The 72,089-nt window shown below is 39.8% G+C and overlaps 1 protein-coding gene across 2 annotated transcripts; it reads right to left on the bottom strand.

The window, feature by feature from the left end:
- Positions 1–20,662: 20,662 nt before the first annotated feature.
- KLF6 (KLF transcription factor 6) lies at positions 20,663–29,778 on the bottom strand. Of its 2 annotated transcripts, none has more exons than XM_071428647.1 (4): positions 29,256–29,778; positions 25,785–26,358; positions 23,935–24,058; positions 20,663–23,510 (listed from the first exon to the last, which is right to left on the bottom strand). In XM_071428647.1, the coding sequence occupies exons 1-4, from the start codon at positions 29,355–29,357 to the stop codon at positions 23,459–23,461; spliced, it is 852 nt and encodes a 283-aa protein (XP_071284748.1). In that variant the 5' UTR covers positions 29,358–29,778; the 3' UTR covers positions 20,663–23,458. The 2 variants fall into 2 exon arrangements, with proteins under 2 accessions (XP_071284748.1, XP_071284749.1); XM_071428648.1 differs by lacking the exon at positions 29,256–29,778 and adding an exon at positions 28,230–29,022.
- Between the last annotated feature and the right edge of the window lie 42,311 nt (positions 29,779–72,089).

Here is a 72,089-nt window from a genome sequence, read left to right on the forward strand (position 1 = left end):
GCAAAGCTCCATTTAAATCACTACAACAAGAGAAAATTTGACCCAAGGACTAGCAGGAAGATACAATAACCCTCTCCAAGGATTCCTAGAAAAAAGATTTCTATTAAAAGAATTCACAAAATAAAAAGCAAGGTTTCATTTCAACCTCAGAAAAAAAGTCTGAAATGAAAAAATGAAAACCCCCTCGAAGGTAAAGCTGCAGAGAACATATTTGATCTCTGTGACCAAGGTGTACTTGACCTATGCATTTATGGCCTAAGATGGGAAAATTTAAAACTGGAGGAAGGAGAATGGCAATCATAGTACATATCTGGGGGTTATTAGTACATTCCCCTGACAGCTTCTACAGTTCTGTGTCTCTGGGGACCTTGGAGCCGCTTAAATGCTCTTCCCACTGCTGTTCAAAGGACTGCTTTTAAAAATACTCTTTAAGCTGGCAATTTATACTGTAAAGAGGGATTCAAGGCCAAAAATGCATTCACAGAGTAAGAACTTGAAGCAATAATGTTGTCTGACCCTTTGGTTGCCACCATTAGATGCTGTTGTTTAATGCACAGTGAGTGCTTTATTTTGGGCCGGCTTGGCATTCAGCAAAGAACATTTGCAATGGTTATTAACCCCGTGTTCTACACTTCCACTGCAGTAAATATTTTTGGTAGATATTATATAATGGTAATGATACATTGTGGATGTAAATTTTTCATGGGAGCTGACCTCTTACTCGATTAAACAAGTGGTAGGAGGTTATTTGCATGTGCTGTTTCAAGATCATCTTCCTCTTCTAATTCTGTATGAGAGATTGTTTCCTCTCCTACAGTGAAGGATATTAGGGAGCACATAATTTAGATTCAAGGTCATCATCCTTCAAAGCAAGTAGCCTGAGCTACTGCAAGTAATCCTATGACATGCAAGGGAATTGCTTAATATGAGTAAGATTGCAAAATCAGGTCATGACTGGACTGACGATGTTGGGAAACATGAGGTATTTCCTTCCCTTAAATGACCTTGTGGGATATTACACACCCAACCTTAACCAAGAATGCAACTGAGGAACTAGCATCAATTTTCAAAACTAGGCTTCCACTTAATGGTACAGGCTGTGGAAAATGCCACTACTTGCAGGCAGGATTAATTACACTAAATAAAGGAACTGTCTAGTTACTGTTCATGCCAAACATCATGACATACTCACCTGTGAATTTTCCCAGCCCGGGATAACCACAGTGGTTTAAGCAACTCTTTGTTGCATTGCATGAGAATGTGAAAATGAGTCATGGAGAAAACCTACTGAGAACCTTGATTGAAAAGGAACCCAACAAAAATCACAGTACATTCCATGACTGGTGATATATTACATGCAACACAAACTTCATTAGAGCCTCGTGTAACCTGAGGGCTGTAATCTCTGTTCAGGTGAATGGCCTGAGCTATATATATTCCATGAATATGCATCAATCCTTTGAGGTCTGCAGTATTCATCTTAATTAAAGCAAAAAAATTGTTTGTAAGTCAGTTCATCAGGTGCCGATCATGCTGTTTCAAACAGCAGAACTCCATGTCAGAGCTGTATGCTTTGTACATACACAACAAATCCTGGGCCAGTCTGTATTGTTAATTTCTCAAATTGCATCCTTTAAATGCAATTTATTAATCCAACTGTGAAACCTGCTGGATCATGATTGTCTCTCCTCCTGCCCCATTGCAAGGCTCCATGTCTGGCCACCTCTGGTGGGATTTTTGCAGTGCCTGTTTCCTGTCCTGCCCTATAGAGCCCGTGTACAATTCCCCACAGCTTGTGCTGAGCCAGTAGCAGCACAAACTTTTCTCCTGAGCTACCCAACTTTATTCCTGCAGCTCAAGTGCTCCTCGGTTGTACAGTAGTGTGCAAAAAGCTAATTCTGAGAGCTATCACATGGCACAACAAATAGCACAGACGGAATGTGGAGGCAATGTCTGGTGGCAGGATTCCCAGCTCACGTCTGCCTCTCTCCCCAGCTAGAGAGAGGCTCATCCTTTGCTAACAGAACTTATATTTTCCTCACAAAAGTGAAGCGGGATTATTAATAAATCTACAGCGTCTCTCCGCTGGCAGAGAACGTCTATCCTAATTGCAATGCCTCCTTACATATGGTCTGAAATGCTGAGGTGGTGAAAGGCTCACGCCTCTTTGTGTGTGCTTTGCAGTGCCAGGGAATTGCTCTGCAGCCCAATTGCAGCTCAGCTGTGCACAGGCTGCCTGCCTGCCTGCCTGCAGCCCCGAGCGCGGCAGCTCAGCCTTGGATCACACGGGCACTGCTGCACCCCTCTGCACCGCCGGCCCCAGGCTTGCATGGAGAGCAGGCCCTTGCTTTGGTGAGATCAGAACCTCTCCCTTTGCTGTTTAGAATCCAGCCCAGCAATTCTTCCTGCGCACAATTCCCATGGCTCTCCTTGACTTGTCATTGCGTTAATTGGCTCCAATCTCTCTCTATTCAAAACTTCTGTCCTATTAGGACCGAGACTTGCTGTTTTCTTGCTGAAGTCCTGATTTTACAACATCTTTACTTGTGGCATTCCCACTGAAATTGATATGGATAAATCTGCACTGAGTAGTTGCTCCTCAGACTCTGCATGAAGCACAACTAAATATAGAAAACGCATATCCACAGATGAAATGGTCTCTTTTTTTCTTTTTTTCTAAAAAAGAGTAACCACCTTTCCACACTATTGGTGCCCAACCAGAAATTTCCTCACAGGTGCAAAAACTACGTGTCATAAATAATTGTTTAATTATGTTAAATTCCATGTATCAGGAGTGTTAGTATAATATATATTTTTACTGAGAGAACTAATACTGAAAACCTGACTTTTCATTGAGAGTGGGAAAAAAAAGCAGAATGGAATCTCATTAAATTAACAGTGACTTAAATCAATAGAATCTCTTTGCCTACAGTTTTTTTGAATGAGAGTTTCACACTGTATTTTAGTTATATCCATTAGAGAGGTAGTCAAGAATTTTAGATCTGAATTTTTAATATTACATCCTATTGTTTCAAGACTACAGCTCAACATTTGATGTGTTTTGAAAGAATAGCATGAAATTATCTTAAAATGAAATATGGGTGTAATTACAAAGTGCTAAGCACTCTCCTAATGCACTTGTTGAATATACTATGCCAGCATAAAATATGTCATGATTGATAAAATTTAGAACATGCTTCAGTAATTTCACGCATCTTTTAAGAGCAGGATAGAATAAAAGGGCTTCTGTGCACCTTTCCTGGTGCAGTTATAAATGTTTCATTGTTACTTTGGGAGACTAGATTGATCTGGAGTATTTTAATTCTTTTTGCATCAGCAATGCTAGAGTAGATAGGGAATTTAGGCGAGTTAAAAATAAATGGTAATATTCTCAAATAGAGTAAATCAGCACTGAGATCAATACAATCACGTCACTTTACACTGGATAAAAATCTAAGGACATAGATGCTAAATCACAGCACCTCCCTGCCCAATTAGCTGCTCTGCCTGCAGATAGACAAGATCACCATTGCTTTGCTTCTGTGAGAAAAAATTTGACTCCACTTGGCACATTTTTGTTTTACTCACTAATTTGAGAATAGAAGCAATGAAATTATTTCACTATAGCACTTCATGGAGAAAAACATTAATCTAAAATTTCTTTTGACACATGAGGGTAGTAGAACAGCAAATGGCACAGCAGCTGAGCTGGAGGTGAAATGTTGGAGCTTTGTGGGCAGAGGCTGGTGATGAAGAGGAGCACAGCCAGGGCCCTCCTGCCAGGCACCTGCGGGAGCAGGAGCTGGAAGGGGAAGCTCTGCTGCTCCTCTCTGCAATACAATCTCTGCTGTGTCCATAGAACACAGTTTTCAAACACAACAGGGTTTGAAATGAACTTTAATGAGCCATGCTGTCCTAATTAAGGACATCCTTTCTGCACACCTTAGAGTTGGTAGTGCCATGTTCCCAAACCAGCATCCAAATATGAATGCATGGAGGAGCATGAGCAAAACCCATATTTATAAAATGAACCTGAGTAAAGCAACATCTAGATTGGATAACCAGTTATTTCATTTGGTTTCTCCAACGTTTCCAAGCAAAATGTATTTGCAAACAATACACTCATCAATGCAATAAATCTATCTATCTATCTATCTATGGGTTCCTTACCACAACTATCAAAAGTCTTCTAGATGTGCAATTTTGTCTTTGATGACACCCAGGGAGAAAGTTGTACTGACTATCCATTGTTCAGTCAGATAACAACAGGGCATCTCTAGAAATTGAAGTCCATCTGTAGGCTTTTTAATTTTTATAAATGCAAGTAGCATCGAATGTTACCAGTACCTTGCACATCAGGAAAACTGCAGCACTGTAGAAAAGTTCATACTAGACTGGACCTCTAGAAGTCATCTAGTCCAGGGCATTTTCCATCTGAGTTTTGAAAGTCTACGGGTGGAGATTCAGTGATTTCCTGGCAGCCAGTTCTGGTGCTTAACCAGTCACACTTTTTTCCCTTTATATTAATAATGAGAAATTGCATTCTCCTACATTCAGAGGTTCTCAGAAGTGGAATCTAAAGCCAAAGATCTCTGCTCTAACCTCTGAAACAAATATTTGCCATAAAATTTCACCCATTTATTCCAGTCTTAGTGTCAAAATTTTATTTCATAGAATCATCCCTTTCAAAAAGAGATCCAGTCTTTATCTGCAGACATCAAAGTTCCCCCTGGTTTCCTTGGCAAATTGCTCCAACAGCTAATCTTCCTCTTTCTTAAAACTGCATGTCTTACTTCTCATTTGAATTTGTCTGATTCCCTCTTCTAACTACTGGTCTCTTTCATTTCCCCCACCTCTAAATTAAAAGGCTATTTAGTTTTCATCATTTGCCCATGTCCTGTGATGCATGACTTAGAGGCACATTCTGCTATACAGGAATGGCTACAACTGCCTTTTAACAATATGAACATAAAACACTGAGGAAAATGATCTCTGGAAAACAAGTGGTTATGTTTTTACTTCTGTCTTGTTCACCTGCCAGCTGTGAGAGAAATGATTTGGGGTTTTTTTAGGTACTGTAAACAAGCTTCCTTTCAGTGTGCACTTTGTTTAATTAAACAGACTATCATTGTGGTATTTCTAAAGGTGTGGCATCTATCTTTGCATCTTCCTAATTTTTGAATTTATTGCTATTTTAACATATGGCTGCCATAACTGTACAGAATAAGTTTTACTACAAAAAAAGGAAAAAATATGTCCCTTCTCCCCCTCATTCCTGTTTATCAGCCAAGGATAAACCTTTAGAAGCCTCTCAGTATTTCTTTCCTTTTTTGTTCTTCTTTTTCTTTTTTAGCACATTATTCCATTATTCTGCATTCTTGTTGTTGCTTGCAAAATGACTTCCACGGTATATTAAATATACTTATTTTAAATATATGGTCTACCATCTTTATTCCTAGAAAGTAGTTGTGTAATTTGCTATTTTAAAATGCATGTGTCTGAGAGGGAATTCTCCCTTCGTCAATTAATTATTATTTACTTTTCTTCCCAATGTTGATCCATTAATTTATTTCTCAGTACTGACTTTTTATTTACTCCCAGATTATGAATCGAAATGTTAAACACTACTGGGCAACATATAGACACTTATCAAACACGATTAGAGCATTCAGTTATCATTGTGGGGGTCTGGGCAGGAAGGAGTTAACATGTGGCTATGCCTCAAACACCAGTGGCCACTCAAGTGGGCGAGTTGGAATAGGATGTGGCTGGAACAGGGCCTGTATGGAGGTGGGGCAGCACCTTTGTGGGGCTGACTTTCCTGTTCTGATCCACAGGACAGAAGGGGCTCAGGAACGGGGCTGGGGAGCAGGCAATGCCAGTAGGAGGGTGCCAACAATACCCTCAAAAGACCCTCAAAGCCCCTCAAACCATTTCCACAAAGGTTCAGAAGAACAGACTGCACAGCTCACTCATTTGCAGGAAGAACTGAAACCTAATCTCAGGGTGGGGAAAATTTATCTGTGCAAAGGTGCAGGTGGTGCCCTGTTATCTGGATCAGTGCTGGACCCAGGCCTGGGGATCTCCTTTCCTCTCCTATCTGATCTCACTGTAACTTCCTATTTCTTTCCTCTCTCCTTTTTTCTTTATTATTAGAGAATAGAGGCAAACATTTACTAATTTCCATGCTGAATGTGTAGTTTGCTAATAAAATTCTGTGAGAATTTTTTTATTTCTGGATCTTTCCAGCCTTTGCCATTCTTTTTCAATAATGGGCATCTGTGAATCTTGGGTGCTCCCTCCTGTGTAAGAGTGGGATGCTACACCCATAGATGACTATTATTTGAGACTTGCCAGCTAATTAGTGGTTAACTCATTTAAAGCATGATTTATCTGAAATTAAAGTATGTCATGGAACTAAGGCAAAGTATATATCCATGGGCCAAAATTACCATTGAATATCAGATAGGAGCAATCATACTAAAGACTAATAATGATGAGCTTATAAATATGTATAGCCACATTATTATTATTATTTTGGAGCATTTCATTCTCTGAGAGAAATCAGTTCCCTGCTTTACTTCCAGATGATTGACAGTTCAAGGGTCACACATTGGTCTGTTTCTCTTCCTAAAGGAGGAAATCTAATTTTAGTCTGAAAGAGACTTAAAAAATCCTAGAGCAAGAGGTCATCCAGCTTTATTAACTGCTCTTTGGGCTAAAATCTTTGATGGAGAACTATGAATTTGGAGGTGCAAAAAAGATTCTTGTAAAATGTTGATGCCTACCCAGATAGCATCTTAGATCTTAAGAGCACCACAAGTCATGTGAAAATAAAATGCACTGGTTTTATCAGAGAGTCTTTTAGGCAGCAGGAGGAAGGGGAAGGAACTTGTCCTTGTGAGCACACAATACATGGCTCAAGAAATACTGCCTTTGTTTCCCACTCTCAAGTACAGAAGGCAAGAACAGAATTCCTAGAAATCAAAACTGTATTAGAAAAATCTTCAAGTATACAAAGTCAGCAATCAACCCCTGCAGTAACAAAATTAAATTAACAAAAATATAAATGCATAGGCAGAAGCTACTGGTTCTTTACTGTTATAAGTGCACGTGGGGTTTTGTGGTCACAGTGAAGAAACCAGCAGCACACCTCATCCCAGAATGACAGACATGTAGGTAGCCATGTACAGAGCTTCCTGGAGTTTTTGGAAGGATTACCACTGGCTTCAGATGGTTTAGGCTACTTCTGCATGGTCTGTAAATTGATCTGCACCTCTTACACAGAAGTTCCCAGCCTGACATCCTGACAAAACCAAACCATTAAATGCACCTGAGTTCCTGACCCTGCTAACATGCTAATCTGAATGTGGACTCTAAAACAAAACTAAAATATCTCATGAGTATCCCTCCCTAATTTCAGCAGCCTGGTGGTTAAAGGACACTTTTAAGATAGGGGAGGCTTAAATTCAAATCTAATATTTTTCTGATTTCAGATATAGAGATTTTGGGGTTAAACAAGCATGGAGAAAATAACTCAGCAGACTAGTGAGATAAAATTCCAATCTCTCTTTCAATTAGAATTTTCTTAATTTATATTAAATGGAGCAATTCTAGTTGAATACTGGATTTCTGCACCATTCCAGAATTCTTCAAGGAGAGTGATGGTTTTTCTGAGCTGTGGAAAACATTGGTGCAATTTCTTGCCCCAAAGTGGATTTCAGAGATATATGAACATGGATCTCACACATACAAAAAGAGAGCATCATTTCTGCTCTTTGCAAGAAAAGATGAAGTTGACAGATGAAACTAATTCCAAGAGTCATTTGTAGCTGCAAATCCAAAATGGGAAAAGGTGTTTTCCTCTAACCCTGTGTTCGTTTAACAACCTTTGATGGCAGAGCAGAAGTCTGAACATTTCTTTGTCATTTCCTACTGTTTAATACTTCACACAAAGCACTGGCTTCTTTGAACCCTATTTTTAGGTGTCTTCTTCTGCCCATAAATTATGGATAGAGCTCTGATTTCACTAGGGAGAAGGCCACCTGAAAAAATGTTCCAAATCTTTTTAGACTTCATCATTTTTCCTCCTTCCACTTCATTTTAACAATAACTCCAAACAGACTACAGACTGACATTCAAATGCAGCATAAATTGATGCATCTACTGAGTTACCCTGGCTCATATTAGCTGAAAATAGAACTCCAGTCTGGAAGGGACTGTCCAGTATCACAGAATCAGACAATGTTGTAGGATAATACTATGAATTGAAGCAGGGCCAAAGGCCTTGCAAATATTGTGTGAATTAAGTCTGTAAAATAAATTAACCTATAAAAAAAATTAACCTATAAAATAAATTGACCTATAAAATATATAAAGTCTGGTTAGGTGTTAATTTTTGCTTGTTGTTTGTTTTTTTTAATGAGAATTAGATCTTCAGCAGGTAGTTACTGTCATGTTTGGAGATGTGCTGATTTAAACAAGGCAAACAAAATGTGATTTTTAAAATGATTTTCCTTTCCTAGCTGTTCCATCTTTTGGTGGAAATGGACAATAAGCAGTAATTTCACTCAAAGGCTGAAAAAGCATGAGAATTTAAAGCTGATTCTTCATGCATTATGGAGAAATTTTACTGATGATATTTACCTGTTTTCACATTCTTATCAAAGTAAATAAAAACATATTCTTTTACAATAGTTATAAAAGAATTTAAAAACATATTCTTTTACTCTTTAAAGGTTGAAAATTTCAACCTTTAAAATTGACAGTATATTGCAAGCACACTTCTGGGAGGAGAAAATGAAATTTCCTAAGGGTGAGTTTGTCAGTGGCAGGGCCAAATCAGCAAAAGCTGAGTCATTTTTTATCAAATGAATCTGGTATCAGATTAAGGAAAAAATAACATGTGGAGACAGAAAGGTATGCAGTATGTATTTTTACTCACCCATACATTAATTACCCATTGTCTTAAATCCTACCTATAGTCAGCTGACTCATTTGACCCACCAATAAAAATAAAATATTATGAAACTACTGAGGTACTACATAGTGACTCATTTAATATGAGGTGGCTAAAGTAGCCACCTGAATTCTCAAATAGCAAATGTTTTTCTGTGGTGTTTAAGTCAATATTAATGTTTCTTTTTATTTCAAATCTACTTTTCTTGTAAAAGTCAATGACGGTGAGCTACTGAGCTTAAAATGCTCAGTATATACATTCAGGCAGATAGATAGGCCTTATAGCATTAACTACTGAAGAGTCCAATTTTTGAAGAAAATGTGTTAGGAGTGAGTACAAGGAAGGACCTGAACATCTGCAAAGTGGTGTGTTGTAGTTTTAGGTGACTGGTTGAAACCAGACCCCGGTTTATGAACATTATTACATCCTATATTACCTGGACCATATACATATGGAGGACTTGGGACCTCCCTGCAGAATCCCAAAGCAGAGACCACAGCTGCCTTCCTCAGCTGGTGAGGATGATGCCCTGCGGCCAGTTCTGCCAAGAACTGCCCAGGAGGGTGCCTGGCACTGGGGGTGAGCCTAAGTCTGCAGGGCTGGTGGTGTGAGCACAGAGCTCTGAGGTGTGCACCTCCTGCTCCTCAAAGACAGCCCAAATTTGTGTTTGCACACAGCTCAGTCTCTGTGTGTGTGAGATGTGCTCTGAAACTGCTGTGGTGATGATACAGTGCAGAGGATCTGGATGGACTAACACTAAGATCAAAACTAAGCCCACAGATGTTTTTCAAGAGCAATTCTTTGGCAGCTATGCCTTCCCCAGAAAACAATATGTCTGTTTATTTTATGTGTGGCCCAAGTTCAGTCTTTGAATTGATGAAGATGGTGGATGTTACACAGACAGGCAGGAGCACATCCTGCTATCATGTCAGTTTTACACAGTTCTGACTCCACTGACTTTGATGCAGACATCCCCAAATTTAAATTGACATCAGAGGAAAGAGTCCATGATATTTCTAAGGAGCTAATGTCCTTAGACAGTTGGTTTTATGCTCATCTGACATATTCTTCACATAGGTTATATCATGGTTAGATTTAAAATTGAAGTTGTAACTTCATTTTAGAACAGATATGTCTTTCTCTGCTTTAGCCAAATGGTCTAGGAGCTGTGAATGACAAAATATTTTTGCTTGCCAGAAATGTAAGTTTCTGTATGCAGCTATTTCTCATAACAATGCAAAAAAGAAATCTGGGTCACTTCAGTTTAATGTGAGTTATTGCCATTGAAAGTATTCTAAAAGCAGGGATTTTAATTCTTTTCTGCATTTACAGGCAAACAAACAAAAAATATATTTTTAGTCAAAATAGTTAGGAAATCCTTCATTAAAAAAAATCAAACATAAGTTTGACTTTTTTTTTTTAATGGAAACATGCTGCTTCTGATTTTTATGAAAAACCAAGATTTTTATACAAAGTTCTTTCCCCAAAATATCTGCTTTAAGAAGAACCATGGTTTCCTGTTCTGCAAAAAGAGCAGGGGGGAAGAAGGATTCTTTAATGTATGTACAAACAACTTCAAACCTAGTAAGTTGAAGGAAACTGTTTGTGACAAGAGAAAACTTTGAAATCTAGATGCTCCTGCTGTTCCTGTTAGATTCCTTGCCACCTGCTTTTGCTGAATCAACATTTCTAGAAAACTGGACCAGATTCAGCACAGTGGGGCACAGGTAGGCTAATTTAATTCCCTCCTTCCTAAGCAGCTCTGACTGTTTGATATTCTTTGTTTTCAAGCCTTAAAGACAAATATACAACTTTTGTGCAATTCCTTCTTATTGTAGTCTGTCATTAGGAATCCCCAGTAAAGAAGCTGGGAGTGCCAAGATCACTGTGGAAACACTGGAGCAATGGTGATGCAGATGATGAAATACATCATGTATTTCATGTGGAATGGCACATGTACATTTGCCAGGGTGGCAAACATCCCCTGCAGATGGTGTGAGGGCAAATGCAGGCAAAGAGAAGGGGGAGCAGGGCTGAGGGTTCCTGGAGGCAGCCCTGCTGCCAAGGGACAGCCTGTGAGCCTGCCCAGCTGCAGCAGCACAGCCCTGTGCCCAGGGCTTGTTCTCCTGCCCACTGCTCCCCTGCAGGAGTCTGACCACCAATAAATGTTGTTTTCAGGGACACCAGTGTCCCATTCTCCCCTGTCCTGAGGATGAGGATGGAGCTGCCTTCCACACTTCTGTGCTTCTGCCTACATATCCCACAGGACCCCCCCATTTCCATAATACTCCTACATGGTAAAGGGGAGGTGAGGAAGAACTTTCCTATGTAGACAGTGGGGCTGTTTGATGTTTTTATTATTTGTGTTAATTGATTGTTATTGCTGGTTGTATCTGTGTCCTGTCAGCTCCCCTCTGCTCCTCCACCACCACCCCCCCTCCCACTCCCTCGCTCCAAGATTTTATTGAAAGCAAAATTATTTTGCCAGAGTAAGAACTTAGGTCTTGGCTAATATTTCACTAGTTGCACAGCTTGAAATCACAACTAGACAGCATTTCCTTTTGAAGAAGTGGCAGACTGAAAAAGGTGAAAGATAACAGGGGAAAACCCTGAGGACAGATTTGTCCTACTCTTTCTGAGGAGTTAAGAAAGAGGAGGGAGGAAGAAAGATAAGTAGGGGGAAAAAACCCCAAACTTATACTTTGCATTTAAATCTTGAATTCGGAAATGAAGAGTATAATGTTTAAAAGTATTATTTGTCACTCTTTATGATCTGTCTTCTCTTTCTTTCCTTCCTCCAACACTCCCTCCCCCATGCCAGCTTGATCTCTTTGTGTGAGTGTAACAATAGATATCCCAGCAAGGCACCATCTTTGTTAACACGCTTCTGAAGCTCTTCTAAGCTGCTGTTTTCAGTGGAAAACTCTGCAGCTTTATGATATGATATCTTTCAATATAATTTCCCTGAATGATTCATATAATTATTGTGGCTACTTGCAGGCAGAAAAGCCCTCATCCATTATGCCCTCAAGAACTGCACGACAAACCCTACTGACAAGAAACACACATGTCAGTCTGTAGCCCATACTCTGCTTGACTCACTCACATTTTGGACTGACTTCTGAGCAGTGATTCAGCTAAGTCCTGCCCAGCCTTCCATGATGATAATATAGGAAAAAAATGAGAAAGCAGCACCATTAGACTCATTGTATTCTCTCAAAACCAAGAAAAGCCAACAAAACTGCAACTGTTTTCCTGTTGCAGTTTTGTTGACACTTCCTTGCTGGGTCCATAGTACTGGCATATGCTTATTATTCACCACCTTAAATATACTTTCCTCAGAAGTGAATTCCATGACAATGAAATTTTCATCTCATGTCACTCTTCCAAAAAGTGCTAAGTTTATTTTTCTTATTCTTGAGAGGTTCCTATAGAGCAGAGCCAGAGGAGAATGCACACTGGTGATATACCCACGGAAATGAGACACGATCAAATAGCATTTCCTTAGCAGGGAGATCATCCTGAAGGATGATGGTATCCCTGGAGCTGCTCTCCCTTTCCAGCAGCAGAAGACCCTGTTCAACAGCTGGGAGAGAGCTGGTGGCCCTTACTGCTCCAAAAATCACATCCACATAACTCCTCAGCATAAAAAGATTCACCTCTTTGAAACTGAACAACCTCCACTGCCCTTTTATTGTCTCAAACCCATCCACCTTGAACATGATAACTTAATTATATCCCAAACTGGGCAGACTGAAATCTCGTTTGTGACATGATCCTTTTGGTGTATAATAGTCTTAACAAGCCTTAATTTTCCACTCTGTCTTCCTGTCATAGTTACTTACCACTGCTAAGAATAATGAGATAAAAATGTGAGGTTGAACCGCACAAAGGAAAAAAGAATCAGTACAGAGCAAGGCTCACATGGACTTCCCACAGAGGAATATCTAATGGCACTTCTGAGCCACTTCTAAGACTCAGCTGCTTCTCTGGACTTCAGGTGAAGAAGGACCATGTTGCCAGATTTTGGGGGTGGTTTTGCTTTAACATCTTTTTTCCCCAGACATTGTCAGCCTGAAAGGCATGGCTCATCCCTTCTGGCCCATGAAATCAAGGAAACTACCAATCTACTCTAGCAAATGATTTCATTTGCACACACTTGACTCAGCATGAGCAATTCACACCATTTCATTGTATGACCTTGAGTAACTTGCTTTTTTATTTTTTAGTTTCAAAACTTTCATTTTTAAAACAGAAGTTTCTAACTTCTATTGTAAAAAATATCATCCAAATGTATTCTGAATGCATTCTGCTGGATCCAAAATACAGAATTTAAATTTATAAAAACCAAACAAAATCACAAAAAAGCATTTAAGGCAACATTTCACTTAGTAATTTATATTTTTCAAAGACCTTGTCCCTAACTTGTGGAAACATGGATCTATGATTCATTGAAAATAACTGTCAACAACTTAAATGTTTACATATTTACTTACTCATATTGCCACAAAGTGTTAGATAAAAAAAGAAAACAAAAATAAACCACCTTGAAATTTGCTTTCTTTTTTGTCTTTAATGGTTTTTGCTGTTGTTTTTTGTTTGGGTTTTTTTTTTATCTGTTTCATTAGCCCAGACTGTTTGATTTTGTTTAGTGTTTTCAGCTGGTTTCACCTTACATCTAAGGTTAAGTCTGAAATACTATTATCAGTCCCACAGATAACTTTTTAAGGACACTGTTCTATTGGAATGTGATATTATATAGAAAATAAAAATCCTAGACAAGAAAATCTGTTTCTATTTATGCATGTGTGTGCATAGGTATATACATTTTAATAAAAAATATTAAATTCTTGGGGTCCTAATAATGTAATTATTTTTTCTGTCATTATTTTTTCTTTGTTAATGACTTCATATTAGGAACTTAATTTTAAACTTAAAGAGTAAGCTCAAACTTACATGTCATGGGTCTGTCTAAAGGACATAGCAAAGTGTATGGGGATTTTGCTTCCTTTTCTGGTAAGGGGTATCGAGGCAGGCATAAAGCTGAGTACCTCTTACCAAACACTGACAAAAGCCAAGTGCTGCTGGATGAAGGCTGAAGGTTTTGTCTCAGCACCCATGCTCTAATTTGTGCTTTCAAGCACCAGTACCACAAAGATCTACATTCTTCCTGAAGCTTGACCCACTCTCCTCACTCCAGTTTATCACCTTCAGGGTCCTGGTGCACCCCAGATTTTGGCTGAGGACATCTTCCTTCTGGGATGTCACATCCCTTATCAGAGATGGCCCCTGTCCTTTGGGGTGCTCCAAAGCAGGCCTGTATGGTTTGGGGTGTCTCAGGGGACAGCAGGTGAGGGTCAGAAGGGTGTATGCACAGACCTCATACAAGAATTGAGGCTTAAATCTACTTTACATTGAGCTACTTGAGCAGACTTTGGGTGCTGCCCTTTTGCCAAAAGCAGCTGTATCCCACAGCTCTTCTTTTATGAATGTTCTTCTCTCTCCTGGCCAAACACATGAGTCTGACCTCATCATTATTCCAAGATACTTAATGTCTAATGAAAAAGATATTTGTTAATATTGAATTACATGGCTGTATTTGTTTGGCGGATAGCAGTTTTTGCTTCTCTGACAAATATTCCAACTGTAATGCTTAATCTGCTTGAATACATGAGAGAATGCACACTCTTTTTTTCTTTTTTTTTTCCCTTTGTTTTAAAGTTATCCATTATAATTAAGATAAATAATGTCCTGTCACGGAGCACAGAGACCAGAGTCTGGGTAGATCCCATCTGTGTAAGTGCTGGAAACCTTATTGCAGAATTCTCCTTTAGTCAGCTTCTTTGTTGCGTGTTACCACATAATTTTTACCTACAGTCATCCAGGCTGGTTCTGCCTGGTGAAGCATCTGCGGTCTGGACTTTGGGGATGGAAATTAGGAGAAGCTGCAGAGGACTTGAGAGGCACTGTGCAAACACTGCATCCCTTTGTGTGCTGGCTGCCCTTTCCCTGGCTGGCGGGGCCGGGGCACGGGGATAGCGCGAAGCACCGGCTGTGGGCTTCACCTGCGGCGCCTCGTTAGACAGACCCACCGTGGCGTTCGGTGCCTCGCTCTTCTGCCTGATCAAAGATAACAGGGGACAAGTCACTGACAAGCCTTTGAGGCAGGGTGGTTTCTGGAGATAACTAGGGGATGGATTTGTATCGTCGCGTTTATATTTAGGATTTGATTAGTTTTTTTGCTTTATAATTCTAGCGATATTTTTAGTCTAGCTTATTGAGCATTAGAGCAACCTTCTCTCCAGTGACCAGTCTAATACCTCCAAAGCCCCACAAGGGGCTGTTGGGACACTAAAGACCATCAATCCTTATGAATAATGCATCTATTTCCTAGCAAGGCTCAAATCCCATTAATACTATAACATTATTACGTCTCTTATTTACTCTTTTCTATCTATGGGATAAATGACTGATTCTGAACAATTTTTTTTTTTTTCAAATTAAGAAGGAATATCAGTAGATCCAAATCATTTGTAGAAAAATCATTGGTAGAACATACCAAAGTTATTGCCAGAAGGAACTGGTTAGAAGTAGAAAAAAAATCATGGAATAAGAAATAACCCAATTATGTGAGACAGACCTGCACATTACAAGGTCCCACCTAAAAATGCCCACTAAAATGCATTGAAACCCCATGTTCTGCATGGGGAGTTCCCGTCCTGGTGAGAATGAATCCAGAATTAATCCATCTATGACAGACAGGGGGATTGAATGGAATTATAATATGGATATTATAATATCACCAGGGTTGTCTGTCTGACCAGAAAAAGGAAAAATGCTGAAATCACCAGAACAGATTGTAAAACTACTTTCTCTCTCTTTGGATGTGGATAATTCCAAATGTGTTGTGGCCTAATTAGGCAGAACCTGGATGGAAGAGCCTCTCTCCCTGTAGGTTCACAACAGCAAGATCTCAGCCTCCTCTGCATGTCTGACTGCTGCTGCTAATATTTCTACTGCTGATGAATAATTAATTACTGTGAGGATCTACTAAAATCCAGTTGCCCTCAATGTCCTCTTCATACTTAGCAAAAGCAAATAAGTAAACCCCAGAAGACTGAGTAACTTGCCTAGCAGAGCTTGGAAATGAGCATTAGTCATATTGGTGCATGCTCAAAGATAAATCTTATAAATGAAAAAACATACTACTGCATGTGTAAGGTGAAGTACATAAAACTCAGAAAAATACAGCTTTGCATGCATAACTAGATTTTTGATATATTCAGTATCAAATCCAAAAGGCAGCACATTACAAGAAAAATATATTACTGTATTCAGTGTAGATCTGCAACCTTCCTGAATTATTAGTGAGCGGTTTGCTACAGAATTCACCAATACATTGCCTTCCCCAGCCCCATTAGATAATTTCCCTTTGTCCTGAATGACCACACACTCTACTTCTGAAATGCACAGAGGCAATAAAAAGAATATGGAGGTTTAGCAAGTGAGGCACTGAGGGACTAATATTCAGCAACGCTAATTCCAGCTAAATTTATATTGTATTGAGAGAAAGTGCTGTTAAAGAACAGCTTGGCATACATCGAGACATGTGGTTACCAGATTACTTTCTATCTCCGCTCAAAAACATTTAGAGAATTTCTCATTAAAATTATTTAAAGTGAAACAAGTCAAATAAATCTACTTAAGCTGTTGTTGCATTGCCTCATTTGTGCTGAAAAAATGTTTCTTGTTTTTTACATTCTATTTTAACTGTACATATGAGGCTTTACTTGCCCATTAACAAAATACATCACCTCCCAATTGCTTTCTATACCTCCTTAAATGTTAAACATAAACATATATACCATCTGTTTCCTATCATGAACCAATCCAAAATGGCTGTACTAGACACCTCCACATAATAGATCATCTTAAAACACCTTAGTGGTTTTGCTTTATGGAGTTATTTTCCTGTGACAAATTATAAACCTATACTTCAAGAACATGACCGATCTTTAGCCTCAACTGCAAATTCTGGATAGTTTCTCTCCATTTTAACAAAATGTGCTGGCTTGTATCTGATGCAGCAATTTTTTTTAAAGCCCTAAGACTACCTTTGTTGCTGTGATATCCTGCAAATTCAGTTAATTTCTCCAGTTAATAATTTCTCAGCTAATACTTCATGAAGTATACTGATTGAAACCACTGCAGTTCAAAATAGTCACTGCTATAACTTACAAAATCATTATATAGCTGTTGTGTAAGTGAAACTGCAAAACATATTACAGGGTTTATCATCAGTCTGCAATCAAAAATAAATTTCAGGAGGAAAAAAAATCACACTTCTATTTTTAAAAAAGTCATCTTTGCAATGCTTGTACTTGTGAACTCCAGCTATCAAATGCTCAACAGGAAATGGACAAAATATAGTCATAAATGTCACTGAATGAAAATTTGGTTCTGAATGGATTTCAAATGTACTTTTTCCTCGGGTTCAGCTCTATGAAAAAATGACTGTCTGGAGCAAGTTGAATTCAGTGAGGAATTTCTCCTTGACTTAAATGAGCTTTTGACCAATGCCTCGCAATATTAATGCATGAACCTGCAAACCCTTATTTCCCAGGGTAGCTCCAATGAATCCTAGACTGATTAAACCTCTGTAGACCTGTGTGCAAAAGCAATACTCTGTCTGCTCATTCTCCCTTAAATGTAAGAGCTCAAATGGTTATGAGACAGTATTGCTACAGGTTTGATCAAAAATAAATGCCACATATCCAAGGACCATGAATAAAGGATGAAACAGCAAGTGTAGAGGTAAAGGAGCTGAAGGGAAAAAATATAAAGATACCATTGCCTTGGACTGTATAATCTCAGCAGAGCTTCTTGCCATGTCAGAGGCTTTATTTCAGAAGTACCTGTTAATGCCTCTTGGCTACACAATCCCAGTTGATGAGGCAGACTTCTATGGAAGTATGAGCTGCTTGGTAACCTCTTGTCACTAGGAATAAGGAACTGGAGTACTGGTATTTTTGCTCAGTTTATAAACCAGTGCTACCAGAGGGAACAAATCTGCAAAAGCTTGAGGAAGAAATAGTGCACATATTTGCTATCTAAGCCATTTTTTCTCCAATGAATTTCTGAAGAAATGGAGGAACAAGGAGGAAATAGCAGGCTTTTCATTCTTTAAAAAGTGATGGGAAACCTTTTCCACCTGCATCCCCCCACAGAATCTCGTGCAGTTAGAGCTCCCTCATTGTTTCAGTCTACCTGAACCCCACTCTCCAGACAAGGCTGAGGAAATCTCCAATGGATGGACAATGAGGCTTTCCTCTTATCAAATGCTGTCTCTCCCTGTTGTGTAAATACGTGAGGTCACGTACTCTTTTGGTGCTGCATAAAGAACACTCAGCTACTTTTTGAAACAATTGCCATAGTGTTCTTCCTTCTCCTTGTTTCTAGTTTTGCTGCTGCTATTTGTGTGATTTACAGAGGTTGTTTCTATTCCTCAGAGCTTTCAGAGCAATTAAAGAGAATAAAGAACAAATGCCCAAGTAGTTGAGAAGAATGGAAGAGGCAAAAGTTGGACACAAAGGCAGAGATACCATGAACAACTAAAGAGGAAAGAATAAAATACAGCTTGTTTTCAACATGACTTAACAGGCCCAACAATTCCAGATTCAGTTTATTTCAAATTGCAATATGGTTTGGAGGGGAGACAGTCAGTAACTTCTAAACAATATGGACATCCAATTTAATAAAACAGCAATCAATTGTGTATTGTGAACTTCAAAGTCATGCTGTATTTATATTACACAGTTGTTCAAATAAGCTGGTAAACTGTGATACACCCTACTTGCACTGACCACTTGTGTGCCTGGATTTTTCACACCCAAGAGGATAAAAAACCCCCCAAAACAAACATCCAAATGGGTTGTTTTGGGATTTTAACTGTTTCACCTGGTTGATGGTTGCACAAACATGCCATATCTAACCTCTGTGCAAACATGTTGGCTCGCAGGCTCTGTCCTCCTCTTCACCTTTCTAACCTCAGCTGAAGTTGTTGGAACTTGCAGAGGCTACTAATCTATCTCCATACCTCAGCAACCTGACTTCTTCACCCTCAAATTCATGTCTCTTCCCCTCTGCTCTGCATTTCAAAATCCAGAATTAAGCAAACCTGCAGAAGATGTGTATGTTGAAATGCACTATTGCTTTCTGCTTTGTAGTTTCCTTCTTGCCCAATAGCTGTCAGTAGTCTCTTTTTTTCTGCACACACTGCTGTTTTTTCAGTACAGTATCTCTGAGAACTAAAAAAAGAAAAATAGTGGGATCACAATAACATCCTCAATAAAGGAGTTTTCAGGCTTTTTCTTTTTTTTTTTAAGGTAGAGTATGACACAGCCCAAGATGACACACACCAAATAAACAGGAAAAAATTTGCCAATCCTTGTTCTATATTACACACCCATTGAACATTTTGGGTGGAGAATCTCTGAGGTCAAGCTCAGTTCTTTAAAAATATTTCCATTTCTTCATGAGGAGGCAAAATATCTCAATCCCTAAGCCTCAGTAGCCTTTTCTGTTTCTATTGAAACTTTAACTAAGTTTCCCAGAAGGCATCTGTGTTCCATTGCATGAGATATACCAGTGGTAAAACTTAATGTACCCCTCCCATTGCAGACCACTAACTTGCCTAAATTGCCATTTCTGCCATGCCTAATGCAGGCATTATGTCCATTTACCAGCCCACTGCAGGGCTAACTAGAGAAGGTGGCAGGGTCCCTTTTCCACATTGCTTCTGCCTCAATCTCTATTGATTGTTTCAGCTCTTTTGCATCATTTTAGACCATTTCTAAATCACCTAAATCCATTATATGTTAACACAAACCAAATTCACATGCTCAAAGACAGTTTCTCAGCATACAAGTTTGCCATTTTGCCACTGTTTTTACTCAGTGCTTGAGGGACTTCTAACACCAGCATGAGTGAAGCGGGAGCCACGAGGTGACATCAAACAAGCTCTGCATGGGTCTCGAGCCAGGGCGCATGCCAGGCATGCTTTGAAGAGCCATTGCTCTGAAAGAATGTGGTTCAGAGAGGTTTGTGTTTGACAGGTTGAAGGTCACCACCAGCATGTGGGTCAGGTCAGCCCCACAGCAGCCTCAGATGCGTGTCTGGAGCAGGCAGAGCTCAGGCAGTCCCTTCCAAGCTCTCCTTCCCACAGCTGCACCTCAAGGTTTTGGGCTTGCTTTCCCCACGGACCAGGCAGCTCCAAGGCTCACACTCAGCAGCAGCTGCCAAGGGCAGGTGCCTCCAGCCCAGCCACCACCTCTGTGGCTTTGTCCTTCCCTTTGAATGCCCACTGAACCTCCTTTCCCACATGCCAAACTCGTCCCCTGTGCATTCACCTCTCCAGAACAAGCGATTTGAAATGAAGGTGCAGCCTTGCAGCAACAATCACATTAACTATTTATTCCGCTGAGGCAAACCACGAGTCAAGAGCAGCTTTTCAGAGATGGAGGAACTCCTAGTTTCTACTGCCAACATTATTTTCCCAGCAGGGCTTGTCTTCCACAAAGTGACCTGACCCAAAGGTGTTTGCACCCGTGACCAGGTGTGACTCAAGACAAAACAGCAACACAGTACTTGACATTGTTTGGTGTGTAGGACTTGGAGAGAAGAAAGATGAAAACAGACACGTGATGCTGATAAGAATTTCTTTTTATGTTATTCCAATAAAAAATACATTCATACAGAAATATAACAATCTTGCAAAAAACAATTTCAAATAAAATCTTGTAAAACAAAATTTTTACAAAAATCTTACAAAGAGATTCTTTAGATAACAGGGTGCTTCAAAAACAAAAAAAGAAATTTCACTAATAGAAACTTTTTCTTCTTAAATTTCAAGCAAAAATGTTTTATTTTTTTTATTTTTCAGCTTGATTGAGGCTCAGTTATCACCTGAACAAAATGTACTTGCTTATTAAGAAAATTACAGGCATTTGACATATGGCACACAGCCCCACCCCATCCACACAAGTCTGATGGTATTTCACAATTGAGACAAGCCAGTGCAAGTTTTTTTTTTGTTTGGGGTTGGTTTGTTTGTTTTTAATTTTCTTTTTGATTTCTTGTTTATAATAATTACGGCTAAGCCAAGGACAATGCAAACAAGGAGTTAAAAATACAATAAAACCCAATCGTAAATAGAAATTCATTTTCTGGAAATTTTTTCTGTTTGGGGGAAGAAAAAAAAAGTGCATTTTCAGGCAATTTAAATTAAAAATGAAATGAGAATGATTTAAGCCTGTGTGTTCCATAGAACCAGATCACTTGCATATACTTTTTTTAAACCACTTATCTACATACATTTCCAGGAAGATATACCAAAATATTAGCAGAGTAAGCAAGACTGATAATTAATAGTAAAAGAAACAGGTCACATGTTTCATTGCATCAACTGTAGTGAGCTGGTTTAAAAAAAAAAACAAAACAAAACTGGTTTTGGACAGACTATTCCTACTCTAGGGAAAAACAGTCTTTATTTTAGCTGAACTATGTAAAATTAGAGCTTAACCACCACAACGACTAGCTCACTCACAGGTCCTCCAGTAAGCTGGAAGGCCAAAACCCGAGTGTACTTCTTCTGCACACAGCTAATATTCTTTTAGCATGCCAAAATTCGGTTCATATCATTCTTAAATGGCCACAGATACGCTATTCCAGACAACCTAATAACTACAAAACACAGTCAGCAGTCTGAGAAGGACTGAATGCCAACAAAGCCTTTAGCATATCATTAAGCTAAAGGTAAAGCCTCTAAAAATGCTAGATTTTAATTAACTGTATCTTTCATTTCTTTGTCTCCTTAATGACCATATTGCAGGGAGGAAGGGGGAAGAGGGAATATTTTGATGGGCTGTGGCATTTTCTAGCTATGTGTTCTAATTCTTTTCCTTTTAAAAAAAATATTTATATATTATCTATATATATACACACATACACAGACTGTACACACAAATATACATACACAATTATTTTTCTGCCCACTTTTAAAAAAAAAGTAATATAGTTTCTTTCTGTATGACCAACAGATAGCTAGATATATAGATGTGAAACTTGTGCCTTTTAAGCAAATACATCTTTTAATACTTCTGTATCTTTAATATGTATGAAAACTTGACATATTAAGTACAGTTGGGGTGTGTATATACACAGTTGTTGTGCAAGGTCAATATAAAAAAAGTCTCAAGGTGGCAGAACTGGTCAGGTATTCAATTGGCATATGCATTATACTGTAACACAGTCAAATTGTCTAAGTTAAACAAATACTGTACTGACATGAATGACTTTTCTCTATATTTGTCTTTGTGAAGGAGGACCCTGGAAGTAACCTTTTTTTCCCCTCATATTATACATTTGATACAGTACAATGCCAGGTGAAAAGAGAGCCTTAATAAAGCATGCATCACCCATACCCCTGTATAAGACCCCCTGCAAGAGAAGGTCACTTGCATAAGGCACCATTATTAAGGTCAACAGTGCATTAACAGCTAGAAAACCAGAAGTTAGTCCTCAAGGCATAAATAAGAGAAAAATTAGCTGCATGAGAAAAATCAGTTTCTAACCAATAGTGGTTTTATCCACCCAACAAAAAAATTATTCATGTTCCATACATTATGTAACATTAGACCAATTGTATTTTAGCTGCTCTTAACTGGAATCAAAACTGCAGTCCTGATTAAAGAATGGAAAAGCATATAGTTCCCCAGAACCATGCAATAACCTTTGTATTATAATGAAAAGTTATAGTTGTGTTACATTTGTAAATACACAGCTTATACAATGGATTACAAATGAGCTCTGTAGCAAGTAAAACAAGCTACTTGACACATTGCACGTTTAATAGCTGCACCAGACACCTAAAGCTCCTCTCACACAGGAACAGGGAGGTTCCCCATTTCCATTCTGGCATCCTGACTCTTTTTATTCCCCCCTCTCCCCCTCTCAGGTTTTCCCTCTAAAAAGGTGCAGACACCCCTCCCCCCACCCCTTGGAAATGATTGGTGGTCGTCCCATCTCACGAGATATTCCTCACATACAAGACATTCAGACTATTTTTTTTCTCTTACAGTTATAAAACAACCACAAGAAAAAAAATGTGCCTCAGCATACAGTCATCAAGAGATCCTCATCGCATACAGTCGCCCAATCATTAACATTCTCAGTGCACATGCTCACGGCAAAGGCTTAGGAGCCACTCAGAAGGTTAGATACCAGTGTATGAGTCCAGGAAACCCCAAACATCACGCACCGCGGTTGCTATGCCGTTCTTACATGACTTATTAGCCCTCAAAAGACCTTCAAGGAAGTGAGGTCCTGGAGGCAACTGGGTAGGGTGCAAAATGGCATGCTTTGGCTGGAACACGCATCCCTCCGCTCAAGGCTCTTCAACCTTGACGCCTCTTAGCCCGCAGGATTCACCTCTTGACCCACTCAGAGGTGTCTCTTCATGTGAAGGGCCAGGTGGTCAGACCTGGAAAAACACCTGCAAGGCAAGAGCGAGGCTGCGCGTTAGCCCGCGGCCGCCGGAACGCGACACGCAGCGCGACGCGCACGCGGGGCTGAGGCGCCTCCCCTCGCTCTGCTGCTCCCAAGCACAGCTGCTGGAGGAGGGACTTGGCATTCCTGGGGCACGTGGGAGTGCTCAAGGTGGCTGTGGGCACCCAGGAGCTCTGCAGATGGGTGGCAGCACTGCGGACTTCTCAACACTCAGCTGCAAGATCAGGCTACAAACCACTTCCCAACGATTAGTAAAATGGAAGGGTTTTTCCAGCCTAAATAGGCAATGCTTCCTTAAAACTACCAGACATGGTGGGGTTCCCAAATAATTCCTATGAAAAGTAGCATAGACTGGCTTTCCAACAAGCATTAAAAATAACTATTTAAAAGGGTACATTTCAACCACATACCTGTCACAGTGACTACATTTAAAAGGCTTGGCACCAGTGTGCTTTCTGAAGTGTCTGGTTAATTCATCACTTCTTGCAAAACGCCACTCACACCCTTCCCATGAACATCTGTAAGGCTTTTCCCCTACAAAGAAAGCAGATTACATGTTAGTCATGACTTCATTCAAAGACAGGTGCTATCATTTTCTATGTAAACCTCCTTCACTCCTCCAAAGACAGACAATTTTATTCAACCTATCTGAATGCTTCAGAACACACAAGCAAAGAAGGCTCACAAAATTCATCCACATGATTCCTACTTGTCTTGCTGCAACAGCACATCAAATAATTTCATTCTCACAAAAAATAATAATAAAAAAAGTGATTAAACAGGCTCCCAGGAAACAAAGGAATCCAGCCCTCTACCATTCCTGTTCATCCGTAATGGCAGGCTTACTCCCAAACAGGTACCATTCACCTCACAAAGGTGATTAAAGACAGCACAGCTAGGCTCCAAAATGCAATTAGGCTACTGTATTGCATCAAAGTCCTCTGTCACTCACTCATCTGCATAACATGCAACCTCCTTTTTGCTGAGCCACTTATTCTTGGAAAAGCCTGCGTACCACTTTGAACACTGCTATTTCAGCATTCAAGAAATACCACTTCCATTCACAGGAACGTTCTCAACCAGACAGCACCAGAACACCAGTTCTGCAATACTTCTGAGCCTGGCAGCTATTTATGTCTGCTCAACAACCACGGTTTCAGAGGAAATATTTTTTTTCTTTTGAAATAATCCTGTTTTATCTGACTTCTGCACGACAATGGGAGCATCCAAGCTTGCTCAGACTTCCCATAAAAGCCACAAAATGTTAAGCTCATGAGTCAAAATAGAATCTTCTCCCTGAATTCTCTTTCCCACATGTTAGGGGGAAAAAATAAAAAAGCCAATCATCCATATAGGTGTTTGGATTGGTACACCAAGAGCACCATGCCAGTTCCTCACATTAAGCCATGCCTACTGAGCCAAGGCACAGCTCTACATATCTAACTGCTGTCATAAAGAGATGTCAAATAATAATGCTCAAACAAGCACATCAGCAGGCTACTTCAACCATAAAATATTTATAAAAGCCCTGAAGTGTCTATCTTCCTCACTTTCTTTCCCAGTAACACACAGGATTGTTATTTTTAGTTCAGGCTTCATAAAAATAAAATGCTGTTGTTCAGTAATTTGGGATCAAATTATACAGTGGATCATACATTTAAGTCCAATTGGGCAGATGTGTCAGAAGGACAACAACACACTGTGGCTTTCCAAGATTTTTTGCTGATAACAATGGCACGCATTAGTGTTAAATGAGCTACAAATATAGCTATACTTAATATAATCAAGGCCTTGGTATGTTTGATAAAATAGACCCAATGTGGACTGAAGCATAAAAACAAGTTCTAACAGTGTTTAGTGATCTGACTGATTTTTAGATACATGTGCCTTTTTTTAGCAAAAAAAGTCCTAGCTCACTTTTGCTTTAAAAATAATTGTCAAGAAAGGCCTGGCACCTATTTTGGCTGGACCTTTGCTCCTGAAGACCACGTGCTGCTGCAGCTTCCCAGCCCCTGCCTGCTTAGACGAGTGGCTCCTATTTGCTGTGACAGCAGCCTAATCCACCAGCAAGTGCCCTGGCTCATGAAGGGAATGAGGAAGTGATGTCTTCCATGCTGGTAAGCCTCTGCTGCTATTACATCATCTCTCCAAACCTGGGCTACCACCCAGTGATTGAGTAATGCTGTGACACCACCACCACCACCACGGGGTATTCCCTACAGCAGATGCCAGGTCTTAATAAGCATTAAGGGTTACTAACCTGTATGAGTGCGCTGATGTGCTTTCAGATGTGAACTTTTGGTGTAAACTTTCCTGCACCCGTTAAAGTGACACCTGTGGACACGCCTTCTGCCATCGGGCGAGGTGTCACCAGCCGAGGGTGTACCTTTCTCTGCAGTCTTTCCAGTGGTACCGGTACGGATTTTCCCCGGTGAATGCAACTCACCCGGCGTACAATTCCATATCTGGGAAGAAGGCTCCTTGCTGAGCTCAGGAGAGGAAGGGGGAGTGGAAGTGACAGATGAACTCAAGTTTCCTGAACTGGCTAAAACATCGCTGATAGGGTCAGAGGTAAACTTTGTCGTGGGCGAGAGCTCCTCAGAGCTGTCTGAAGATTCGCTGCTCACGTCAGAATTCAAACTGTTGGTCTCTAAGTTCTGACTAGCAAGATTGTCCTCTTTTGGGACACATGTATTCTTCAGTTCAGATTCCTCCTTTTTCTCACGTGCCAGAATAATTTTGGTCCAGAGATCCTCTTGGCTATCAAATTTGATTTCAGATGCAGAAACATAACAGGGTTCACTCTGAAGATACCGTTCCAGCTCCAGACATGTCTAGGTGAAAGAGAAGGAAAAAAACAGAGGAAAGTTACAGGCCTGCTTAAAAATAAACCAAATTATTTTACACTTCAAAAGGCATGCAGGAATGTAGTATGTTCGATTTGAGGTTTCTGGGTTCAAAACAAATTAAAGGCTCCTCAAGCCGTAACTAGGTGACTGTTACGATGAAAAGAAATCAGTTTTCAAGACCTGGGCAAGAGTTCAAACACACAGCTGAAGGTGCAAGTCAGCTTTGGTTTCCAAAATAGCATTCTAATGACTCAGTTAAATTATCATCACTCTCATCACAAAACCTGTGTTTTCAGCAGGCTGATGTTGAAAAGGACCGTAGAGAACCACAACACAAAACTACACTTCGCTCTTGCACCTTGACTAATTTCAAGTTGTTTTGTATCTCTCTCACACAAACACGAGGCTGAAAAGACCCAACTGAACACAATGTGCTCTGACACCCAGCTAAAACCCAAACCCTGTGTCAGAAAACAAAGCCACATTTCAGCATGGCTGTGAGGCTGCCGGCCTGTCTTCTGGGGACATCAATGGAGCAGCAGACATCCTCCCATTTCCTGTGCATGAGAACACAGCACACTCGACTTTCAAAGAATGTCATTTCCAAGCACACTGGCATGCACACCACATAAGCCAAACTGCTCCCATGCATGTTCAGAGGAACACGGAGAACTTCAACAACAGAGGAGAGGGGAGGAAAAAAGTTCCAGAATAGAAATGTTCTGTTCTATAGGATGCAAAATGGGAAATTACTCTGAGGTCCTGCTGGGAGTCCCACAATGAACAAGAACTTTATCTACTGGCCAAGAGTGCAACTGTATGAGTCATCTCTTTCTTTCACGCAATGCCAAAGGAGACTTCCTTTTAAAACCATGACCATCTGCCAAGAAAGTACTCTGCAAATGTACATGTAACAGTACATGGACAACTTCCCCCCAACCACATTCCCCTGACTCCATGACAGAAAACAAAACAAAAAACAAAACCACCCTAAATGGGTGAAACTGTGGGTTTCAATTTCATTTCACCCTGCTGACTTTCTAGCCATCTTTCAGAGAACGGGAAAAAAAGGAGAGAAAAAAAAAAAAAAAAAAGGAACGTGAACTGTTATGGCAACAAGCTGATGTTTCAGGATTATTCTTTCCACTATAGGAAATGATCCATATGGAAGCTTTACAGAGAAAACGGACACACCAAGTTTCCAAAGCAAACACTACTTATTTTAGCAAGATCATCTTTTCCAAGCCCGGTAGCAAAACCCGGTCCCAAATGCCACACATTCCCCCCACAGCCCCTTTCCATCTGCCCATGAGCAGAGCCGCCATGGGAGCAGCCTCCTTTCTCCCCCAGCACTGTTCCAGTAAACTGGGTCACATGCTCTGGTCAGGCTCCGAGTGTGGGCAAAAATTGGACAGAAAAATCAGAACCACGAACAACCCCCAAAAACCAAACCCACTGTTGCACACGGTATTTATGTATTTGTCTATAATTAGGGAACGGGGTTGCAGTGCTTTTAAAAACAAGAAGGGTTTCTACAGGGACAGCACAATAGTGCTTTGATTTTCCGTGAAAACAAGCAAAAAAAAGCATTTATTAAGATCTTGTTAAACTTTCATATTCCCGGCTAATTTAAATTCCTCATTAGGTAGATTAGTAATGGGGAGCAGAGTGAAGCTCTCCGAGTTTAAATGCCTCTGAAGGCTACTGGGAACGAGGGCTGGCGCTTCGCCAAGAGCCCGAATGCCTGAAGGAAACTACTTAGCTCCATTTCAATCACGTACTATGGAGCTGCCGCTCTGAAAGGGGAGCGGGGGGGAGGGAGAGGGGAAAAAAAAAAAAAAAAAGTCATTGCATACAATTAGTAGGCATGTGAAGGTTGTAACACTTTGCATTTCAGCCTTCTGGGAAAGGCTCCTTCGTCCTTGTGCAAAGCCAGCAGGTATCCGATCCGGTGCCCGGGCTGAGCAGCCCCCGCCGGGCAGCGAGCGCAGCGCCGGCCCCGCTGCCCCGAGCCCCGCGGGGCTGTCAGACCCCGCCGTCCCGCTGCTCGGACCGCAGTAAAAAGAGGAAGGGAAGGAAAAAAAAAAAAAGGCAAAAAAATATGTCCATTAAAGGGAAGAAGGCTCCGTTCTTCTCCCTTGCCGGCCACGGCAATTAGCACAAGGGGATCGCTGTCATATGACTGACAACTCACGGGCTCGACAAAGCTCCCTGCGCTGGGAACAGCCGCGCTCTGTACATGAACATACACATGCATACACACGGACACGGTGTGTACCGACACTCCTGGAGGGCTTCACCCCGTCTTCGCCAGGAACAAAAACAATAATAGTATACATTTGCAGAAAAAAAAATTAAACAAAGCAAAACCAAAAAAACACCAGCAAAAAAAAAATAAAAATCAAAAACATAAACCACAGCACAGGGCGCACGCAACCCTTGGCCAAGGCAGGGAGCTCGGATGACAAGACCCAGCTGTGGAGTCTGGACCGGGTACAAGCGCAAAACTTTTGCCAGGACTCGGTGTGGAGCGAGCGGCGGCTCGGCGCGGCTGCGGAGCGGAGCGGCCGCGGACGCTGACAGCCCCCGGCAGCGCCGGCGGTAAACAGCGAGAGACGGGGATGCGCAGCTCCTTCATCCGCCTCGGGACTGTTCCCCCCAGACAGCCGAATGCTCAAAGCCGAAACACCTGCTTCAAAACATCTCTGCACATTTGTGCAGAATTCTCAATTCTCCCCAAACTCCTCGCTGACACTTGGGCTTCTTTTTTTTTTTTTTTTGCCTTTTTTTTTTCTTTTTCTTTCTTAAATCCGCTTATCCTTTAATACGGCTTAAAAAAAAAAATCCCCGACAACAACAACAACATCGACATCCTCGTTTACCTGTTGCCAATATTCCTCCAGGGACGGCAAGGCTGAGAAGTAACCCGTGTCGTGCACAATCTGGAGTTCCTGGAAGATGCTGCACATTGGGAGAACATCCATGTCTCAAGTTGCAACAACAAAGTCAGTGCTGGTTACCAAAAATACAGATGCCTCCTTTATGTGCAGGGGTTGCGGGGTGTATGCGGGGGGGTGTCAACCTCTGCTCTCAGTTTCCAAGCCCCCCCCCCCTTCCTCCAGAGATGAAAAAAAGAAAAAAAAATAAAATTGTATATATAGAGATATATATTAATTCCTTGAGGAGCTCGGGGAGGAAAAAAGACCCAAAGTTTCATGCAAAGTTTAATCGCACAGCAGGGCAGGACGTCTCCCGGGGCGGGCGCGCGGCTGTCCCCCCTCCCGCGGCCGGCGGACCTGGCGCAGGAGCGGCCCCAATATTTGCAAACACGGCGCGGACTCTGCGAGCGGAGCCCCCCGCAAAACTTCCCTATTCAAAGCTCTGCCCGGCCGCGCCGCCGCCCCGCCCCCGCGCCCGCCCCCGCCCCGCGTGATCCCGGCGCGCCGCCCGCCGCCGCCGCCCAATCCCCGCCGCGCGCCCCGCGACCCGCGTGCCGATGACGTCAGAGCCGCCCAATCGCCGCGCCGCAGACATCGCGGCTCCTCCTGGCGTGACCGAGCCCGGCCGTGACGGCTCCCGCCATTGGCCCGATTCGAAATTCGCCCCCTCCTGATTGGCCGGCCCGGCGGCAGGCTATTTTTAGCAGGGTATATAAAGCGGGGAAGCAGCGGCTGGAGTTTTTTTTTTCCGAAGGGGCGGTGTGTGCGCGCCGAGCGGCCGCGCGGGGGAGGGGAGCGGCGCTGCCGGCGGCGGCCGCGGGGGGCGCTGCGGAGCCGGGCCGGGGCTCTGCCGGGCCTGAGCAGGGGCGTCCCGTCGTGTCCGTCTGTCCGGGGGCAACCGTGACCCTCTCGGGCCTGAGCAGGGCTGTCCCGTATGTCCGGGGGTAACCGTGACCCTCTCGGGCCTGAGCAGGGCTGTCCCGTCTGTCCGGGGGTAACCGTGACCCCCCGGGCCTGAGCAGGGGTGCCCCGTCTGTCCGGGGGTAACCGTGACCCCCCGGGCCTGAGCAGGGGTGCCCCGTCTGTCCAGGGATAACCGTGACCCCCCGGGCCTGAGCAGGGGTGCCCCGTCTGTCCGGGGGTAACCGTGACCCCCCGGGCCTGAGCAGGGCTGTCCCGTCTGTCCAGGGATAACCGTGACCCCTCGGACCTGTGTGAGGGTAACCGTGACCCGCGCTCGGCTCTGCACAGGGCTGTCCGTCTGATGGGCATAACCGAGACCCCCTCACAGCACCTTCCCCCTGAGGCTTTGAAGCAGCGCCCACAGGCGCTGCAGGCCCCTGCGTTGTGCCTTCCAGTGAGCAGGAGGGTTTGGATGTTTCTGTCCTTCCTTTGTCCTCCGAGGGACAGCTGAGGTGTCCCCCTCAGCGACACCTTGGACAGAAATTGAGTCCGAAATCAGACCTGGATGATGGTCCTGGAGCTTCACGCAGAGAGAGATCTTTGCATGGATGAATGACACAGCGGATGCTCCTGGCCACCATCCGACACTGCCTCTCCCAATTCCACCTCAGCACAGATAGTTATTTGTGGGGTGTCAGCCTTTTTAAGACTAGACTTGTCAATGATATGAGTGTCTTAATATAATTTAAGAAACTGTGGTCATTAGCTTTCCAAAGGAGTGTCCAGTACATGGAACAAACAGTCCTAATGTGGTTTTGGCTTTTTTTTTTTTAAGGACTTTTAATTTTCTGCTGATGTTCCCATCGTAATCTCAGGTTTATTCTTTCCATTTCCCCACTTTTCTCTGTATCTGTTGCTGGTTGCCTACAAATGGTAACTGGAGTGTTTAATGTGTATTTCTTCTGCCTACTGTCTTCTGTGAGCTGGTGACTGCAGGTGTGAAAATGTCAGTCTAACTTCCCATCCCTGGCCCCCTCATAAACTATTAATATGGTGATTCCTTAAACAAACAACTGGTGTTCATGGTTGGTTTTCCTGTGTCTATGGAAAAAAAAAGTATAAGGTCAATTAGAGCATTATTTTATGTTTAGCAAAACAAGGCGATGCTGAAAACACAAAACATCTAAATCCAGATAATTATGCACGCTTGGTTGAATCAGTAATTCTTTACTTGGTTTCACATGGCCAAACATGTAAATATATCTCCAAAATTGCCCTGCAGGCAACAGATAGTGCAGGTCGTTTTGTGTCTACTTGTGGCCAAAATGAAGCCCTTTTTCTGAAGAAAAGTGCAGAAGGAAAAAAAAAATAAAGGCCCTCTTAAGTAGATGAATTATACACCTTACTTGAGCCTACTTTTAGTTCTGTGGGGTAAAATATTTTTTGGCCTGAAATGTGGTGTGGGCTCCAGTCAAATATAACCTGGTAACATAACTCTGGGAATCATTAGTGTTTTTTTAACTGACCAGCTCCCTATTTAAACAAGATTTTATTTTCAAACATAGTGACAGTAAATGCAACTATCTGCTCTTTCTATTTTACACTTGCCCCCTTTTTAGCTGTGTGTCATGACAGAGAAATCTGGGCTTGTCAGAGGCTGGATGAGGTTGGCTCTGCCCACGTGGAGTTTGAGACATAATGATCTTATTTTGTATGGGCAGTATTTCCCAGTGAAGGACAACTGGAAACAGCAGATGTAAACTGATGGAGATGAAAAAGTCCTTAAATGAAATGCCTCTTTAATAAGTAAGGTTTTCTGCACTGCCATCAGGCTGTGATTGGTTGAGTGGGACGAAGAATCCTGTAGGAAAAAATGAACCAAATCAAAGAAAACTATGGCACAGATGTGACTATTGTACAGTAAAACTGTTTTAGGTTATATTCTGATTAAAGGCTGGCTTTCATTAGACAATTACCAATGGACAAAAGAAAATTGACATATGTGTCTCTGGGTGAGTTCTAGATTGCAACTGTACTGAGAAATTTTGATTTCAAGTATCAAAAAAGCATCAATAGAACTAAAGGTCAAAGCCAGATAAGAAAGAATGGGTAAGAAAACAGAGTGAAGAAAACAGACAAAGTATTTTTACCCAGTATGTATTTAATCAGGAATTAAAATGAAATGGTGAGTCAAAAACATGCTGTGGTTTAGGAGACAGTTCCGTGGAACACAAGCTGAAGGGAAACTACTGGCACTAACAGCAGCCATGTGGAACAAAGGGATGGCGTGTGAGTTGAAGGGAATTTATTGTAGTCTGTGGGGGATAATAAACATTAGGACAATTTTTAATAGGCCCCAAAATGAAAGAAAATGAAAGAATGAGCTAGTAAAGATACTTGAAGATATAATTTAGTCCCTAATGACTTTCTTCAAGCTATACAAAGCAGTTAAATTTCAAATATCAATTTTATACTACTGGGATTTTTTCAGTCATGAGCTGGGATGGAATTTACCTTGAAAACCTTAAAAGAAAACATGTTCTAACTTTAAAAAATCCAGAGCAAAATCAGTCGGTCCTCTGGGACTACACAACTTTATTTAGATGTGCCAATGAAGGACAAAGACCCTGATTTAGAGCAGATGCCTCTTCATTTATGTATGTGGAGTGTGTGTACTGGCTGTGTGTACTCACTGCTGGTGAGTTAGGAAGGAGCACAGCTACCAAGTTCCTTGGATGATTTTCTTGTCACTGCCATACACTTAATTCATGGTGAATGCCCTTGATTACATAGAGGTTATCACATACTTACTTCCAATTCTGTAATTGTTCCCCGTGTTTTTAACTCTGTATGATCAATACCACTTAAAAAGGTAGCAAAAATTAGTGTAAATTATATAGGATTTCTCCAAATGTCAGAGCTTTGCCTGTGAAGTCTCACAATGGCTTTTTAGTAGGACTGTCCACAATTTAGAAGCTGCCAATTTACCACTTTAAGGCTGCTATTTTACAAATATGTGCAGGGGAAAAAAAAGCCTTGTGTGCTTTTTTTTTTTTCCTTTCCTTTTGCTTCATTAATTTTAGTAAGGTTCTGTCTGAAAAGCTGTATTGCCACATTACATACCCCACCACTTCTCCGTAGTAACCGCTTTTGTCAGGAATGGTAGACTGTTCCTGGAAAATCTGCTCTCCTAAGGAGCAGGTGACAGACGGTGTTTTCCAGGTGGGCTGAGCTCCACATGAGGCAGGGGGAGCACCTGTTCTGTTCTTACAATATTCATGCATTTTTAGAGGACACATCAAGTTGGTCTGCATTGTATTCAGTGCTGAGAGTAAGAGCAGGAGAAAACTTCCTGAAAATGGTTAATGTACAGTCAGATGTAGGGAGGTTAGATGAAATAGGCAGGAATCAACAGCTTTTGGTTTGATTAGGATGAATGGGCTTTATTTGGGATAAGAAGAGAGAGAGGGTGTCAATTGCATGAAAGCATTGTCAGATAGCAGAGAACACTACTTGAAACTATCTGCTTCCGAGGTGGCAAGTTGCTAAATCGAAAACTAGTATGCACTGTGATTCTACCACAGATAAAGTAAATGCTCTTTGAGGATATATAAATAGAACTGTAATGAGTAGGCAAGCAAGTGGGGTGATTCCTGATCTGTTGCTCTGGCAGAGTTAGAGACTTACATTTCAGACCACAAGCTAGACTAAAACTAGGAAAAGGTAAATTAATTTAAAAGATATAATCATAAAAATATGGTAAGGAAGAATTCAGGTAAACGTGATGTGAACTTGTTTAGTAGACAGAAAACAGGAGAGGTGATGTGTTTCCCTACAAATACTGGTAAAAAATTAACCAGAACGGAGGGGAAGAAATGGTTGTCATTAGCTAATGTGAACAGAACATGAATCAATGACCCCCAGCTGAGTCAGAGGTGGTGTGTTGTGTAGTTTTTGTCATTCTGATTCCTTGGATTTTGGTTTTTTTTTTTCTTTCTCTTCAGACAGAACCCACAGCTATTAATTTCTACAGTTTACCTGCTACAGAGCCATGTAGTTCATGCTTTTAAACTCCTGTTTTCACTTTGGTTCTCCTAGAGGTGCCTAAACAGTCAATGAGAAGGTAGTGCACTGGTCTGTGATTCCCATCAGCACCCAGAAAAAGCATGAGAGTAAAAGGTGTCAACAGACAATCCTTTTTCAGGCAGATGTATTGAAGAATGTCTTCCTTAAGTGTCCTTAATTGCCTCACCTTGAAGGCAATTACATTTTCCATTTCCATAGATGGCCCTGGAAAGGTGATTCTGCCTCTCGCTGCTGTAGTTACGAGTGACGATCCTGTAGTGACCTGGTTGCAAACAGGTTATTAAATCTGTTTTCTCATGTACCCATGTTGTCTTTATGTTTTAAATAGGTCTTTTTTTCCTCCCTGATGCTTAGCTGGTGGATGTATTTATGAACAAAACATCCATTCACTTTTCAGCTCTTTCTTCTGTGACTGTATTAGGACAGAATTAGACCTTGTTTCCACAAGAGGCTCAGTTTAGCAGTCTGCTTAATAGTACACAAGAGTATTAGTAATAGGAGTTATAAGTCCTAATTGAATGGGAACTTCATGGAGTTTAATATAAAAAAATTTCGTGTATGGTTTTCTAAAGTATTTAAAAGCACTCATCCTGTATAGGGTAAAATAAAAATTGAACTTATAAAAGTTAACTGTTTTCATTTTTGTGAGATCTGAACTTTAGGATGACTACTTTTTGATCAGTGCACAAAATCTTCCATGATGTAAAAAGTCTCCTATTCTTAAAAAAAAAAAAGGTAGCCTTCCAGATATTTCTTTGGAAATATGAGTAATCTGTGTAAAGAAAAGCACACATTCTTTGCAAAGCATCTTTATGAAAGATGAGGTTTAGGGTGAACAGCCTCATAAGTACCAAATTGGAACAACTGGGGCTTGTCTGACAAGTTCCTTGGTTGCTTTTAGGAAGTTTACTATGAATTTGGTATGATTAATTATTTAAAAAGCAGCTTGAGCTAAGAAAAAAAAAATAAAACACCTGTGTCACTGGGCATTTTTTCATTTTCATATGACCAGTTTTTAGTTTTTGCTGTTGCTAATTAGTGAGCATTATTTAACAGAGCGTTAAGCTGGGAAACTTAATTCAGAACAATTTTGGAAGCTGTGAGAAAGGAACCCAATAAGAACCAGTCATTTTGTGAAGCGAGAGACTGGAGGACTAATGATTGTTAAAAATAGCTGGGCTGTCTCACTAGCTGCTTGTAAGGCTTAGTAAAAGTACATAGAATTAGATTGTAGCTGCAAACTTTCATAGGAGAATGCAAGGAAGTATTTCTAAGCAGTGATGCCAATTAGACGCAGGGCTGGCTGGCTGGGGAGGTTGTGAAACTGCCTTTTCTGGGAATTAGTCATGGCAAGACTAGACAAGGAGTTGAGTGGGAGCCCCAGCCAAGAAGGGCAGACCTTTGCTTGGAATGAACTACATGGCCCAGGATAGCTTTTCCAGCTTGTAACCTCTCTGCTCTGCACGTGAAGTGCATTGTATGGGTTGTAAGTTTTGCAAAGGGTTTTAAGGGTTTCTCTGTGTCACAGTACTCCTTTCTGTGGTGAATGGGAGAGAAAAAAATGCCTATTGCTGTATCAATAGGGAGCTTTTCTCTTAACAGGGTATGGGATGAACCTTTTACCTCTGGCAACTTGATTTTTCATGGCACAGGAGAGAAATTCTCATTGTGTCCCTCCTTATGAGAAGTGGGAGTCAGTGCTGATTCACCCCCTCACCATTAACTGCAAAATGAGATACAGGGTCTGATATGCACATGTCCATACCTACATATTTGAGAGCAAAATGAACTGTGGCCTTCTTTGGGACACAAGGAAATAAACACAGTCATTAAAGAGTCAGCACCGTTACCACATAGTGAACCTTTACTCACTGTTCCCACCTATTGTTATTTGAAATGCCCCATTTCCTGTTTTCTGTAACTGTTGCCAATGGTCAGGATTCAGATCTCATTCACATCAGAGTAACTCTGGTAGCTTTGGGACATCAACAGGGAAAAGGAAGTGAAAAGCAAGTGACTATGATGAAGTAACCCCGAGTTTCCACTTAAGTGCTCAGGGTTTAGTCCCAGTCAGTGCCAGAGCTCAGCCTGGCGTGTAGGAATTCAGGGAAATTGCTGTTTGCTGTGTAAGCCCCTGTCAATACACTCACACTGCTGTCATTACTGCTATTGTGCACTAGGATGACAGCAAAAATAAAATAAAAATACTTACTCTGTAGGTATCTGAGACAAATGGGCACATATAACATATAAACACACATACAAGCTAGTTATTTCTTCATTCATGGAGGCTTCTTGGGTCCTCTTTATGGGACTGTGAAGTCATAGGAAAATTTTAAATGACTGTGTAAAAAGTATTTTTCCTGAGTTTTTGTATTTCAGCCTGGTTAGAAAAAAAGAAACAAAATTAGTCCTCCCCCAAAAACGAAAACAAAAAACACCAACCAACCAAACAAACAAAACCCAAACAAAAACCCAACCAACAAAAATCCCCAGCCTTTGTTCAAAGTGTGGGAGAAAGGACTTTTTATCTGAATTCCATAACAAGGAAGCAAAAACACAGACATAACTGAAGGATCAGACCCACAAAGATACCTCTCAACTCTCAGTCATTTTTCTATGCATAGAAATTTATTGGAAATGTAAATGTCTGTAAAGCATTGTGAGTCCTTGGCTATTATCTCTGGGTCTCAGTTCCCCAACTTTACAGAAAGGATACTACTTCCTTCCTTCATTCTATGCCAAATGTAAGCTCTGGCCCAAAATCACAAAGAGAGATTATGGCAGAGCCAAGAAATTAACTCAGATCTTCTGAGTCCTAATCCAGGCTTGATATCATAATCTCATCTTTCATTTTCTTTTGAATAACAAGCAAAGTGTTAACCTTTTTCCTATACATTTGCAACCTGATGGAGTTCTTATCTGTGGTGGTCATTGTGTATCCTGCTGGCAATTTCACAGCCTTTTAAAGCTTTTTCCTCCTGAATACTTTTTTCCTTTCCCCAAGAGACAGGCAGCTTCCTTCAAGACTTCCCCAGCAAAGCTTGTCTGTCTTCTTTGGTGGTGTGTGCTGTGTGATCTTCACCTGGTGCAGAAATCATCTATGATTATTTTTTAATTACATGTCGATGTTTTCTGTCATCCTTACCTGCTATTTGCATCTAATCATTCTCCCTCAAAAATATGCAAACTTTTTTTTTAGAACATGTCCTAGAAGTTTTTTGTCAAATTAAAATGTTTTGCTTTAAATGAGCCCTTTTTGGAGTTTAAATGCTTAAGGCAACTTGCTTTTTTCAAGGGACAAACGATTAAGTTAATACACACAGAGAGAAGCCAAAATTTTTCTTTCTCCATCTTTTCCATTCTCTTGCAGTTTAGGAAGTTTATTTAAATGGGGATTTTTAAAAATCTCATTTGACATTCATTTAGAAATCATGAATTTCAGAGCCATGATAGAAATCAAAAGTTGTATTCAAAGCAAATAGATTGTCTTGTTATTTTAACTGGAGGGAGAAAATTTTTAACCAGCTGATCTTTTTGGTATCAACTGATTTAATAGACAATCACAATTTTGTTTTATAGAATGCTGATAGTACCTTTGACATAATTGTGTGTATGTATTGTAAATTTGAATGTAAATGTTCTAATTTTAATAGAAGTAAATGTTTTCTCATTCTTTATAAATGTCGTCATTATGAATGTCTTCAGTACAGTAAAACCCTTAAGAGTTTTTCTGATTTTTTGGGTCTTGTCCACTTGGAAACTAATCCATGAAAATGAACGTGGAAATAATTTGATCAAAACATTACACACATGAAAATTATTAGACACCCATCCTGCACATGTGAGTTGCTAAACATTTACTCAGTAGTAACCCAAACTATGCAATAGTCAAGCAAATTGATATAAGATGCTGTGGTGGTTTTACACTACACTGTGCCTACAGAAGCAGTCTTGCTAGGAAAAAAGCATGAAATTTATACTTTTGTAGTTATTATTCTTCATTGCTTATATTGTGATAACACTAAATGCATCATCAATGCCAAATGCCATTGGGCTACATGTGGAAAGAACAAACACTAAGTGACAATCCCCTTCCCAAAAGGATTAGTTAAACATGATTTTAATTAGGACTGATTGGTCCCTTTTCAGAGTGTACTTCTGCCACTAACTATTTCAACATACATGTTAATTATGACTGCATTTTTCCCAGTTTCATCAATAGCTGATCTCAGAGATATCATTTGGGGGCAGGAGGTACCATGGCAGTTTCCCATCTTTCCTGGGGTCCCAGCTGAGCTGAGGCATGTTGCAATGGGAATGGAAAGGAGGAGTAGGAAGGGGCTGGCCCTGCCTGAGCTGGTGATGCTCTGTGTTGCTGCACTTGAATGCTTGGCTTTTGCTGAGAGCTGCCGGACTCATGAGCTGTCTTGGAGGCCTCATGGTGCTAGCCAAGCTGTAAATGCATCCACACAGTCAATCTCCTGCCTGTTTTTGGAAAGAAGATAACAGACAAAGCAGGGTAAAAGGGAGCTACACCGTTCCTGATTTGCAGAGTAGGAGATCTGAAACACCAAAAGTTTGTCTACACAGGGAGATTTCCACTGCTGTGAGATTCTCAGTGGAAATGTTTCCTGCTCACTGACAAGCAGTATCTGTGTCCAGATGAACAGATGGCTTTTGCTTAGCTGTGACTCATGGTTGTTACAGGGTGGGAAAGTCCTCTGAAGGAAGAGCTTTGGGGGTTTCTGTCCTTTGCTCCTTTGTGCTGTGGCTGGGCCCAAAGCACTACGGAATTGCTCTCTGGCTTTTGGCTGATGTTCACAGTGTTATTTTTTAGTGATAGGGGCAGCAACTGTTGAAAAGGCCATGTTTCTTTTAGGGAGGTTGTCTCATCATTTGAAAGCAGATATTCCTCAACATGATCACAGGGGAGAAGTTGTAGAAGGAAAAAGAATAACTAGTCAAGAGTGTTGTGGAGAACAGTGAGGGAAGTGAAACACAAAAATGTTGGGCATTCTCTTTGTTCAAAGGCAAGTAAAAACTTCTTATCTCGACGTTTAAAGACAGGAGCACACAATGGTGCATGTGTACAGATAATTAAAATACCATCAATTCCCTGCCTCCAAGAACTGTAACTCAGAGCATGTTGTGTCTTGGCACTTTTGTAAAGTATCAGACAATGCTATAGATGCTGCTCACAAATTAAAATGACACAAAAATCAAAAATTAAAAAAAATGAAATTAAATGTAAATAAGGTCTCCTGGAGGTTTTTCTGAAATAGAAACACTGCTTGCTCAAGTAAAATTCCTTTTAATCCAGTAGCTTTCTATCTTCCCAAATCCCTGTGGGATGAAAAGATGAGCCTTGTGGCATGCGTGGAAGGTTAATGAATGTGGACTCTAAACACAGTCTCAGGAAATACTTCTTATTGAAAATATGTTATGGAAAGTGTTTTAAAAAGGGCACTAGTATGAGCACTTCTGTGACTTATAGGAATAGTTCTATACAGACAGTAAACATGATTTTTTATTCTATACTTCCTATGCCATTGAAATGCAGTGCTGTGAATGTCATCCACAGGTAAATAGCTCCTGCAAACACTAAATTCAGCTGGTTTCATGCAGCCCAGCTTTGTCAGAGAGCAGCATTCAGCAATAGCTCTTAGAGCTGCATAACCATTGGGGTAGCTTCAGGTAGAGGCCCAGCACCCACCAGGAGCTTAATCTGCACACAGCCAAAGGGCAGGACACCTGCCACAGCCCCTTCAGCCGGAATAAGCGCTTGTGCTTGTCTGGCCAAGGAAAAAGGTGTCTGCCAGGACTGTTATTTAACTGCAAGGTGCATCCTGGGGTCCAGCAGTGACTCCAAACACAAACCTCCCATCTCAGATTGTAACCCAAACCAGTCCTTTTCAATCCATCCCATTGCTTCCAGCAGTGTTTCTGTGTTGTTTTGGCGGGTTTTTTTTCAGTCTTGAGACACATCCAGGTATCCATCATCCATGCTTCAGTCTTGAAATGGCATGAGGAACATTCATTTTCATACCAGGAGGCTGAAGTAGGACAGAGATAGATAAATACAGAATATGTGTAATGCTTTTATCCAGCATAATCTCAGTGGATATACTTTTATTTCAGTACAATTGCAATAGTACAGATGACTTACACAAAATCTCTAGAGCAACAATCTCTTTGTCAAATGACTTTTCTCTGAAAATTCAATATAATGGCAACTCTCAATATATTTGATTACTTGTAAAATTCCCTTTTTCCCTAGCCCCTCAAAAGTTCTTCACATGCCTGCCTGTATCTGACACTCACACAACTGCTAAAAAATTTAACCTTTATTTTTAATCATAAGATCATTTTCCTGGAGACAAGTGAATAGGTGAGAATCTGAATTCTAACATGAAAATAAATAGGCCATCACTGGATTTTTACATTTGAAGAAATCCTGAAGTGGCAACCACCTGGTCAATAACTGCCCAAACCTGGCACTGACACACCTGTGATATAAGAAAATATGAAGTTTTAGACCAGTATCATGAATTTGAAGAAGCCTGACAAAGAAAATTTAGGATTTATTTAATGGATCTTTTGGATGTTGGTTTTAGTATTACAGGAGATCATTTGGATTCTTTTCATGTTTTAATATTACCTCAATCAGATTAAAAATACAGAATTATGATCCTTCTGCTGTCTTCCCAAGAGACTTCTCTGGTGTCTAATTTAGATTTCATTAGGCTAACATATATCATTAATTAGACATTTCACTGATAAAAGAATAGATTTTCTCTTATCAAGAGAAAATCGATAGATTTTTCTCGAGGGAACTCTGACAGATCTAATTTTCCTGGACTTCATGAAAGAATTTGAACTGATATTCCATGTAGAATTATTATTAATATTTCCATTCCATATCTTGCCAGGCAAGAGAAGTAGGAATTTAGCGATGAAATATACTGGTGGCACAAACCTGGGAGATGTTGTCAATACAGAGATGGATTGTACTGTAGCACCACAGGAAAAGAAATGGCCTTGAGGACTGGGGTAGTACCAGCTGAAAGGAAAAACCAGTCTAAATTCAGGGTCATGCACTTATGTACCAAACCCAAGGATTTCTTCTGCACTGTAGGAAATCATCAGTTTGTCTTGAGAGAAGAGCAAATAGGCTGATCAGGAGATCACCTGATCATGGGATCAGGAAGAATTTCATCCAGTGGCAGGAAGGTAAATGAAGTCATGGGATGCAAAAGGCATTTCCAGAGTTAGATGTTAATGTGGAAAATCCTAAATTGTGTCATCAGGAACCCCATATCTGATGGGAAATACACTGCATTAACAAGTAGCAGAGAAGGGTGATGTGGCCTGGAGACCTTTTGCTGAGAGAGAGAGAAATACAAAATTATGCTCGTTCAGGCAAAGAGAGATTTTGTCCTCTGAATGAAGAGGAAGAAATATCAGAGAGGAAGAACATTAATAAACATGACAGGCAAAAGAAGAGTTGCATAGAAAGCAGTTATGCAAAGGTTCTGATTGGAAACTAGGATGTTTTATGTATTTTGTTTAGACTGGGAAATCTTGTAGTAGGGGTAGTGGAATGAAAATCTCATTATTAGCAGTAAAAGAAGGCAGCTCTACTGGATCAAGTGAGTGCTTCAGTTTCAGTATTCTCTGTACAATCATGATAAAATTTATGCAGAAATTCTAGAAATTCAACCTCAGAATTTGTGGCAATGAAGGACTAGATTCACATTCTCCCTTTAAAATAACAAGGCCAAAAGCTAGTGGCGATATTTTAAGGGAGGGAGTTTGTGAGGTGTGTGCTTCCTGCTGTCCATTCCAATAGTCCATTTACTACTGTTGGGCTAGTGATGTTAGACAGTACATCTGTGCCTTAAAAAAAATCTGTCCATAGATCTGATGTCCATGAATTTAATTTCTATTTGTTTCTTCAGTGTTATTTTATCAAATGGTTGTTTTAGAGGTTCGGCTCTATATGTGGATATGTCCCTTCCACTCATCTCACAAGTTGCAGCTCTGGGCAGCAAAAATATTTACCCTTACTGGACTCTTGTGATTGCATGTGTCACCCTTGTGTCATCATGAAAATCCTCTACTATGGGACACTTAATAGTAAGATATGTTTAGCTTCTTAGGAGCAAAATATTATGTTTCTATAGCATAGAAACCAGTATTCAGATGGCATCACAAGTTCTTTAGTCACTAAGCAATATTTGAAACAAATAAATATGCATTCACTTTTTAGCATACATAGCAGTCATATTTCAGCCTTTAAATAGGCTTTTTGCCTTTTGAAATAACCACTCAGCTAGAGTTGTTATCTCAGTTCTCACTTTCAAGCTCTATCAAGAAGCAAGGAGCAGAGGTGATTGCCCAGCAGCTGCAGGGTGCACAACAGGAAGCAGGGGAAGTCTGGTGCACTTTGCAGCGCCGCTGTTCAAAGGACAGGCGCGATTGTCCCTGCGTGAGTTTCAGATAGCAGAGCTGGAGGCAGATCTGAGCTGGCACTTACTCACCTCCAACACACCTCAGTCTTTCAGACTCTCCCCTGGGAGTGGGTATTCCATTGTCTGGCATCTTCTCTTCAACAAGGCTGCTCTTGTCGTCAGGGTGACTGTTCTCCATCCTCACTGGCATTTTGCCTGTACCTGCCACGTGTCCTTGGATGTCGTGTTTCCTATCCTTATTGTTTGTGAGATTCAGATAAGTCATAAAGAACTCAGGAACAGTCTTTCTGGGAACCCCCAAATATTTTTAAAGGCCTGTTTGGTTTTTTTCACTTTCCTCACTCATGCTTTTTTTTACTTAGATTTTCCAAATAAAGTTTGCTTTCCTTTTTTGTCTATAATATGTCACGTTTCTCAAATCAAAGCTGCAAATGGTTTCATAAATAGGCAGAAATGTTGTCTGCCTTCACTTCTGTTAGTAGAATATCTCTGTTGCAATAATTTTAATAAGGAGTGCATTGAATTTATTGAACTTATTCAAAAAGCATGTTTATGACCATTGTAGTGCTGGCTCGGCAGCTTCTCACTCTTCAGAGATGGAAACACATTACTGTTGTTAAGAACTGTGTACAATGATTGCTCTTTCCCCATTTTGTGGCTAACAGGAAATATGTTTAAACTGCAGCATGAGAATAGACAGCTCAGAAGAGGAATTGGAGCAGAAAAGCCTGTTGCATAAATAGTACAATTTTATAGTATTGAGTAAATGTTTATAATCTGTAGTGGTGAGTTTAGAATTCATGACAAAACTGCAAGCATATGATTTTTATTTTTTTCTTGAGGACAAGGATTAATAGTTGAAATCCTATTTGTGCTGGCAAGAGATTCATGTTTGCAATTGACATCCAGAGGTTCTGGTAGGCGCTGGACTTTGTGGCTCATTGGTTAGACAATATTGAACACAATTTTAACCTTTTCCAGGCATGCACAACCTCAGATCACAATCACATTAAGATCTGAGGAAAGGGATGACTTGATGTCTTTAAAAGTCAGTTCAGTATCCTGAGCTTTAGTTTGTCAATAAATCTCATGAACTCTGCATGTCAGCTGGGAAGGGTAAAGAATGTTTTTGAGCTTTCAGATTTAACAGTGCAGCACAGCTGCATCCCAGCTCTCTGTTAGTGCTCTGGATCCTACTTTGGGCTGTGTTTTTGCTAGTGCACATTGCTGGGTCATGTTGAGCTTCTCATCCAACAACACCCCCAAGTCCTTCACCTCTGGGCTGCTCTCAAGCCATCCCTCAGCCTGTGCTTGTCCTTGGGACTGCCCTGATCCCCATGCACAGCCTTACACAGGACCATGTTGAACTTCAGGAGGTTCCCATGGGCTCACCTCTCCGGCCTGTCCAGGTCCCTCTGGATGGCATCCCTTCCCTCCAGTGTGTCAAACCTGCTGAGGGGGCACTGACCCTTCTGTCCATGTCACCAACAGAGACCTGCAACACCACTGCTCCCAGCGCAGGCCTCAGAGGAGCAGCTCCCACCACCATTATGCAGTGAATCCAGTGAAACACCATTATACAGAGAGATCCTTGGGGAAGTGGACAGTATTAGCAAGAGCATACTTTTTCTACGTTAGGTTATTATATAATGTCAGTATAACATATTTTCTCTATGAATTCCTGGAATTCATAAGAGTTTGTTTTTGTCTCTGGCTATTGCTTCTGTGGTCCTGTTAGGATCACTTTTAGAATGAGTTAGGCAAATGAAGACCACTTTCTGAAACACTTTTTCTGACTAAAGTTTCTGTGTCTTTAGTTTCAAGGAGAACTTGTCTCCTGTGCAGCCCATTTCCTTTTTCGGTTCTACAAAATTTCTGCAGAGTTTCTTTATTTCCCTTATTTTGTATGATGCAGTACATATTGAAGAGAAAAAATATCAAGCATATGATTTAATAGGTCTCTCTGTGTATGTGTGATATTTGAATTCCACCAAGAGCTTGTGTATTTTATAGAGAATTCATTCTGCATGCCCAAAATGAGTTTTCAGAATCTTTCCATTTTAGAACTTGAGGCCATTAAAATGCATTACAGCAGCATCCCAAATGTATACAACTGAAAAAAATATTTTGTTCTTATGAAAATGCAGCCTGTATTAACTTCCTAAGTTTACAAAATATGAATATTGTTAGTGGGTACTGTGCCTTATAACAAGCTAAAATAATATCCAGTCCTAGAAAAGAGGAATTAAAAAAAAAAAAAAAGAAAGAAAGAAAAGAAAAAAAAAGAAAATAAAACCAGGCCACTAATCTGAAAAACTGAGTGCTTTCTCCACCCCCATCTCTTGGGCCAGCCTGGCCTGGCGTGAGGCTGGAGGTGCAGGCAGTAACAAGCATGTTACAGTTTATCTGTTCCTGTCAACTGCTGCTCCTGGCTGAGTGCGCTAAATCAGAGCTCTGGAGGCTCTATTTCAGTAAGAAATATAACATCAGGGCTGAAACTTGTCAGTTCCTAGATTAAGGCTTCACATATGATGGAGGCCCATTAAAACATGAGTACTTTTGAGAACACATGAGAATGGAGGATTTGTAACCATAAAACTGACACAGTTCCAATGGAAGATAGCAATATATTCGTGCCTGCTGAATATAACGCAGAGAAAGCTGACTCCAAGCATTCATATATTAAATGTGAGGTCCCAGAAAAGTACAGCATTGGCTTTAAAGTAGTGAAATGTAGATAATAAATAAGTTCCTTTTATTATCCTTCAAGTGTTAAAGCACTGAGGGTTTATGTTTCAAGTCTGTCTGAGCAAATATGAGATATACAGAAAAGTTACATATCTGTGTATGAGTGAGTGTTCAGATATAAAATTGTGGTTCCCTGTTGTTTTTTCAGACATTTGTACCATGAGACTAGATATGGGATAAGAAAAATTTTGCTGTAGAGGAGAAATAATTTTCATATTATATTCTATGGCTATACAGTTGGAAAAAGAAACATGGTTTGTCAGATTTAGTTTTAAGTTATGAATAGATAGCAAAGCTTTGTCCAGCACTTCAGGATGTTAAAATCATTTGATTCATAGCAGTGCTCGAGTGGGACAGCTGACAGAAAGCAAACCATGAGAGCAGTTAAACCCTGGAAGAGTTTGATTGAAATGCCTTTCTTACATCATGTGCCACAGTACTTTGAAAATGTTAGGGTCTGATTGTTAGTATATTTAATAGGTATAACACTGATGTTACTTAGGCTTCTGCAGTTTGAAATCACAGAAGCACACCCTGTGGTTTAGTAGCTCTGGGCAGATGGTGGAACAAGGTAGCTATTTTTCACTGCTAGAAGATAAAAATGCTATTTGACAGAGCACAGAAAACCATGTTGCTTTTACAGCAAAAATTATGAAATCTTCTGTTTTCATGGGCTGGAATTATAAAATGATGCTTGTGTCACAAGGAAGATAACAGTGAAATTATGTAGGGTGCTGAGGCTTTTCAGGATGTATTTCATTTTATGCTGAATAGTAAATTCATATTCACTGCAATGGCTTTCCAAATAAGTTGAATTTTTTAGACATTTAAAAAAGTAGTGTGTTTTGATGTCAAAGAAGAATGCTGGAGGCCTCACTGTGTTCTTGCAGTGTCTGTTGCGGGAAATTGTCCAGAGCTTTATTTTTAATACCTAAAATTAGGCTCTGGGCACAGTGTGGAGGCAATAGATAAACACTGTTGCTATAGAGTTTTTAAGTTAACCCATGAACTCTTTTTTTTGGCTGCTCCCTGCCCAAGATAAAAAGCTGGCATTAGTATTTATATGTTATTTATATATTTGTATGGGATATTTGAGTCATTGTAGTGTGGAGTATAACACTTCCTTGGCATTTTAAAAATACAAACCTTACAACAGACCAGGAAAATATTCAGAAGATGATGAAATCCTGTTCCAGGAGTGCTGCAGCTGGTGGCATGTTTACTCTCGGTTGTTAGAGGGGGAATTTGAATTTGGCTTGCACAGTTAGTTTCTTTTTGTGCAACTTTTATGCAGTTGTGAACTGTGCTTAAACGTACTTGAGCCAAAAATGATTAACAGCAGTGCAGCATTTGAAGGAAAACTGTTTTTTCTCCTTCCACACAGTTATGTGAACTTATATGTAATGCAAAAGATACACACTGCAAGTGACAGTGCTGAAGTGGAGAGGGAAAGAAACTGTTCTGGGCAAGGCTGGGTGCCAGGTATTAAGAGAATTTTTCTTTTATGCTGATTTTAGGAGATGCAGCATAACACCATGTGCCATTTATAAGTACTTGAGGAAAGATCATGTAATAGGCACATATTTGCTTCAGCTCTAATGCCTGTGTGAAGTACTTTAACTGTAACAGCAACATCAGTCATGTTAATTGTCATGGAAAGTTACTGGTCCAGACACAAATCTCCTCACTCATCCTCATTCTCATGATGAGAATGTGGCTGGTTATACTTTACTCACCCATGTGGGAGAATTCTTGCCCTGGGGGGCAATTTTGTACAGGCAGCAAATTTTAGAGAATTAAAAGGACCAGAGGTTTCCAGATGCCTTGCATTAAACTGAGTGGTTATTCCTAACCATAAAGGTTTCACTACACTCCCTCAGCAAATCACTTTCAAAATAGATATTCATTTTCAAACAAAACCAGTTGCCTTGTAAAACTGTTGGTTGGTTAGGGGGAAAAAAATGACCTAATGCTTCTGAATAAAATATCTGATCTCCTGTTGCCAAGGCTGAGTCACTTCCTGTTACAATAACAAGACTGTCATCAGCAAACTTCTCTAGCCACACAGCGGAGCTTGCCAGCGTGTGCATGGCTTTATTTGTCCATGTTGTTAGAAAGTTACCGTTGAAAAACACCCTGTACTAAATTTGGAGGCAGCAGCTTTGCATTCAAGTGCGTTAGTGTCGGATCTGGGTTGCATTTACTCCTGATAGTATAATCTCTTATTTCTTCGTGCAACATAATAATATCCACCCAGCTGTGTACAGTAATGTTGTAATTCTATCAAGGGATTCTAGACACAACATAGTGCATTAATATCATCAGAGCTTTCTCAGCTGGAATCTGCAGGATCACCGTCAGCTGCTTCTTATTTACAGGAATGAGATTTGAAAAGTACCTGGAAGTTTATTCCACTTGTCACCTAACAGATAACCTCGAGTCCTCTCTGGACTGTGGTGGGTTTTGAAGACCCGTTTAAGTTATCTTTGAGAACATTCAGCACACAGTGTTTCGGTCCCGTTTTTGCAGGACGGGCACTCGCCTGGTTTGCAGGCAGCGGGGGTCTGCTCCTGCTGCACCGCTGAGTCAGCAGAGCAGGAATTCATTAGGGCTTTTACATCACGGCTTGGAACTCATTTCCTGGGCAAAATCAGTTGGCAAAACCCCTCTCTGCCGTTAAAGCAGCTAGAAAATAAAAGCTAAATCCAGTGTTTAGCTTCAGTGCCATTATTACCCCCTCCATGCCCTGTGTTTCAAACATTATTTGGGAGCAGTGTCTGGCAGGCTGTATTCTGGATGATCTGTCAGATCTGTATGTGAATCACAGTGACTGACTCATTCAAAAATGACTTATCTGAGCCTGTTAATAAGATATGGGGGGGAGTGTATGTTATCTTACACGTTCTTTGGGACTTTCATCTTGGTTTTCTGTCCAAAAAATCAAGCTTCATATCAAGCCCTCAAACTTTAGGGCCAATAGAAACCTTCACTTCCTTGTGCCTCAGTTTCCCCCTTTGGGAAAGAGAAGTTTTTAAACTTTTAAATTGATTTGGCACTCATGGACAAGCAGAACCAGACACAAAGAAAATTCGGATCCTTTCAAGAAACAAAATAATCTCCCCAGGTTCTGGTTTTGTTTTACCGTGTTTGCTGTATTTAATATTTGTCCTGCAGAATAATTTATGCTAGTTCTTCCTGAGAGCCATGTGATGGATAGTCCTACATGGCCTGTGTCTCTTTTGCCAGAGCTCTTCAGCCAAATCCAGAGGACTCCAACTGAATGAACATACTTGTGAAGTGCTACTCACAAGAGGAAGGTCATCACACTCATGGGAAGCGTATCAATTAACATCCTTTTCACCTCCCCCATTTTTACAATCAAATTGTAATAAACATGGCACAGAACAAGGATCCTGTTAATAGTTAGCCAAGCTCTCTTAATCTTCAGTTTTCTTGCTTTCACATTTTTACAAAAGAAAAAAAAAATCACTCTTTTCCTTTTCCTTTCTCTTTCATTTAAAAAAGAAAGCAGAACATGTAAGTTGATATGTTTCAGTTGACTATGATGAATCTGGGATAAGTTACTATGCTCTGTTCTTTGATAAACAGAGATGTTATTGTGCAGTCCTGGATAAAGTAACTGATTATACTGTTTGGGCCATGAATGCAAAATGTGTTGCAAGGATTTGGATGTCTGTAATTAACCAGTTGTAAAAGCTGTGGTTGGTGGCTGAGCAGCTGTTCTGATCACTGTCAGAATTTCACCACTGTAAAGGAGCGAGCATGTGTTATTCCATTGTTTCAGGATGGGAAAGAACAGTTTGTATACGTTTCTTTTTTCCCTAAAACAGAACAAATGTTGGCTCTAAACTGCACCTACAGTGTTCCAGACTATATCAGTGCAGGGGAATTGTATTTGCCTGAGACTGTCTTTGTTTCAGGTGTAACATGTCAGACACCAAAAAGTATCACTGTGACCCAAATGTTCATTTTTCACAAGGCTTTGCTGCTGCATACCTTGGACATTCATTCTGCTGTGGGCAGCTCTCCCTGCCCATGCACTGACTTACTGCCAGAATACATCTGTAGATATCATTTACACCTAAGTTTGGATATTAAGAATCTCATACTTTTTTTTTTTTTTTAAGATATCATCCTAATACTAGACTCAAGCTTTCCAAGGCTGTCTTAAAATAACCCTTGCAGTTTGACATGGGTAACATTTTAGTACTGATGTATAGACACTAAAAAACTTTGCCACCAGCAGATTATTTCAGGTGCAGCAGGTCAGCCACTGGCTGCCTGAAAATTGTAATACTTGTAGGTGAAACTGTGGTGTAAGGCCTTTGGCACTCAAACCTCCTGACTATCTAGTTCAGGGAACGGTGAGTTCTCAGTTACAGGGAGTGGGAAGATGATGTCATCGAAAAGCTATTGCCCTGCTTTGATATTAGTAAATGTGTTCAAAGTTCTCCAGGGGCCTCCAAGGACTGAAAACCTCTCCCTGCTGTGGGATAGAGGTGTTTCTCTCTCTCTCAACATTTCTTTACTGTTTTTTTTAAAAAACAGAATGCTAGTGAAAGACTTTTAGGAAAATAAGTCTGTTTCTGTACTGTTTAACAATTGTTTTGAAAATGAGGCTGAATCCATTCTTGTATCATTAATGAAAACAACGATAGGAGCAGAAAAATCCCAGAAGTCTGAGTGTGAGTGGGGAAGAGGGGGAGGGGGGACAGGATGAAGTCCTTTGCAAAACAAAATAGTAGGTGCCATTGTTGACGTCCTTTAAGGCATGCCTTTCACTAGGCACTATGGATAACTTACCAGCAATCAAAACCTGAGGGGCCAGATTCCTACTTTTTCTTTTCTGCATGCACAGCATAAAAAAGAATAGAGTGAAAGGTCCTGGCAAGCTGCCAGTCCTCCTCCTTCTCGGATAAGGGGGTGAGTGATACAACACCAGACTGTGTTTCCTTCTCCCATCTTGCCTATCACATGGGGAAGCGAGCGATTGCTGAGCTGTTTCGTGCCTGTGAGCTGGACTGGGCTTTGTCCTCCTTGTTCTGCTGACAGACAGCTTTACAGCATTTGTGAGGCCCAAACCAGGCTTGGGGACATCTGACATTTTAAATCTATCTGGATCTGGGTTCTGCTGCTGCCCTATGCCTGTATAGCAGGACCATCGTGAATACTAGAGCCACGAACCAGGGTATGTGCTAAAATGCCAGTAGCAAACATAAATCTCTTAAGTTGCCTCAAACTTCTCCCACACAAATTGATGAATTCAGCTTTTTGAGCTGTAGGGTCTATGTATTGTGAGTTTTCTCCCCAGAAGTGAAGCCTGACTTTGATTTGTTTAATCATGGAATGCTGGGTTCTCTAATATTTTCCATGCTGCAGCAAGGCTTTAGCAGGACAAGTATCACAAGACTCCTGATAAAATCACGGGAGTTAGCAAGGCTAGCACTTGGAGGAGCTTTGTAGATTCAGCCTTTTCTGCAAATAGCATTCCAAAGAAACAGAGATAAACTGAATGTCTGAAACAATCTTGCAGAACATTTTACTTTGGGGTTTTTTCCTTTGCATAAAGACCCTCTTCAGACCATCTGAATAGGATGTCAATTGTTACACGCCGGCTCCTGTGTCACTTGGCCAGTGACATAACTCGGCAGGGGGAGGGAGGAGATGGGAGAAATGGAAGATTTAGCGCTTTTTGCAAAAGTTAGAAAATGTGGTGAGGACTCTCAGTGTTACCAAGAAGTGTCGTGGCCCAGTCTGTAGCACCACTGAAACCGATAACGCTGGGTAATAGCCAGCAGCGTGCTCGGCGTCCCGGGTGATGTCAGCGGTGACATGTCCCCTACCTGTCCCCTGCCCGGCCGCCCCCGGGGGCGGCAGCCTGGGAACCGGGCAGCTCGGATCTGGCAGCATTCCAGGCGGCTGAGTCAAAGGTGAAATGCCAGCACCGGGGAGTGATTGCTGGTTTCGCTGGCTGAAATACCACTCGCATTACTCATTTATTACACTTACACGGAGGGAATTCGAAGATAGGGCAAAGGGGTAAACAGCAGGAGGAGTGCTGTGATGGGGAGAGGCAGTGCTCAAACATGATAAAAGTGCAGCTGTGATAAAAAAGCAATAGTGCTGGCTGGCACGTATTGTTGCTGATACAGCATTGGACGTTTTAAGGGTATTTTTGTTTCCTTAAATGGGGGGAAGTGCGCGTTTTTCTGTGTGTGTGTGTTCACCACATCTCCCATGCAGTTCTAAACACCTGCAGCTGTTCTGATGCATAGCAGCAGAACCAAAGCAATATTTATGGCAGGCACATGGGCAGTACTTGCTGAAATTGAGGTTCTTGGCATGCAGCTGATCCCATGGACCTGAAACATACACTGAACCCCAGTTCTTAGAGTCAGGCACATACTTCAGTGACTGCCACAGAATTACTTTGCTTTGATTGACTTCTCCCACTTCCCAAGACTGAAATTGGCTGAAATTGGTATAACTAATATTGGCTTATATTCAGATAATTCCTCTTGGAAGTTTGGGAGACTTTGTCACTTGTGACTTTCCTTAAAAACATAAACTAGCTCTGGAAATGGAAAAAATATATGTTATTTATGTTTCGTTTTTTAGACATCTGTTATTTTGTGTGATTGCTTCAGTTTTTAGAACTAGCACAGGACAATCTCTACTGGTATACTTCATCCTCTTTTAATTTGTTTTTAATATCTGTCTTGAAAAGGTACTGCAGAAAGAGTGCATTTGGTTGTACTCTAGGAATACTTGTTTTGAAGTTTTGTAATTTTGAGGGAAGAAGCTTCAATGCATTTTAAAATAAAAACAGGTACTTTCACAAGGTCGTGGTACCAGTAAAGCAAAGATTTAAATGATAGAAATTTTTACAACTTTTTGCCACAAATCATGATGTAAGAAGAATTTCTGTGCTTTAAATTAACTTACCATAATAATTATTGAATTCTCATTTTTAATGTAAAGATTCTAACATCCAGAGGGGGACGTAGAGAAGTTCAATGAAGAGAAAGAACCCAAAAAGTTGAAATAGAAAAAAAGAAAAAGATTCTGTTATGGTTTATTATTAATACCAAGATGAATGCAATAGCTGTCTCTTAATGAAATATAAGAAGTGACAGATGTGGTTATGGGGTGTCCTCCAAGCAGACATCCACATATGACCTCTCTTTAAGAACATTCAATATCCCAATTCCATGAGCACTTGGTGCTGGGCTTGGCTTTATGCACGTGAGGAGCCACTTTGATTCAAATTTCACATATGCTTCATGTTTGCAACCTTACTCTTCCAGGACATCTTCCAGCAAATTCAACACTCCTATCATTTCTTCCAAATGTGAACTCTGCTGCATGCTCTCCTCCCTTCCAGTCACTCAGAAAAATATGATCTGTTAAGTCAGTGGCAGAACTCCCACTGACTTCTGTAATGCTGGGAGTTAAGCTCTCTGCTTATGAGACTTACACATTTCTTTTTAGAAAACTTTCCAACATTGCAAAAGGGTCATTTCAGTCCTGCAGCTCTCCAAAATGCTCACTGAAAGTATTACACTTTTCTTTTTATTAATATAATTTATTACCAGCATTTATTATACTATTCTTTGTGGTTCTTTGGAGGAGATGCTAAGGATTGATGACATGTCTATTTATCTGAACATTTAAAGCTCTCATGATATTTATAAGAGTTTTTGGGCTTTTTTTCTCAACCCTGCCTTCCTTTCCAAGATGCTGGATTTTTGTTGCTATCTGCACCAGAATTGTATTCCATCCTCTGATTCAATTTTTGTCAAAGATCTTAGTGGGAGTTCTGTCATTCAGAGGCAGTGGCCAAGAGATGGAAGGTGCTGAAGATTTCTGTCAAGGTTCATTTGCAAAGAAATATTGTGTGAGTTTATATTTTTTTCTCAGTCATGACAAAATTGCCTGTATCTTTTTTCTCACCCTTGAAACAGAGGCATGCTGGAAAGATTGCTGTGTTCTCTATGTATCCTCCTCTAGCTTTGGCACTGCTAAGAGGTAAAAAATCATGTTTCAGAAGAAATGAAAGAAATCTGTGAAGAACTGTGGAGTTGTTACAAATGGATTTACTATGTTCAGTTGCTTCACCATGTTGTTTCCAAATGCACTGTCAAATACAGGGCAGAACATGGCCCTCAAAGCAGCAGAGCTGACATCACGTCTGTGGGTCCAGAGTCAGAGTAACCACTGGTTCTACAGAACACAGATCAATAGGTAAGATGGGTCCTACCTTTTGGTTCAGATGTAGATTCGCTGGTATTTTCAATTCCTCTTGAATAAATCCATGTTCAGAGTGCTCTGAGGTAACAGTGCATTGTGCAGAATTAAACTTCAAACCCTTCTTGAGCACACTGAAGTAACCCTCTAGCATAACTACACACTGTTCACCTCCACATTCCTCATGAAACAAAAGTATTCCCACTTTGCAAGTCAGTCTTTGTGGAGTTTTTCTGCAAGTGGAGGTCGGACACTAATGAGAGCTTGGCCAGCCAGTGCCTTGACATGTTTCATTTATGGCTTGATTAGACCCTGATTTAATGAGATACTGTACTACATGGAAGCATATCATCTTCAGTCATTTGCCACCGAGTGGAGTCTGAATATTTCATTTTGGCAGTTTCTCTGCACTTCTGAAACCAAGTAAAACACCCCACAGAATGAAGTATAATTTAAGTAGAATGTTTCATTCCAAGTTCAGTAGGCAATTACAAAGAAAACCATTCTGACTCTGCCCACTTCTCTGCTCCCCTTCTCAGTCCTATATAGGCTGTACATTAGTCCTTCTGAGGTTCTATTATACTGTATAGAATGTGTTTTGAATTTAAGATTTGTAAAGGGAAAGCAGACAAAAGGTCAATCTCACGTTCCCATTCACATTCCCTCTGTGTTATTCCAGGGACCCAAAAGGTTGATACATTGTCTAGATTTTGTTCCTGGTGAATTTCTTTGCTACACTGTGTTTTTTTAGATGACATAGAAATTTCTGACGTTTTCTTTCCCACGGCTTCCAGCGGTGCGGCAGCTCCAGAGCTCTGCAGCACTCCAGTGGATTTTCTGTGTTGGATGGCACCTAGGCATCCAAAGGCTTCACTAAATCATCCTGTAGAATGAGCAGTCCTGGAGCTGTACAAGATCTGAAGTGCTGCTGCTGTGTTTTAGACTCTCCTCCCTTTGCTGTGGTTTTGGACCAAATGGATTTTGGGTAAAGCAGTGACACAAAAATTGCCAAGATAACCTCACTGTGAGAGGTGGACCTCATACTCATCCTCCCATGGGAACAAGGCAGGGTGCCATGTGGAATGGCTCACATCTATTTCTTGGCTCTGGGTTAATTGTGTTAACTTGCACAAGAGTCTTCAGAAAAAAAAAAAAAAAAAGATAAAGAAAAAAAGTATTTATTAAGAATGCATTATGTCAGGCTGAGATGAGGTTAATTATTTAACATCTGGCAAAAGCAGATGGATTCTCAGTTAACACAGTGAAATCCATTCAGTCAGCACCCTGATAAGCACCATGTCTGTTTCCCTGTCTCAGATGCCTTCCGGGAGAACCTGTGTGTGTGCTTCAGGACACTCTAAAGCCATTGTCTGCCATCCCCTGCAAAGCCTTGGCAATTTGCAGGTGTGAATGATGTGGCTGGCAGACAGCCTCTCACTGCCTGGCCACCCTGCCCAGCAATTTGCTGCTTTACTGAGCAGGTTTGGTGCTGCACATCAGTATCCTGGGATGGATGTTCTCCAAGGTATATTTAATTGTGATGTGGCCACTGCATTCTGCTGGTGCCTATTAGAGCATTGTACTGGAGTTATTTAGGAGAATATGATTCAACACAGAGGCCACACGTGATGTTCCTGGTGGCCTCACACAGGAAAGACAGTTTAGGATTTGCTGACATGGGATGCAGTGTTCCATGAAGGAATGCACAATAAGTTGTCTCTATGTTACAAAAGAGTTTAAATAGATTTAATTCATCATGAGACATTTTTGACTCAGTGTTGACCATCTTGATCTTCTTTCAAGAAGAATTTCCTGTGGTCCCTTGTAAAGGTAGCTCTCATAGAAGCACCTTCAAATTATAATGATTAGTTATTCATATTTGTGTGCTCTCCTTGGATCCCAGGCAGAAAATATGTGCAGAATTTCCCATGGCCTTCAGTTTGTCAGCTTTTTATCAGGTGTCATTTGGCTAAGAACCTTGTGAGACTATTCTGTATTAGCAGAAAAAGCTTCAGGCATGCTCTAGTTTACATTCATACAAAAAAAAAACCCACAGAGATCAGAGTTCCAGGTATATTAAAATCTTCTTCAAGCAAAAAATCAAGAAAATATATACTTGAATGAGAAAAAAAGTCAGTGGGAACTTTATTTTTAAACCTCTCCCTTCAGATCCTGCACACCCTTGCACCTTTCTGGAAGTGCAACTGTACTGTCAGTGCTGTCATGTCATGTACATGGATCCAAATGTAGGAGAAATGCTTTTTCCAGTACCTCATATTTGTGATCCACTGGATTAAAATCCCTGGTATTGCTGATCAAAGTGCTGATGTTCCACAGCACCTGGAGATTGGTGCAGAAAAGTGCAAGTTTTGGGCGTGATGCTCAGAAAGTGCTGCTCCCCTCATTTCAAAAGGTGTAAGTCAGAGATTGGCCCACTGTAAGCAGCAGATTTTCTGCAGATGGTGTGAAATAACCATCCAATTCCACACAGTAATTTCTCCAAGTCTGGAGATCCTTGGCCTCACTGCTTCCGATGCTTTCCAAGGCACGACTTGTGTGTTAGCAAGTGCTTGCACAACTGATGGCCAAACATTCTTTCTGGGGCACTTACCATTTCCAAATATATCTATCTTTCAAGTAAATCAATTTTGTGTTAATTAGTGACAGGTCTCTGCTAAAATATTCCCTTCATTCTTTTATCACCCTGTGGCAGACTTCTGCGGGCCCTGCCAGCTGTCCTTCACAGCAGGTCTTAAAGGTTTGAAGCCTTATTTGGTGTCTGCAGCGACCTTTTAAATTCCAGAGTAAGGTTGGGGCTGCACAAGTCACAAATACAACACTTGTTAATAAAATGTCAGCTTTGTAGCAGTCAGACTTGCATGGAGCTTTCAAACTGCATTTTCCATCAGGCTAATAGCTCAGGATTGTGTACATGTGCTGGCACAGCTGCAAGAAGGGTAAAACCTTCAAAAAGAGCTCCCTTCTGGTCCCACCATGTAATCAGGTCACAACTCCACCCCCTGGGGAAAAAATCATTTTGCCACTTTCAATCCAGCAAACAGTTGTTAGTTCCTTCATTGCTTAGGTGACCTCAGTGAAACCCAGAAATGCCAGGTTTTAAAGACTAAAAGATTGCCTATACCTCCAACCCCCGAAACAAGAAATGCCTGAATGTAAGAAATAATAGTAGCAGGGCAAAGAAAGTGTATGGGGGAGGGGAAGCAGAAGCAGCAGAATGGTGAGCAGATGTTTCCTAAAGAAGGTATAAACATGGAAAGCGAGCAGTCAGATTTTCCTTTAACTTTATAGTGCAGTTTACAAGTTCATTAAACAGAATTTCTGCGCAGGGCAGCCCTTGATGAAGGATTGTTTAAGTTGAAACATTCTTGATTTCCTGCTTAACTGATTCACTTGGTAAGATGCTCTGTAGTGATATCATCAACCATGGAATAATTAACAAAATCTTTGGATTGTATAAACCCCTGTAGTTTAGACAGTTCTCAACTTGTTCTGTGTAGGTAATAGTTACTTACATATCTGCAAGTAAGCTGAAAGCTCTCTGTAATGTGCTCAAGAAAAATAAGATTGATATTGTTCAAAACTGTCACTTTCTTATTCTTTTAATATAGTTATTACAGCAGATTAGATTCTAATGATTTGTGTAGTTACCTAAAGTAATTCCTTTTCCATGTGTTTACTGAAACTACAGAAGTAGTAACTTTAAAACCTGTGATGTTTTAAAGATTTATCTAAGGTTAGGTATTGCCTATGTTCATTCTACTAAGCATCTCTTGGTGTTACAGTGATGTTTAGTTCTTGTCACACTGGCAGAAACTTTTGGTTAATCCACAATAAGACTTATTTTTCTTGTCTATAAAATATTTTTAGCTGCAGACCTCTTGTTATCAATGAAAATATGTCAATGGACATCAATGGATTTCTACTTGGCTCAGTAGCGCACTTTCATTACTAGACTAATACTAGACAGCTGGAAATTGTCTATTACACATGCAGTTCTCATTTAACCAATAATATGGAATAATCAGAATACTTTGAAATAATCACAAACAGTGTGTGGTGAATTGACAATTGGCCTGTTCTGCATGGGGAAAAAACATCAAACATTTGAAAATCTATGTCATTGCACGAAACAATACAAGGCATTTCCAAGTTTTCACTTGCTGACTTGCAGGTGTCTGTGTATGGCTCTAATCATCTGAGGTTGCTGGTACACCTGTATTTTGATCACAAAATAAGAATGTTTGCTTGACTGCTGTAGGTAAAATAAAGGTATTCCTGTCTTTTTCCATGCCAAGTAGGAGAAATGTTAAAATCAACTCAAAGTATCACCTCATATTGAATATGAGATTCTGTTAAATGGTGCATTGCAAACAGGATCTGTGTCACAATATAGTCATGACTGTTTTCCGTTGTATTTTCTAAAATATTATAAATTAATATTCCATAAATGATAAGGGATGAGATTTTTGAAGAAATACTAAGTGCTCTGAGGAGTACAGGAATATCTTTCCATCTATGTATTCTTCATACAGTTTGGAATTTCTGCAAATCCAACAGCAACATTTTGTGTTCCATTTATAAACTCATTTGTTATGTTTGTAAATCTTTTTAAGTGTTCCTGATGATCTTAACAGACATAATTTCTCCCTTTCAGTATGAGTACTTCTATAATGTTTGCAGTTATGTTTTTGTTTGTTTTTTTTAAATCAGCATTTAAGTCTTGTAAGGAATTGAGCTACAGCTCTATTTAAAAAGCAGGCTCCATGAAGTTCAAAAATTAGCAAACACTGCAAACTCTTTCAAGTTTAAAAAACAAATTAAGTGTGATCTGGCAATGCTATTGAATTCCATCATTTATATTTTGTTAAATATTATAACTCTCTTTTTAGCTGAAGTGAGGACTATAGTCTATCTCTTGTGTTCTGGTTTTGGCACAGTCTGTTATCAAAAAAAATATCTTCCTTCCTAGGTCAGGATCAGCTAAGGTCTGTCTTGGGGTCATTCCTTCTTTTCCCTGCTTAAGGTAGTAACTTCTGGGTAACTTGGAAGCATTTTTAAAATAGAGTATTCACTTGTTCATTCTATTTTTTTTGGTTTTGGTGAATTGTTCTGTCTAGCTGGAAATACCAGTAATATTTGAATGACTGATTTACTTGATAAAATAATTTCTGATGGCATCAACATCAGCTCCAGGCCTAAGTACAGAGAGACAAGTACCTCATGCACAGATCTCTTCAACAAATGTGCACAATGAATCCATGTTAGGTGACATCTTCCCTAGGATTAAGTGTTGTAGGATGTCAAATGTGAATACAGAAAAGAGTAAGGTTGTGTAACAGGGCCTAAGAAAGATGATTCTTGGAAATTCATCACTCTCTGCTGGTGTCCTCATAACTGCATGGTGAATTAGTGCTCACTCTCACTTCTGTCAATCAGCAAAAGCTGAGCAAATAAAATGAGCTGTCACATTTTTGGTTCTTTTCAGTGTGAAACTGAAAACATTTCTCGAGCTAATAAACGAGTCTAGGGCTGCTGGTATGTTCTTGACTTTCTCAAACTGTACACTTCAAAGTGCAGAAGCTAGATAAGCTAACAGCTCCTTCAGTGAAGTTATTGTGCAGGAGGCAGCATGTCTATCAAATGCTTGCTTTATAAATTTGAATAGATGTGATTGTTCTCAGCAATGTCACCCCCTCTGTGGCTGAAGCATTATTTAAACAGAGGGAATGTGATGTGAAACTTTTTTTTTTTAATTTTATCCAGAGATGCTTTACAGGAAAGTCAGCCATTCTTTCTCTGGATCCTCTTTATCAAAACAATGGTGCAAGAACAACAGGGAGGCAGAGTATATTGCTGGCTAAAGTACTGAAGGTCAAGCTGATGGTTTAGTTGCATGGTCTTCAGAGTACATGAATCCAAGTGTAAGAAGAGAAAGTTTCCATGGCAATTAAATGTTGCTTCTCATTTTCAGGGAAACTGGGTCAGAAGGCAGCATTAACAGGAAGTACTAAGGAATACATCTTTGGTTTTGTTGTTTACCAAGTGTAAGACAGATGACACAGTGGCTGATTTCTATCTCCATGGTGTGCTAGGTCAGTGTGTTACAGACATCTGCACATTGCTGCAATCTGGTTGTGAGATGAACACCAATGGCCCAAACACATTCCTTGTCACAGTAACACAAATACAATCTGGCCTCTTGTGTTTATTTCAGCACTGAGTGAATTCTTTTGGTTATTTATAGATCCTTCTGAGATTGTGTCAGTGGGGTGAGAGTGAAGCTGCATGAGCAGCCAGAGTACTCCAGAGAGCTCTGTTGGCTGGCACTTGTCCACTGGCTGTGTAAAAGTCACAGAGGCAGAGATGTGGCCTTGCATATTTGCTACCATAGAGCAAATGCTCTGTGTACTTTGTGCCAGTGGTGAGAGACCTCAGCCATGGACTGGAAGAGGAACTGGAGAAGACTCATAGTTCTGTGTTTTCTGCCCTGACTCTCCAGGAGGGCAGTAATCTGTTTCTCTGATATCTCTGATTCAGAGGTGGTATTTTTTTTTTTTTTTTGCCTAATGCTCTTGAGAATGGCATTGAGAGGAAAACAGTAAATCTAATGTAATGAGCAGGACTTCACTTTATCCAGAGAAAGTCAAAGTACAAGACAGTAGTTGCTTTACACAGCTGCAAACTCTATTGTTGCTCCCTTATCAGACCTGCCCAAAAAACCACATAGCTCTGTGCTGCTTCATGTGTCTGTGCTGACAAGTACCTTTAACAGACTTTACCAGGCTTCTGTCAATGCCTTCAGTCCTCCATAGCTCCATTATAGCTCCTCAGGGACTCTCAAGAATGGATGAGGAAATTGTGTGGACAGGAACCGAGTGGGAGCTTTCCACTTTCCATTCCAAGGGAATGAAAGGATAGAAAAGTAATTTTGTAGGTTGGCCGAGGTCTTGATGAGATATTTAATGTTGCTGTGATTTATTTCTATTGCTAATGGTGCATAAGGATGGTGGAGCATTTTGGGAAGAGCCTCTTAGATATTATTTAAATTGGAGTGAATAAAACACAATAGGTGTCATTAGAGATCTCTGTCTTTATTTTGGAGATGTTCAGTAGCACTTTGCATGGATCTAGTAAAAGACCTTCCTATTCTTACTTTCATTAATATATTTTTTTCCACTGTTTGATCAGATAAAGGACTCCTGATGTCATAAATTATTGATGTTCTTCCCTTCTGCTCCTGACAGAGATTTGCTCAGGCATAGTGCCATGCTATGCTGCTTTTGAGCATGCCAGAGTTGTGCTTAAGCTTAGGGGACTAGCTCAGGCTATGCAAGTTTGTGTGCCTTGGCCCACAGGTAAATTAAACCACACTATCTTCTCTATCATGTGAAAATTTTGGTTTAGATTTTTCTCAGACCATCTTGTCTTTGTCAGAGAGACCACTGTGAATTTTAAGCTATCCATTGTTAATTAATGAAGGTCCAAGCAGCAAAGATAAGTGCTCAGAAAGGGAAACAGATAGCAGCCATCATATTTGCTAAGGATGTGCCATTCTGCTGCACAGGGACGTTGACAACACTCACTGAATGAAGGGGCTTAATCCTTCAATTCCTGTTGCAGAAAATTATCTCCCAGAATTTTCCTCTTCGGATTACCTGCTGTAACTGCCATTATTCTGTGTTAAGAATTCTTACATAGAAAGACAAACCCTTATGTGAGGTCAAAAACTTACTGAGAATAAATTCTTTTGAGTAGACATTAAGAGGTTTTTGTGGTTTTTAGTGTGGTTTCAGTAATTGCTTCTATTCTGTTACTTTGTTTTACATTTCACCTTTCTTGTATCTGTAAGATTTTTTTTACTTTTCTGCGACATCTCTCAGCTGCTCCATCACGACAACTTTTTCAAAGGAGATTGTAGTAGCGTCTAAAAGATGTTCTACTGATCTCTTAACACCTGTTTTTTTATTCTCTCCAAGGAAGGTAATTTCAGCATGACAACTTACTCCTTGTTTATTTTGACTGCACATAGATGACCCTTACATGGTTTTCTTGCTACAGAACTGAGCAACCTTATTAGTTCCTACTGCAGCATCAGAGGAGTGCATCAAATCCAGTGCTGAGATAATGCTGCTTGGTTTTGGAGCACCAAAACCAAAAGAAATTTCTATCACAACTTCTTTCAGCTGGAGTATTTGAGTGCATGTTAAACTGCACAAAGAAAAAAGCTGCTGCAACTTGCTTTAACTCAAGCTTGAGTTAAAAGTTTGTCAGGGATAAGTGTTTCTGGAATATTACTGGAATACTGGAATGATTGCTATCTCAGTGCTACTATAAATAAGAACATATTGCTTCTGCATATTGCTTAACTATTTTCACTCTAGTGAGATGACCACTACTATTCGTAGCCTTTTGGGCATGGGAATGAAAACTTTTCCAAGAAAAGACATGAAGTAAAATGTTTATTCATGTTTCCTTTTATTTTGGGCAGGGAAATAATTTCTATTTTTGAAAAAATATGTGCTTTAAAACTAAAGACAGTCTCTACATTGGTTTCTTCATTTAACATTTTGCCTGATTTAAGACCTTTTTGTCTTTTAGGATCCAAAACAGAGAGGTGGCCTGAGAACTCTGAAGGGCTTTCAACCACAAAAGTCACCGTACACTTAGTAAACAAACAATTTATTTCACAGAATATTCGTGAAATACAGAGAATTCATTCTAATAGTGTTTATATTTAATTGCCTCAAGGGGCACCAGCAATAGAAAATACTCCTGACATCTGACAATTAAAGGTAATTATTGCCAATTAAATAAAGGCTTCCCTCTTGAATAAATAGAAAGAAAAATAGAGCCAGTCTTCAGTACAGTAGTTTCAGTTTCTGTTATTTTGTTTCTTTATTTCACTCCAGTTGCTATGTCAGCATAACAGGCTTATGGTGATAAAAAGATATGGATAGAAACTTGGAACATTGTTATTTATAGATTTGTGGGTTTTGACTAGATTGCTCATTTTGGTTTAGACAGTAACAAGAAACTGCTTAATAAGAAGCTCTATCATTGATAAGTATTTTTAATCACAGAAATATTTCCTGCATCTTTGCATCTGATGTTACAAATAGGTTTCCACCCCTTTCCTGGGAATATTTTTTCCAACCTAAAACTTCATGTGGAGAATTTTATAATTTATTATTTGCATTGTGACATTAACTCTTTTCATTGCTGAAAATTGCTGACAGAAACAAGGATGTGGTCATCAAGAGGGAATAACAACAATTTAGAACTCCACAGTATAAATGTCTGCAGCTGGCTGGGTGGGTGAGTTTCCTTTGTAGTCAATGGGGAGGCAGAGGCATTTTTAGTGTGCATTAACTAATATATTTTAGATGTTTACTGCAGGAAAAGAGGTGTTGCATCCTATGCCTCCACTGAATGTGTTTTCTAGGTATCTATTGACTCCATGAAGCCTGGGAAACTGGACTCTGCATCCTGAATTGTAGAAGTCTAATGAATAATACATAGAAAAGTGCATGCAAAACACAGAGGTGATGACAACAATCTGCAGGGATATTATAGGATATTAATTTGCAAATTGTATAGGCTCAGGATTAAGCCATTTGGCTGTTGCAGATTGATAGCCAGTGAGGAAGAAAGGACAATTCATACTTTGTACAGCTGGAGCAAAATGCCTATGTGAAGGCTGGGATGGTGAAGAGAAATCTGATGAAAATTATGTAAGTCATGATGCAGATAATTCTCCACCACAGGAAAGCTTTTTGAGACCTTTGTCATGTGAGATGATAAGCAGGTATCTGCTGGCAGAGGGATACTGAACTAGGGACTCATAAAGAAAAAAAAAAACATTTGGAGAACAGAAAATATGAGCTGAAATAATGAAATTAAAAACAATTAAAAAGCTGACATGCAGACAAAAATACACTGAAAATAAGATAAGAGATATTATTGCCCTTGGAAAATCCAGAATAAATTGGGTTCCCACTGGACCAGACATTAAATGAACCTAATATGTGAGACATCTCAAAGAGATTGAAAAACTAGTTATTTTGCTCAGTTTTCAAAAGAATTTTTTAATGTTAAAAGTTACTGCTACATTGACTGGACTCAACACCATGACAATATTCTGTTGGGATTATTCAGTACGTAATCTTTATAGCAAATGGTTATTTTGTTTCCCTTGGTTTGCTTTTTTTGTTGTTCATATTTTTATTTTTGTTTGTTTGTTGGCTCGGCTTGGTTTTGGTTTGTTTTCCCTTCCTTGCTATTATTTTATTCCATTTTTGCCTTCAGCTACCTGTCTATAATTATAGCAACAGTTATTCAGGAATGTGTTTGTTGGAAGTAAATATCACCACAGCTCAACAGTGACAGCTTGATCCGTAAATCAGTGACTGTGAAAAAGGACATCTCAGCCGTTCATGAGTGAGTGAGACATCCACTGAGTTGCTTTCTGGTACAGTAATGCTATAAAAAAATGTTAGTTTCTATCACAGTGCATAATATCAGGAGGATTAAAGAATTGCAGGAGGTCTGGAGCATCCATTTCTGAGATCAGTCACCCTGTGTAGTTCAGACCTGTTTCTTTACTGTGGAGAAATGTACATAATTACAACTGATCCCAAGTAATAATAAGAAAAATATAGGGACTAATTTTCTTTTCAGAGTACAGAATTGTATTTCTCTAAAAATTCAGTAGAAATCAATACAATGCAAAGTCAGAAGGCAGCTTTTGTATCTGACAAATTGTTCAATATGTTAACTAAAGCTGGGCCCCATTAGCAGTGTTTAAATATATAGATCACAACATTTCTATGCAAACATGTTTTAATTACATGAAATCTACCAGTGCATATGTTGGTATATAAATGTGTTCCCAATCACATGGTATCAGTGGGAAAGTTTTGTTTAAAAAAATTCAAATTCAAATTTAGCTGACTCAGATATCTAATTTTTATGCACCTTTCTAATGGTTTGATACACACCCATTGAAGTCAATGGTAATCTCCCATTAAACGCTATGGGAAAATTTATGGTAGTAACTGAATTATTCAATTTTCTTGTAATCAGATATCAATCTATAAAATTGAAATTTAACTGCCCCTAGATAAAATATAGAAGTACATGTAAATATTTATTTAAAAGATTTAATAATAGGCCTCATATTGAATATGTGCACATTTTGCAGCAGAGGAATGAATCCCAGTATATAGTTACATAATGTGATGCATTAATTCTTTACAGCCTTGCAGTGCATTAAAATGCCAATTATGGCATGGAAGAGGCAAGGAACAGATATATTCTATATAAGGTTATAAGAAACACTTTCTAATACTGTTTATAGAAAAAAGTTTAACTGCAAAAATGAACTTATTGAATCAATGTAGCAAGCAGTGATTCTTAACTCAAGACCTAACACAAGATTCTTATACTGTGGCCAGGTTCAGATGGCACTGGTGAGAAGTTCATTTATTTATCTTTATATTAAATCTTTCCTTTTAATCTCTAGGCTGCCAGTATCAATCTTTCCTGATCCAAGGAACCCTCATGTGTTTTAATCAGAGCTTAAATGAAGATGGTTGAACCCAATAGCAGTAATGACCCTGGGAATCACTAGGAATCTGGAAACAGTTACAGTTGCTATTTAATGTACATATGTATGCACAAAAATGTCACATAAAGGAATACTGTTAATAGCACTAATTTAACCAATGGATTTGTGAATTCCAAAGATTCTTGCACAGTTTTTTTCTTTAGAAGAGTTTTTTGAAAGTTCTTTTGCTACTGGATAAATGGAAGGGACCTTATGGGGTGACAGCACTGAACCCAAGGTCATGAACAACTCTTCCATTTACTTCCTTGGATTATAAATCCTCAAAATCTTTACCCATACATTTGAGCTGATGTGATATTTTTCTTACTATATTTTTTTTTTCTCTTTTATTTTTAGGATAGACACTTTCTTAGATTCAATTTTGTCTACCACAACAGAGTTTTCAACTTCAGTATGAAACATACTGGAGGAATAAACCATAAACTTTGCAGTTTACAACAAGGTGTCCATAAGATGCCCTCACATAAGAGCATAGAACAAGAAAACAGTGCAGTAAAATAATAAAATATCTATCTCACTGCTCGCTCACTCATACAGTAAAACCAATAGTAATGCCTGGCTTTAGCTGTCGTGCCATATCCTTTAAATGGAAGGACAGGAGCTGGTAGGAATGATCAGTTTCTGTAGTGGCAGAAGGGAGATTTCAAGGGAATTAACATTTAGCCTGTTAGTCCTTTTGTACACCCCTTGATTTCTGTTTCCCTTGAAATTGCAGGTGACTTTTTTTGCTTCCTTGTGAAACTGGTAATGCCAGGAGTTTTATCTTCAGCTGTTTCTTTTCTGTCTCTCAAAAATTCACTTCATATGGGAAGAACTAGCTGTGCTGGGTTCCTACCCAGTAAATCTTCCCAGCCTTGATGCCTGAAATAGAGATATACCAAAAATATGGAAGACAAGACCCCCAAACAGCCATAACTAGAGCCAGAAGTGGTATTATTCCCATTTAAATCTAATGAAGAAAGGCAAACATAGCAAAGATGCTTTTTCACAAACACCACTGATGCACCAGCTCCTTACACTGCATAACTAACAGACAACTTGTCACTTTTTCTTCTTGGCTTTTCTCAGAACCAAGTGGTAGAATGAAAAGCTCTTTTAACCTAATTCTTCAGGCTTTTCTTAGAATCTGGTCAGTCTCTTGAATGGCCTCTATAAGCTAGGACATGGAATGGACTTGGTCTTTGGATCACTGGGAAAGGCAAGAGCAGCACTATTTGTATCTGTTACTGGCAGCCTGAGTAGAACTATGAATGATTAATCTCACACCTGAGCTAAGAACGCTCTGAAAGTTCCTCTCAGGTTTGTCTCTCACATCCATGAGAACCTGGAGTTTTAACCTCCATATCATCAATTACTTCCTCTTTCCCTGTCTCAAGTGTCTTCCCTTTAAAATTGCTACAGTCTTGAATTAGGCCATTATTTCATCCTTTAAAATCAGTTTCCATTTACCCAGTTCACCACTTTTTGAAACCCCAGTAACTCATGATTTCTGGGGCCAGAGGGGAATTGCCTGAGAGATGTGTAATGTGCTGAGCTAACATGTAAGGCTAAATTATAAAATTCAGGTTATAAGTGAAAGTGACAAGCAAAATTTTTCTCCACTTAGCTTTATTAACGATGCAATATTTTATTGCCTGTGGCTAAAAGTATTTATTGTCATTGTGCTGAGCCATAATTTGGTTTCATAATTCAGTTTTCTCTTTATGTTTTTTTTTTCTTTTCAATTTTTTTCCCCCAGCATCTCTTTTTGTTTCCATGCAGATTGTTTTCATAGTAGTAGTAAGTGTGTGGTCTTCTGAGAGCAAACACATGCAGATTGCCATTAATCTGAAGAAGCAAAAGCTTAACTGTGGGCCTATTTTAAGCATATGAATTTTAAGCATTGCTGAAATCAATAGCTACATAGATCGTCCTTCCAGGTGATTAATAAAACTGCATGTGGTTCTTTGGTTGTAGGCACAAACATGTATTTGGCAGCATCCAGCAGCAATGTCTTCTAAACATTTATTAAATTACACAAAAATTCCCCCTGAGAGCAGAGGGAATATTTGTATGCTTTAAATTAAGTATCTGGTGAGTGACAAGCAGTGTTAAGGACCTTGCAGTATCAAGACTTGAATTTGTACATCATATATTAGTGTGATCAGAGAGAAATAATGGCAGTGAACAAAAAGAACTTCAAGGAGGAGAATTTCAAAAGATGAAATTATTTGATTTAGAAAGGAGAGGAATTGAGCAAACATATCAAAAGTATTTAAAATGGTGACTGCTACTGAAATGGAAGAAGGGGAATATCCCTTTTCTCTGATAAATAGTATAACAAGAAAAAGGAAAGTGCAAGTCAGAAACCATTATAAGGAAACACTTTTTGTTCTACAGTGTTTTATTAGGTGATAGAGTTCACTCTCAGAGGAAGTGAGGCCAATGAAGATTCCTAGTGAGACTGAATAATCCCAGTGGTACCTAGAGTTATACAAGCAATGCAATTAAACTCATTGAAATGGCCATCAAATCTTGTGCTCCAGGGCTCAGTAACAAAAGTGCTGGACACAATCAGTTGATAACTGACAGAAGAGACAAGTTACACCCACATGTTTGCTGGAGGGTCTTCTGCATTTTCTCAGTGATCTGAGACAACCAGACTCAAGCCCAGCATTAAAGCTTGGATGGAACCAGAATCTTTTCTTCTGTAGATCTCACCTAACAATGATGATTTCAGTCCTTCTATGTATCTGTCTAATATTCTTTAAGAGGGATAGATTGGCCATTCAATATGTTGTCTCTTGGTAGCTTGGTGTGGTATATTACTAGTACAATGGGCTGTCCCTTGAGAAATTTTTTCAGTGTGTATTAAAAAAAGAAAAACAAGGTAGCAGACCCATTGGGATTTTTTTTTTTGTCTGGTTGGTTTGTTGTTTCATTTCGGTATTTTTTTAATTAACTGGACTAACCCTACTTGATGAATAGATCCTTTCATTGCAGCATTTTTCAGCATCAAATTCAGCCTATAATCAAGTATGATTCTGTTCTTTCACCCATTTTATTGATTTTAATATTCTTTTCTTAAGATGAAAATTTTTATCATACTTTCAAATCAAGGATCTTCGTAGAGGGTTCCTGCCCTTTCTGGCTATCTTTCATCTCTATTACCATCTCTCTAAAGAGAATATAGAAGGATGGTGCTCTTGATGAAGTCTGTAATGACTGTAACAGAGCAGAAGCAGCATCATGAACCTGTGCCATATGTGCATGGATAGCATAAATAGCAGTGTGGTCTGACAATAATGACATTTACTGACAATCCTCTCCTCAAAATCATGAGGGTTTTTTTCAAGCTGATTCAAGGTGAGCACCTAAAACTCCCACATCGTCAGCAATGCCAATTATGTGCATTTCTTTGCTTTGTAGTGCAGATGCAAGTGTGGATTGGAGCACTTAACATCATCTTGGCAGGCACTGGCATGTTCATAGCAAATTGGTGTAAATAGTAAATGAACACATGGAATGTAAATGACACTGTACATTTTTACAGTGAGAGAGAAAATGATAAATGATGATATGGAATAAATTAATTCATGCATCAAAAGCTTTCAAGAGGTGTTACAGGTAGAAGTAGGAGTTGTTTCCAGCTTAGTCCCTTCTGCAGAAGAAATTAAGAGTCAAATTATATTAGACACTAAAGAGCAGAAATGGTCTCCATGGCCTAGGAGAGCATATAATGATACCTAACATTTATAGACACACAACTTATCATCTTGCAGCTTATACTCTGTCAGGATCACTTCATTTATCACTTCAAGTACATTGTAGCACCACAGCACACTCCCTCAGAAATTTTATTAGGAAGCATGAATTCAGTCATGGTGACTATAAACCAGCTGGAGAAGACTTGCAGGAGAGGACACATGCATGCAATAGAGGAATCACAAGTCATATTATGAAGTCAGAACTGCAAATTGATTACTTTAGGTCAGCCTTGGGAAAATCTCTGGAAACTTGTTCTTAACTAGTAAAAAGGCTGTGAGTCTATAAATTATTTCTCTTCATTGTCCAGAGATTTAAACTATGGCAATCCCAAGTGGAGATGAACATTATTTATCCAGTAATAAGGTCAGATTTCTCTAGAAGTGTATACTCGAACCTGGGTTTATTCTTTCTTTTTATTTCCTCTATCACATATAAGGGTTTGATGCTTCCTATCAAGTTGAAGTTGCTATTCTAAGGTTTTTACAGGTTGAGCAGGAAACCTTTTTAGGAACAGTGTTTTAGGAGGGGAAGAAATACATTATTTGCCTGAAGAAGTGTACTTTTATTCACGAACCCTTGATGCTGCATAAAGCTAACACCAGTCACCTCTAAGAGTTCACAATAAACAGTTCAACAAAAGCTTTCAACATTTCCCTCTCAAATTAAGTGCAGCTGCTATTCCTCAGACTGAGGGACCAACAGAAAAGAAAAAGCATCATTTTTCCAGGAAGGCAGGAAAAAAGGACAAGGGAGAGGGAGTTCACTTAGCAGAGAACCAAAGTTGTGAGCCTGGAAGAAAAGGAGTGGCCAACTGATAGAAGGAGACACAGAGAAGATCAAAAGATATTGAGGCTGGTTATCAGACACGTAGTGGGGATATTCTTTGCTTTTACTTATTTTTGGTGTACTTTTTAAATAGAAATAATTTATATTCTGACACACAGTGTAAACAGATTTTAAACCTCTGCACATGCCCCAAAGGAGATTTTGTTTTCCCAGACAGCCATACTGCCAACCAGCATTGCACAGGCATCTCCATATTCCTCCTTCTGCTCCATCCTTCATGGTAGCTCCTTCCCTTCTCCATTCCTACTGGGTGTATACAGCTAGAGGATTCAGCCTGTTCCTAACTCTCCTGGCATCACAAAGCCAGTGGAAATAAGCATAAGTCACTAATAAATGTTACATCCCAAAGCTACAGCATGAAGAAAGATGGCCTTTCTCCCAGAAGCTGCGCACTGAATATTTAAATTTGTTTGCAAACCGGCACTGAAGGCAGTGTTGTCAGCCTGGGCACGTAGCTAAGTGCAAGTGGTGCAGCCTGCAGTTAATTAGTAAGTTTGCTTTGCTAGGCTGTGACTGCAGCAACTTTCTTCTCAAAAATGCCTTTCATGTACATAGCTGGAAACAAAACGTTCCACACAGAAGTTCTGTCCATGTGTTTAACTCTCCTCCAGGGTGTCGCCAATTGACAATCTCCTGAATAAAAACAAATCAGTGTTAATGTGAACACACAAGGGGGTTTGAATGTTCTTATTGCATCTCACGATTATCTAAAGACTTTCTCTTGAGTATACATTTTCTCTGGTATTTTTAATGCTTTCTTCTTGTCCAAAATCTTTTTCACATGCAGTTGTGCATATATTAAGAGTTTCGTGTGGCTGCTGTAATAAGGTATAAATTATTTATTAATTTTCCATTATATAGACAATTTGGAATTAAAAAATAATAATTTGATGGAGTTAAAATAATAGGAAAAAGCTAATTTTTCATACAATTTGGTAAACAAGTCTAGTCTTTGAGTATAATTGCCTAAGTGCATTTCTGTTATTTGAAATATTAAATTATTTTAAAAATAAAAATTAGGTAAGGCAATGGGACAAAAGGGGAAGGGCAGAAGATGGGAAAAATGCCTGATATATTATGTTTCCCCTCATTCATGAGGATTTGTTCTGAAACCAAACTCGTTTAGTATTTTGGAAGGCTCTTTTTGCCTGCATTTTAAATCTCTTGGCCCTAATTTGCTTTTCTCACATATTCTAGAATAAATGGTATTCATCTTCTTTGAAGTCAGTGAAACTGCACAGAGGTAAAAACCGCTAGGAGAAAATCAAAGGTTTTAAAGGACACTCGCCGCAGTACCTTGGTAAAGGTGAAATCAGTTAGTTTAGGCTGTTAATCACTTCTCAAACTCTGACATTATATAAAGCATTAGCAGCTGCAGTCTATTGTCCAGACAAGGATAATCAGCAAATCCAAGTTTATAAATTGTTGACTGGAAACAATGGTGTAGAGATAACCCTGGAGAGGTTTCGAAAGACTTCACTGGAGTTTATTTGCATTGCAATTCTGCTGGAAGTCACAGACGCTTGGCTTCCTACCTACTTACTGCCATTTATTTTTGATATGCCCCAAAGCATCCATGACACTTATTAAAATAGAACGGTGTCTAGGCAGCCACAACGCTACTGTATCTTGTTTCAGCAGCAGCTCTATTTTAAGAACTTCCAAAGAGGTTCAGTGTACATCTTCAAACCTACTACATCTGTTGATTCATGTAGCTTAAGGAACCTTTGACCTAGATCAAAAAATTCCAGCACTTAAGAAGGGAATCTGTGCAGCTACCGATGTCCATTTCGTGTTGTGTGCTAGCAAGGTGTTCTTATGTGTGTTCTTATATGTGCAGCTTTCTTTATATTTTTTGTACAATTTAGAAATTATATTTGTTTGTATAAAGAAAATCTACCTTGCTAATCCATATTCGGCATCTTTATTTTTATTTTTTTTTTGTAGTGTCTTGATATAATTTTGCTCAAAATATGCCTTTTATTTTATGTTTTTGATAGTGTCATTAATACTGTATATATAAGAATTTTCCTTTTTCTCACTTTTGTGGCAAATTCT

Source organism: Agelaius tricolor, unplaced genomic scaffold, assembly GCF_023055355.1.
Source record: "Agelaius tricolor isolate 1412-34295 unplaced genomic scaffold, bAgeTri1.0.p SCAF_6, whole genome shotgun sequence".
In the NCBI taxonomy this organism is placed as follows: Eukaryota; Metazoa; Chordata; class Aves; order Passeriformes; family Icteridae; genus Agelaius; species Agelaius tricolor.

What these genes read in the sequence shown, in the direction of transcription:
- KLF6 (XM_071428647.1), bottom strand. Translation starts at nt 29,357, where the DNA reads ATGGATGTTCTCCCAATGTGCAGCATCTTCCAGGAACTCCAGATTGTG. An exon ending in TGGAGGAATATTGGCAACAG is followed by an intron (nt 26,359 to 29,255) that starts GTAAACGAGGAT and finishes TCTTTCACCTAG; the next exon opens with ACATGTCTGGAGCTGGAACG. An exon ending in ACATCAGCGCACTCATACAG is followed by an intron (nt 24,059 to 25,784) that starts GTTAGTAACCCT and finishes CTTTCTTTGTAG; the next exon opens with GGGAAAAGCCTTACAGATGT.